Consider the following 62701-nt stretch of genomic DNA (forward strand, 5'->3'; position numbering starts at 1 on the left):
CAATTAAAGTAGTTCTTTATACCTACATAAATAGTTTGATCTGTTTTATTCAACGGTATCTATAGTGTTTACATAACTATATTTTAGAAAATTAGGCACTACTTTTGATAATGTAAATTGAACATTCGAACTTATTCCTTTACGTAAGGTCAGTTTCTATTACCTTTTATAACTTTTCATTTTATATTCTACTCACAATAAGATCAGGTATATTTAGAATGCAGGGTTGTGTTCAGTAGCAAGATTGAGTAGGATTAGCTGTTATAGATATTTTTTAAAATACAGTCACAACAAGTATAAGAGAACGTTGTTCCTTCGAATATTATATACATGCTCTGAGTATCTACACGCTTAGTTTAGGTATCTAGCAGTTAGGGATTTCGTCCGGATTGGTTAGCTATTTTTCAAATTGTTCAATTAAAGTTATATCGAAAGATATTCTTGATGTCACTTCAGTTTCCATAAAAGAGTTGAAGGTAGTAAGCACTTACAGTTGACTCCCCTGTCAAGAACAGTATGGTAAGGAACGTTTTTCACTTGCTAACTTATGGATCTCCATTACAGCTCAAGTCATCAGAATGTACAAGCACAGATAAAATAGAGAAGTTGAAACAGCAGTAACCTTATAAAAATGGAGAGAAGCAAGGATTGAATAAGATTTTACAGCATGTCTCCTCCCATTTAGATCACATTTAGTCCAAGCAACAAGCCAATAGATAGATTTGAGAACTATTAGGCTCACTGAAATTCATTGTTTTACGTATTCGATATTTCAGAGAACTGGCGTAGTTTTTTTAAAAGCCAGCTCGAGAACGTAAATTAGATAAAACTTCATTTTGTAAAGAGCAAGCAAATTGTTTATATAATAACAAAGAATATAACATCCCCTAGTTACTCAGAGCAAGGTAAAGAATACCATATTTAAAGAGCACTCATTAACAATGAAACGAAATTAAAACCAATAATTTAATCATGCAAGCGATCAGTTATTAATACATATGAAAGGTAAAGCATCATATAATTCAGGTAAAATGTTGTGTGATAAATGTACTTAGATTCTTGATCATCTCCCACTCAAAAAGACCTTTTGGTAAACAGATGTTACCACAAGCACACTAGTTCCTGATCTTTCGCAAACACCAGTTCTCAGCAGTATCACATTTGAATTACTAGTCCTTCTCATTGATAATGGTGAGTGTTATATTATCCACGCGAAGAGACAGATCATATGTATTGCCATTTCACAACACAAGTATGTAAGGTAATAAACAGCCAGTGAATTATTACTTCTCATCACAGTGCTCATGAACTTAAAGAAACAGTTAATACTTCACACTTAATCGTACTCATGGAAGATACATCAAATTAATTTTTATATTTGGCAAAAACATGTTAATAATTATAATTTTGAAATAATAATTTCTGGAATTAGAGAGTATACTCATTTTATCAACAGTAAAATAAGAAAACGTTTATTTTGCAAAAGAAAAAATATCAATATCTTATCGCTTTGTGAAATATTTAATAATTACTGGTAACCTTGTAGGTTTCTATTAAAAAGAATATTAAATAAATTCAAGTGGAACAACTTAAAACAAAACTGCTCTGTTTATAATCATGTAAATTCTTGTGTTAAAATCCGAAATCTGTTATTATTATAAATAACTATGCTCCCACAAAAATGCAACATGAATTCAGTTTCTACTTCTACTGTAAATGTAATATTAATTAAGAAGTTACTGTTTAAATTCAAACAAAACGTTCAAGCAGAAAGCTATTATAACGTGAGTAAAATACTGTATACTATAACAATTGTTATTGTAACAAATGGTTTATATAAGCAGTATTCCGACCACTATTGTTTTGTTGTGTACCGGTCGACCTGTCGAGCACTGAATTGAGCTAAGCCAGTCAGATATGGCTAACATAATGTGGTTGAAACGCCATTATTATCGAAAATTTTTAAGAAATAAGATAAAGAATTTATTGTTGAAAATAGAATACATCTAATACTAACGTCTTATGACAAGTACAATTAATTATAATTATACTTTACAGAAGACATTTACATCACGGTAACAATGACTTGGCTTTTTACTATACTTAAATTCTAAAGAACGTTCAATTTTTCTTCTCCTTCATCATAATTATGACTTTTCTTCAGTTTTAATTGTTTAGTTATATTCCTATAATCTCTCAGTATTGTTGAAATTGAGATTAAATATCTATATATCCAAAAATGTTACACAAATACACAGGCTTTCATAGGGTGTCCTAACTTTCTCACATGACTGTATATGTATATGTACATATATATATTAAGAAACGAAAAAACAAATAACGTAAATAATGTTTGAGGATTATAGAAGTTAAAAAAATAAAATAAATATTTTTAGTTCTGTTATAATTAAGTTTTATAGAATTTCGGTACTAGCAGCGGGTGAAGCATGGGTAACTCATTACGTAGCTTTTTGCTTAACGACATTTATCTACTTTTTTACAATATTAAATAATACGCAGATGATACTGTACCAATACTTATTTATTATATATACGTTACGTAAAGGCACTTTCTAGAAACAAAGTATACTATACACTTTTCTTAGTTTTGAGATCCAGAATTACGGTTGTTTGTTAGATGTCATACAAACTTACTCAAAGGTTACTATATCAAATAACAGGTTTGATCGTTATAATAAAATACGCACACAGCTGAAACTGTGAAGTTTTTTTATGCTAAAGCTCGAACCTGCGAGCTGAAGATTGAGAGTCGAGCGCTGTAACCACCGTGCCATGCCACACCTGCTAGAATTAGGACAATAAAGAATAACGCAATTTGATTGTTTCAGTTCAGTTTCACTGCGCTTTCTTAAGCGTTATATTTTAATTTTATATTTTTTATTTCTCGCAAAAACTTTGTAACTTTTCTGTTTACTACTTCACTTGCCCTCCAGTGGCTCAGCGGTATGTCTACGGACTTACAACGCTAAAAACCGGATTTCGATACCCGTGGTGGGCAGAGCACAGAGAGCCCTTTGCATAGCTTTGTGCTTAATTCAAAACAACAACTACTACTTCACTTTTATGTTAATTAATTAGTTTAGCCATTCTGTTCAATCGAATTCATTTCTATTGTGTTTCCAACAATTATGTAGGATTTACTTTTTTGTAGCAAATTACCTGATTATAAGGGTGAGTTACAGTAACCTGCAAAATGAAATTGTTAAACTTATGCAAATGAACTCGTAAATAAAATGGCAGAATAATTGAAAGAGCTTAGTGCTGAAGAACTAGTGGATTTACTGTACTTAATGGGTTACTGTTCTGAGCTGCTAATTAAGCTAAACTTTTATTTTTAATGTGAATTCATTACTAAAATAAGACCGTTTAAACTAGTTATAGTTCGTACTCGAGTAAAACTGAACCACAGCTAAACCACAGAACTTACAAATAGTAAGTTTTAACAGTTTGAGAAAAACCTCAATTCTGAATTTGCAGTAAAGTCTGTCCTCAATCTATAAACCGGAATACAATAATTTCCACTACATAATCACATCATACCTGCTAAAAGTATCAGCTTACCATATCAATCTAGTCAAAACTGACAGTCGACTTAACACTTGATACTACAAAGCATAAGAAAACCTGACTAGAAGGCAGTTTCTTAAAAAGAAGTAAATTGCTAATTCTTCAGGAGAAATTGTGATACATCGTGCCAAAAACAACATAGTTAAAAATTAATATATTTGTTTCACAGTGAATTCATAACTTATTGAGAGTAAAATGCCCCCCGCTAGTACAGCAGTATGTCTCCGGATTTACACCGCTAAAATCATGGGTTCGATTCTCCTCGGTGAGCTGAGGAAAGGTCCTCCAGGTTGGGGGTTGTGCAGTAGGCTAACAACCTACTCACTTAAAAAAACAAAACAGCTTGTTACAGAAACCGTAGTGATTGCGGCCCGATGTTCCTTAAGGAATCAAGAGACATATGATGATAATGATGAGAGTAAAATGTCACCACATAGAAAATAAATTTCCTATAGTAAGCATCTTAAACGATGTAGAACCAAAAAAATCAATATATCCTATACTATTCTTAAAAACAGAAAATATGCACAAAAAACAATTGTGTATGTGAGTGTTTCTGTGTATAATGTAAATATTTCGTCTATTTTGGTTGTAATGTTTGAAAGTTTTTTAAAGTTTTTTTTTATAAATTTAATAGTTTATAAATTGCTTGATGACGAGAAACCCACTTGAAGTAAAAATGTGAAAACTTTAATTAAAGTTTTAATATCCATACCAGTCGTCTGGTTGATAAAGTTATGTATAAAGAAAAAAATCTACCGAGTAAACCTTTGCAGTGGTTTCACACAAGTACATATACATGTATATACATATATATGTATCACCGAAGTGTCTTTTTCTAGAAGTTAGTACTACTGATTCCATTTAATGTTTAAAAATTATTAACAAGTAGAAATTCTAACCGCTTATCAATGATAGCTCACCAGCTATGAAAATTAAATTGTTTTCTTTCATTAGTTCACGCTATTAGTCGCAAATAGTGTCCTTCCTTGAAAATTAATTATAACCCTTTCGTAGCTCAAAAGGTTTTGCTAATATATGGGCTAAAATTCATACTTAAATATTATGTCATTTTAATTTGATATGTGTTAAGCCTTAAATAGTTATCAGTAGCATAAAACGTTTTAGTTGGAATAGTGTTTATAAATCACTCAAAAGCAAAAAAAAAGCAATCAATATTTTCTTGTTATTTCCACACGTTCAGAACAACAAACCGTTTACTCTTTTATAATGTGTTTATATACATCAGAAAATAAGAAAAAAATTCTCTAATTAAAGTAAAAGTTTGTTGTTGCTCTCTAAATATTTACCTCTTTATGTATTTTCCCAAGTGTCTTTATAGACCTGCTTCAAGCAAACAAACGTAGGGAATACTCATCGATATCAATAGACTTGAAAAGAGAACATCTTTTATTTCTTAACCTTTTAAACTGGTAACTAGTTACTTTAACTGTTAGATGTTCTTAACACATCTCGTAGTTTTCCAATATTCTTCTAAATATACCACATCATCTTGCTACTTATTCTGTGTAACAATTATAACTGTCATGCTTTTAAGAAGCCCGAAACAAAAAAAAATTTGATAATCTGCACCAACAAAAAAAAATACTTATGTTAATAAATCCATGAGTTTGTTTTTGTTGTTGTTTTAACTTAAAACTACATTACGAGTCCTAAGTTATATTTTAATTCCATAGTTTCGAAAATTCATCCTTCTCCGATATGCTGTGATATCACGAATATCTAGAGCAGTCATAACAATTCAAGACTTGGTCAAACTATTTTAAATTACTCAGCCAAGCCTTCAGGTATCAATATTATTTCTCGTATCTTATTTTTATTCATTTTAAACGATTTATTGCGGGAATCTTCGTTTGCTTTGGTCACTCATCATTAATTTGAAATAAGAAAAACTTAATAATTTAATGAAACTAAATAAAAAACGTTTTATCGAAATACGTTTCAGGTTTGAAATTATAAATGATAAGCCTACACAAAATCAGTTACATAGGATTCTTGATTCTTAAATGTAAATGTTGCTTCCACTATTACCTACACATGTGTGAGGTTAATGGCCCATTCATAGTTATCTTGACTGACAAACCTATATATTATAATATGGAAACACATAGGTAATTTCTGAACAGTCTCTTAGAAAGTTTTCTTACCTTTATAAGTAATGAAAAATTATGTCTTCGTTGTTGCAACACAACTATTAAAATGGTAAAACTGAAATAAAATTCCAGAAAAGATCTGTTATTAGTTACAACATCATTTGTTAAAATCGATCTCTGAAATTTCTCATTTAATTATTTTGCTATATATGCGTGTGAAGTATGCTATAATGCTTGCGCATTTTCATTCTGTTTCCGCAAAGGGAAGATTAAGCTTAATTTTGAAGAAAACACTTAAAAACTTTAAATTATTAAAGAATATTTAAGCTACCAAAACTATATACGTTTTAAATTGCATTCAATGCTTATAAACATTAATATAATTTTTGGTTCCACCCGTTGACTTGTAACGTATCAAACTCGTTTCCCTTAGCTTTTCGATGTTTTAAACAAGCAGTTTCTTGTTTAAAACTGATCATTTATCATTTGATATGAAGAAGCTTGTTTTCTCCCTTTATATTGCAACAGGTATATCATTAATGTGCGATACGACGAATCCCCATCGCACCAAACACGATCGCTCTTTCAGCCGTGGGGGCGTTGTAAAGTTACGATCAATCCCAGTATTCGTTGGTAAAATAGTAACCCAAGAGTTGTCAGTGGGTGGTGATGATTAGCTGCCTTCCATCTAGTCTTGTTGTTCAAAATTAAGGACGGCTAGCGTAGATAGCCCTCGTATAGCTTTGCACAAAATCCAAAACAAACAAACAAACGATACGAGTTGATTCACATACCACCCTTATTTACACGGACATGACAATTCTTGGGTAAAGACTATTAATTTACATATCTAATTTTGACTGAAATAGATCTGTCAATCATATCAGTACTTTTAAACTTTGGTGTTAAACGTCAAAAGCTGGTGAAGTAACTTAGCTAGTAGGCTTAATATGTGCAAAAACAACCAACACGTTAAGCTGCAAATATCTTATTTTTACATTCCTTCCCATTAATTTATTAAGGATTTTAAATAAAAAATATGTTTGTTACACCTTGAATTATAACCTACAATGAACAATGGGTTTGGGTTGTTTTGAATTTCGCGCAAAGCTACACGAGAATTATCTGTGCTAGTCGTCTCTGATTTAGCAGTGTAAGATTAGAGGGAAGGCAACTAGTCATCACCATCCAACGCCAACTCTTGGGCTATTCTTTTACCAACGAATAGTAGGATTGACCATAACATTATAACACAACCACGGCTGAAAAGGCGAGCATGTTTAGAGCGATTGGGAACAATAGGACTAAACTTGCTGTTTTGCATGATTTATTTATTAGATATTGCAACTAATGACAGTAATTCATATACAGCACTTTTAAAATATTCAGTCTTTATGTATGTTTACTTTCGGAATAACATTTTCGAATACAAATGTATATTTGTCTTATTTTATTAAGGGAATATGATACTATCTAGACAAAATAACTTACCACATAAGACTTGATCAGTAGCTAATTATTCTGAAAGGTGAAAAAGTTATTCACATTTTATACATTTGAAAAGTGCATCCATAAAGTGACTTTATTTAAAATCAATTTAACTTTATTAATAAAGATTAAAACTCGACTTTTTTGTTGAAATAAACAGAAAATTCATCATCAAAAGAAATTGTAACTTTATACTTCAAACTAAATGGATTATAATCATTAAAACATCGAAGCGATAATTAAGCAGAGTATTGTTTCTCAAGTATCATGATAGTTTCTGAATAACGATAAAATATTACGCTTGTATTTCATAAATAAATGTATTTAATACGTAAGACATCTGTCAAACTAATTCTGTTTCCAGGTTTTATTGTATTGCGTGATAAGTTGTATGATTGTTTTATCAGCTCGTTAGATATATCTTATCTCTATTTTCGTGTATTGTTCATATCCTAATATTTTAGCATTATTTCATTTTTAACATATAATATTTTTTTCTGACATGATGAGCTAATGCAAACACTTGTATAACTATTGTGCTACTGATTTGCGATTTTCTGCTTGTTTGTTGGTTTTTTGTTTTTCGAATGTATTTGAGTTCATATTCACAAGAGATATTGTAAAGAGTAGTTTTGCCTTCCATTATTTTTAATTTCTTCTTTATCTGGTGTGCATGATATCCATTGTTAAGCAGAGTGATTCTGAACTGTTTGCCCCTCATTTCTCTCAGCACCATCTGTATCACAAATATGTTATTATTATTGACTGCGTTTGAGTTGTTCTGCGAATTTTTAAATTTTATAACATCATTATTGATAATTTTCTTGTTATGTAATTATGCTCAGAAAAGAAATACAAATCAAAATTGACTACTCAGGTTTATTATAAAAATTATCAAATATGTACTCTAGTTATTAGGCTGATAACATCTGTATCAGACTTTTAACATCATAACTGAGTGTGCTATCTCACAAAGTTTATTAGGTGAATATAAATAGAATTTCATTACTATCTTGCAATATAAATTAATTCTATAAAAGTATTATTAACATAATCGATGACATCTTGAGTAACTTACGAAACCTTTTCAACATTAATGTCAGATTTTATATCATCTTGTCATATTTATTACTGATTAAATCACACCTTCATACGAGAGTAATGCTAGAGTTATAAGAAATTATTCAATAACTTCTGTATTATATTATGTTTGTAAAACAATATAAATAAAACAAAAAACGGTAATCTTATATAATATCAAGTTTTTATTTAAAATAGTATGAATTAAATTCAACTAAACACTTTCAAACGAATTAAGATTTAAGAATGAAATAATTATTAATACAATCTTCAACATTGTTATTTTGTTCATTTAAGTTATTTTTACATGTTATATTTAAGTGTGAATGTAAATACTGTGTCAAAAAGGAAATCTCTCCAGTATATACAATACACCTAATAAGAACGTATTAGGTATGAAATTTACTTACTATATATAAACAAGACAAAATACATTAAACGTACAAAAAAAAATGTGTTAAGGTTTACACAAGTTAGTTTTTCCATCACGAAACAATATAAAATGTTGTATAATAACAATAATTAGCATCTATATAAATATAACATTTTTCTCACTGTAACCAAACGAAATATTTAATATGCACACACATTCTGTAAATTTTGGACATAACATATTCATATATAAACTATTGAAACACAGAACAACAATGTCATTGTAGAGAAAATTTGAATTTCTTTATTCGCAAGAAATGCATATTATATATATATATATATATATATATACAACATCTTCCGTTATATGCTTTGTTTTATGGCTCGCAGGAAATTCGCTTTTATGTAAATTGATTAATTTATACAGATTTGGACAGTGGAATAGTTTTGAGTTAAATTTAGATAATTTTTTTATCTTCAAGTATGGTTCGCATTTTAATATTATTCCATTTCGTTATTTCATATTCTTCTCTGATATAATGGGCTGTGTTACACATAGATCGTATTATAGTCTTAAATCAAAATATTGAAAGTTTTATTTTATGACACGTAACAGTTGTCGCAGTTTTAATAAGTAAAATGTAGCGCATTAACCCACAGTATATATGTATATTTGTATATAGCAAGTCATAATCGTTAAAAGTAATTTATCTTCACGTTCACAACTACACTTAATAAAGGTATTTTTCCATATTTTAAGTTTATGAACAAACTCCAGCTTTCCAACTTGCAATTAGCAAATACCGTCCTGTTTCAGAAATAAGTATATAAGTATGCTAAATAAATACGAAATAGTTTTCAATCACAAAGTTAAAAAGTTATGAAAGATGTCCTAATCAAATGATTACCATATTTCATGTTAGATTTTGAGCTTACTCTGACTTCAAGTTCAATAACGATATCTTAGCAGAATTCAATGTATTGTATGTATCATTTTGTATGCAATGGACAACATGGTCATTTCTACAGCACATTCGCTTCCTATATGTAGGACGTAACGCATAAAGAACTTCTGATTGTTATGAAGTCTGTTTGCCATGCAAAGCATGCAAAATGTAATGGACAACATAATCATTCCTGTAGCCTGTTCATTATATATATATATATACACTCTGCAACATGAGAGGAATAATACCATGATCGCCCCCGCGTTTCTTTGTTGTACAAAACAAATTTAGTGCAATGAATGATATAATCATTGTTGAAGCTCGTACGTTCACAGTATACAACATTTAACATTAATAAATGGCACGGTATTAGCTGAAATACATATGTTATGAATTTGATGTGTCGGTTGTCTGAGTTTTGAAATTCGCTTGAAACTACTCGAAGACTATCTGGTCTAGCTGTTCCTAATTTAGAAATGATAAAAATAAAGAAGGTAGCTAGTTAACACCACTTATCTCCAACTCATAGGCTACTCTTTTGCTACTGAAATATGGATTTTACTGTAATATTATAACAACCTATGTCTGAATAGGCAAGCATGAACTCATTAACCTTAAGTTAATGTAAGATACAATGAGAAACTTGATTACTGACTTTGCTGTATATAACATATATCAAATAATACGTTCAATAATCCAAGATGTACTTTATACGCTACGTTTAAGATGTAATATATATTGTGGCCTTTGCTGAAATCCGTAAAAAAGTAGTTAAGTTGGCAGAACACGATGAATATAAATATATAAAAATATCCGGTTTTCACTTATATATCATACTTCAACTGGACTTAGAGCATATAACATTGCCAACTATGTGTATTAAATGAAGAACAGTAACATAATATGAATAACCAGTAAAGCAGTTTTCTTTAAATCCGAGACAAGTGCTCCCTTCAAGAACAAATTATTAATCAAGTTAAACTCATTAAAATTCTTGAAGTTAGATGTTTGTTTGAGAAAACAAAACGTTTCAATTTATCACTCACACAAACACTGAAATCTAACATTGAGCTTCCAATAATAAATGTTTCAGCAGGCTATTGTTGTCTCCACTTGAACTTCTTCTGCCGGTACTGGTTGAGTGTCTTTTCTTCTATTATGACTACATACTCTTGTCACAATCACGAAACAAATGAAGAATGCTGGTATCACACTTACACTAACCCCTACAGCAACATACAAAGTTGGAAACGAGTAACAATTATCATCACATCCAGATGGACAATGAATTACTCCATCACACCAAAGATCACTACTAATGCACACTTGAAGCTCAGGGCATTCATTTTGACAGTTAATATTCCTTACTAACTTTCCTGAACTAGATTTTATATAAGGCTTTAACACTTCTAGCCAACTAAAGGAAAGCTCACCTCCTATTGAAACTCCTTCAATAACCAATTGATCGGTTTGAGAATGGTTTAGTACGTCATATTCCGATTCCCAAAAAGGACTTAACACCTCAATCTTTTCTTGAAAGTGGCTTGGCTTCTCAACGCAAGTGATCTTTATTGGATTGTTATGAAATTTACTGTAAATTAAAAGCCTGTTTCCATAGCAACTTTTATCCTCTGGGCTACCCTTCGTGAAAAAATATAACAACCTGTGTAACTGTGCTACAATAACCCATCTACATCTATATGGTAGAAAATTTAGTAGAGCAGCAGAAGGAACATTTAACGATACATCTCCAGTAGGTCCATGAAGAGTTTCCTCATTGGCACAATACTCACGGGTAATGAACTCATACATGCCTGAAAAGTGAAAGTTCTTAAAGTCATCTTCAGTGGACATTCGTTCCACTATAAAGAACAGTAGTATTACATTATCTACCAATTCTAATATAAGAGTGGAAGGTATCATAGAACTGGAACCACACACACAATCTCCTGTTATATCTAGCCCTCCACTTTTCTCTGTTGTGTTAACAAATCCATACCTAGTAGGAGACCAACAGAATTGGCACGTATAACGTCTGCTTACAGAATCAAAGTGTGTAATGCATCCTTCATTTTCTCTTCCTAACGATATGTTTTGAATGGTAATTCGAACTTTTTCTTGTGGTAGTCCTTCGAAATAGAATGAACATCGCAAGTTGGAATTCCCACCTCTACCGTAAAAAAACACACTTCCCGGTGATCGCACTTTTCCACTAGCGGCTATTCTGCTGATGAAGCGTCGATCACAACGCGCTTCGTTGACAGGATAGCCGTCTTGCTCGGTATCAATAAACTCATACCTGGCAAGAAAAGTACTTGAAATGAACTTAAGTTTCGAGTGTTCATAAATGGTAAATATAACGCTCGTCTCAGAGCCAGCTGATAGATAGCTCTCTCAGGTACTCGACAAGGACGGAGAGGAACTAGATCAGGTGTATCGCGAGCATGAGTGCACGTGCGAGGATATAATTTTTCACAATAGGTGCTAATAAAACCGCCAAAACCAAATTTTTCTATCTGGTGGCTTTTATGACGATTATCAGCAAATGGGTCGTAAATCTGAAGTCTTGCCACATCACACTTTTCTTCTTTTGACCATACTTGAGAATCAGGGATAATAAAATGAAACAAAATATAGCCATATTTTTGTAGAAGATGTTCTGCCAATAAAATTAAAAATACAAGTAGTATTTGTGGAAAGAGTGTGATGAGGGTTGTATATGGAACCACTTCTTTTTCTATTACCATATAGATAGAATTCACACTTTCCCCTCTTCGCCATAAACACTGAATTTGGACGAAATCTCACCGAAGCACTAAGTTCAAGAAGGGATCTACGAAGTGGTTGGTATGGGTAACTTAGAAGCTGGACCAGAGCCGTAGGGCCACTGCTGACTATTTTTGGAACAGACCCGGTTCCACAAAATTCTATAAGCAAGGGAGCGGATGATGTTCTACCGTCATATACGCGGACAACATCACCTGAGCAGGTGGTGGTCAATTGATGGTGGATCACATTTCTCGTACTAGAAAATACACTGCCTATGTCAATTTTGAATTCATTCGGTTGAAAAATCTCAATTTGAGCAAATTCACCATAGGGAGCATAACTCTGATCTATCCAGTAGTTACATGTAATGTTTCTGAGATAAAATCCCGGAAAATTTGGTGAGCGGATTAAACACTTTCGAGAGTGACAATCATTGAAAGTTCTATCACAAGTCCTGCTTGAGGGTTTTATACTCTCAGTGAATTCTATTTCTGCATTATCATTCAGTAAGCTAAGAGACTTTTGATGAAACCGATAGGTCAGAAAAACATTGGGAATAGGAAGATAGGGAGACAGAATCTGGGGAAGAACAACTTTCAACACCAAAGTCCTAGTAGTGCTATAAAACGTAGGTCTTCGACCAGACATTTTGCCACAAAACGATCCATATCTGGATGTGTGATCGTGGCTAAACGAAAGAGATATATAAGGTAATCTTGGTTTATTTTTTTCTTGTTCAACAATGTACATGGAACAACCTTGACAAGTCCATTTATTTCTCCTATTAAACAAAAGTAAACATTAGGAAATGTGGTTGATGCTTTATTTTTAGCTCTAAGAGAATGATATATTATGCTTAGTTAGGTATCAATTAACTGTTTAATACACCATCGTTTTTATTATATAATCGTTTCTGTCCATTAAAATAAAAGGTTTGATTATTTTTCTATGAAGATCATAATGCATACCTTTGAACCTTTTAATTAAAATAACGCATAAAAGTACCTTATTAAATCCAATATTTTTTAAACAAGTTGCATAGAGAAAAAATGAGATAGATAAACTCATAAGTTTTAGTACATCATTAATAATTTGTGAGTGGCAAACTCCACAAATAACCAAAATATTACGCTGTTCTATATACGTACGTATATGTTTACCCAAAATTATGGTCTGTGATGGTTAGTGGGTTTTAAATGATATTTTTTTCTCATGCGTTTGCTTCGCAATAACTTGTGTAATAATACTTTTTATCTTTTACTCTACATAAATATTTTTCAAGAACTAGCATTATAAAGCCAAGTTTTGATATAAACCGAACAATAAAATCTCCCTTAATTCTTACCTTACAGAAGAGTTTCTGAGAATCTTATTAGTTTGTAAATGCATGCAGTTAGTTAGTCTTTTTGGCTCTGGTGAAATATATTAAAACGATTTAAAATATTTTCATTACACTAATTTATAACAATATCATAACTTCCCATTACCCTAAACTGAAATAATATCAAATATTCCCATAACCCTGAATTAAATTACTGTCAAATCATCCATTACCCTTCGCAATATATGTCTCTGTATAATAATTATAATCCTGTTATTATTTTGATTGTCATTATTATGTTGCTGCTCTCCCCAAAGTGTTTGAGTATCATATATTTCTGAGTAACACAAATTATCCATAGCATTTCAAAAAACCGAAACATATTATGCATATATTCTTACAAATATAAAGAGAAAGAAAGAGTTTTAATTCTTCGTGTGTTTTTCTTTTCTTAATATTAACGAGATTTATTTATTCTTTTCTTTCTTTATTTGGATTCATGCTAATAACGAAATCAGATTTCTTGCTGTATTAATTTGTGTATTTTCTGCATGTGAATTAAGAAATACTTTCTCAGTAGTATTTAAGAATATTTTAACACGACTTCAATAACTTCCGTACTTCTCATTGATATGTGTACAATATATTAATAATAATACTGATATGATGAGGCCCGAAATATGCGTTAATCATAGTTTAGCTTTCACTATGATAAATTTTAATAGGAAGATTAACAGGCAGTACAATACATTTAGTTAGTGTACATAATGAGATAGCAATCAAGTACCTTAACCTGGCCAATACTTTAGTGCAGCATTTAAGATAACAATGTCTAAAAAACGTTCAGACACTTGTAGCCTTATGTTTTGAGCGAGGAAACCCAGAAGGTAGGGTTTTATCAAAAATTAGAAGTTAATAAAACCATAGAGAAGAATGATGTAAAAGGTATTTACGGTTTGGGTTTGTGCAGAAAACGAATGATATGAAAAAATTATTGGACAGATTAATTCTATTCACTGTAGAGTGAAGCGGCAAGACCAGAACTTATAACACGTCATTCATCTTTGTCTTACTGACAAAACAGTTGTGTAATGACGTTAAAATTGCATTGTTTTTTTTATAATTATTATAAATGTTGCATACATTTATTTGTTTTATCTTGTTGGATATTGCACGAGCTATTTGCGTTAGCCTTCCCTAATTTTAAAGTAATAGTCTTCTAGTGAGAAGGAACCACGCCCACTGCCAACTATTAGGCCATTATTTTACCAACTAGTATTAGGACTGAACATCATATAATAATGCCACACAGTTGAAAGAGTAGTGAGAATGTTCGATGAAATAATTCGAACCTGCAACAAGCAGTTTACGCGTCGAGCACCCTAGGCCAAGCCTTAATACGTAAGAAATGTTTGTATACCAATGATATATTACTAGCATCAAGGAAGAGGCAATGTAAACGAGTAAGGACAGAGTGTAAGTAATAATTCAGAAGACAACAGACAACGAGCTGAGATTCTTCATTAAGATCGTTGACTGCTAGTTGCTCGAAATAATTGGTTTAATCATTGAAATGAAATTTATTGTTGTGGAAGTTCCAGTAGTTGCAAGTCCTAATCACACAGGATATTCGCTTACTTTCTAATATTACTAATTTTTCATGAATATTTTCCTCTGAGAATAATATTTTTTTTTAAATATATATTACTACACAAAATATATTACATTTTACAAACGTAAGTGGGCATCATGGATGATTGTTATAATATGTTTAAATTTTAATAAAACATTATCTTAATATCCACAATGCTTGTTCTTTGTTATTAAGGAACTATCATTAATGTCTACTGAAATAAGTGTATGTGACATAATATAAATAACACAGAAAACTTTCGATATGTACTTCATCTTCTTTTAGTATCCTTATTTACATGAATACATTTTGATCATTTTATCTCAAAAGCCAGTGAAATAAAAGTATCATTATACGCAGAAAATAATCACACATGTGTGTTTGATTCGTTAATGTAAAACTTTTCTCTGTAACATTATCATCTGATAATCGACAGTACTTTCTTTACTTGGTCTTGTTTTTATTTTGATAACACTTCTGTTAGCCAATGATAAATAAAGCGCCTCCCTTTTCATGTATCTAATCTCTTTCATAATGACTATTATTTCAGCTTATTTGTTAACGTGAAACTTTCAGTGCTATTTAGATCACTTCACTTGGCTGATATTTTACCACTGTTGCTTTAAACTTGTGTCATTTTTCACAGTGTTTATGTTTATTAAAGAGCTTGAGCTGTTTACCTTATTATTCATATTTTTTCTTTAATTTGACTTAGAATTAGACTTCAATGACAGACGCCATTGAAATGTTATTCCTATAACATGTCTTTCATATAAATTCTGTGTAAGCTTTAAGAGAAAGTTACAACAATCGGACATTAATCTTATCATGGAGTTTGCAAGAAACACACAAATACTGGTGGATACCTCGACTCTAAATCATCTGATAACCAAAGTATATGCTTGTGTGTGTGTGTGTGTGTGTGTATACACACTACATAATGTGTTTCCTGTGACATGGAAACAACATTATTAATTTCTTTATACAATTAGGCAACTGAGTCTTAATGTGATCTTAAGTGTCAGTTATTTTTGTTGTTCCATGTACAACATTTAAAGAACATTTGAAAGAGATGGTCTTACCTCTTTAGACCTCTTCAACAATAAATACAGCTTGGCACTGATGTCGAATGCTTATAAGCTGATGTTATAGAGTTTATTTCTAACTGAACGTACACTGTTATAGCGTCCATTTACGAATGCAGGCATCTTATTTGAGCTCGAAGCTCGAAACACGTAAATGCGATTGCAGCAAATCGTCTGAGAATAATATACTCTTCCTATATTGGTGGGGCAGGGTGTGACCTAGTCGTTAGCGTGCTAGAATTTTAAGTCAGAGTATTTATAGTGTGCGACTTATTGCTGTAAATATATATTTTACCTTAAGGGTATGTGATGTAATACATGAATGATGTTCAAATCTCACTATTCAGTCAGACAAAAGTAGTTGAAGCGTTGACAATGGGTACTTTTGACCAGCTCTGTTCTTTCAGGTATACAAGTTCAAAATTTCGAACCCTTATGTTTAGCTTTCCGTGATAATCCTGAAACAAATAAACACTTTCTGCTTACAACATTCTGAGCTTTATAGTCAGTTGGCTGATGTCCATGGGTTCGATGGCTAGCCACGAAAATGAAATATCTATATGTTTCTTAGTCATAATTTATGTGCAAGTTAAACTCTGTTTCATTTCAAAGTGTCTATAAAGAAAATATTGCGTGAGATCGTTATCTACAGCATAATATGAATAACCAACTTGCATTTTATATTTTTTATTTATTTGTTTGTTTTACGCAAAAGCAACACTATAGGCTATCCGTGTTGTGCCCGCCACGATAAGGAAACAACGTATGTGTTTTCTTATAGTAAAGCCACATCAGGCTATCTGATGAGTCCACCGAGGGGAATCGAACCCCAGTATGAAAACAACGTTTTTAGAGTTTAGGTTTCCATGCTTACTGATTAATCACTGATAGCTGCATTTCAGGTCATATGACTTATTTGCACAATAATGAAATGGAAGCGACTGATATTATTTTTATTATTTGTTTGTTTGTATTAAACACAAAGATGCACAAAGGGCTATCTGTGCTCTGCCATCCACTGGTATCGAAATTTGGTTTCTAGCGGTATGAGTCCGCAGACATACCACTGTGCCAATGGGGTTGGGGCGACACTATTTTTTATACTTATCACAAATTATGATTATCCTTCAATGGTTTAGGCAACATATTTAGTTTTGTTGGCAAGGAAACTTATATATATAGATATATAAAACACATAGCTATGTACTGTATTTCTATCTGTAATACATAATTTTCAACCACTGCGTTAAATAAAATGGTGAAAAACCTGTTATGAACTTTTCTCAAAGATTGTAGAATTATATATATTTATGCTTCAATTACAGATATATGTGTACAAATACACATTATTTTAAAATAATTTTCTGACAATAAATTTAAATAAAAGCTCTTTTCATATCTAAACAAATAAAGCTTAAAAAAGAAGAACAGAACCATTTTAATTAAACAACAGTAAAACGTTTTATCTCGTCAAGGTTTATTTATGTTTGTTTTTCTATTTTTCATGGTAGTCTCAGGATAGTGACAGTTAACACTATACTTCATGTTATTATTTTTGTAACAATGAACAGTAACGCAGTTGGATGTAAAAGCCACAGCAGTTTTGTTTAGTTTATTAACGAAAGTATTCCGTCTAAGAGGTCCAGTTATTTCATGAAGCTAAATCACACTTTGACATGAGATTATAAAACAAGCTAACGCTCATTAATGGCGATAAACACATTACTATTGTGAAGTAGAAACCAATAAATCATCTTCAGGCGTCCTCCTGTATTGAGAACAGGTACGGGGGTAAACACATTTATCTTTGACACTAATTACAACCCTGAAATAATTAACATTATATAGTGAAACAAAGTTTAACATTTATCTTATAAACAAGGTGACTCTAATGCAGAGTTTTGACATAATTATTAATCTCATATTATCACAACTGCTATAAGGTTGATTCACTAGGGTACTACAATATTCTGCTGTAGCCCATAATTAAGGAAACTTACCTCCATAAAGCAATATCCTACATCGTTTTATTCTCAACAATACATGAAATTGTGTGTGTGTGGGGGGGTGTTTTCTTATAGCAAAGCTACATCGCGCTATCTGCTCAGTCCACAGAGGAGAATTGCGCCCCTGATTTTAGCATTGTAAATCCGTAGACATATCGCTGTACTAGCGAAAGGCAATACATGAAATACATACGTTTATATGTGTATTAACGGCCATTGTACTTTAAACTATGTAGATATTAGTAATTTCTTTATTGTAATTTAAAATGATACATAATTTAAATTGAAATTTAAAGCACGGTTATAAATCGTTCTTACTTCAGCGTAAACTAAAGTTGTAAATGTTTATTATTACAATTATTTAACCTAAATAACTTGCATATTCACCGTTATAAAATAAGTATGATCAACACCTTATATTATCATAATAATAATAACAAAACAAACCATACTCTTTTTCAAGTTCTATTTAGAAAACTGTTCAAGTAAATAAAAAATAACTCAGTGTGCGATGAACACCGTTATATTATTGTGTGTGTTTGTGTTTTATTATCAAACCCACATTAGGCTATCGAGAAGAATCACACACCTCATTTTAGCGTTGTAAATCCATAGACTTAAAGCAGTATCAGTGGGGGACCCATTCTAATAGAAAAATAATAATAACAAAACAAACCATACTTTTTTCTACTGTTATTTAGAAAAATGGTTAAGTAAATAGAAAATAACTATAACTTGGTGTGTGACAAACACATTCATATTAGCAAAATAATAAAAATAACAAAACATACTATACTCTTTTTCAATCACTATTTTGAGCGGTAGTTAAATAAACAGAAAGTAAATTAATGTGTGATAGAGACCGTTATATTAGCAAAATAATAATAATAATAATAAAACAAACCATAATCCTTCTCAATTACTATTTAGAAAGCGCTTTAACAAACATAAAATAATTTAATGTGTGAAAGACAAGGTTATAGTAGCAAAATAATACTAATAATAAAACAAACCATACTCTTTCTCAATAGCTATACAGCAAGTTGATTAAGTATATAGAAAATAGCTTAGTGAGTGCCAAAGACCGTTATATTAGCAAACTAAAACTAATAACAAAACAAACCATACTTTTTTTCAAGTGTTATTTAGAAATCTGGTTAGGTAAATAGAAAATAACTTTAGTGTATGATAAAAGCTGTTGCATTTGCGAAAAATTAACAAAATAAACCAAATTTTTTTTAATCAATATGTAAAAAGCTAATTAAGTAAATAGAATGTAACTTAGAATGTGATAAATTATTTTACATTAAAAATAATATCAATAACAAAACAAATCATACTCTTTTTCAATCACTATTCAGACAGCTAATTAAGTAAATAAAATATAACTCAGTGTGTGATAAATAACATTATATTAGCAAACTAATATTAATAACTAAAGAAACTATTTAAAAAGGTAGTTAAATAAATATCAACTAATTTATTATGTGATAGACACCGTTATATTAGCAATATAATAATAATAACAAAACAAACCATAGTATTTTTAAGAACTATTTAGAAAACTGGTTAAGTGTATAGAAACTAATTTAGTGTGTGATGGACACTATTGTATTAAAAAACCAATATTGATGACAAAACAAACCATACTCTTTTTTCAATCTGTTATATTAGAAATAATAATTATAATAAAACAAAATATAATAATTTTCAAGTACTATTTAGAAAGTTGGTTAAATATATAGAAACTAATTTAGTGTATGGGAGACACTGTTATTTTAGCAATAATAATAATAACAAAACAAACCATACTCTTTTTCAATCACTATTAAGAAATCTGGATAGATAAATATAAAATACCTTAGTGCGGTAAATATCGTTATATTCGCAAAACAATAATAATAACAAAAAACTATACTCACTTTCAAGTACTATATAAAATTATGATTAAATAAATAAAAACTAATTTAGTATATGATAAACACCGTTATATTAGCAAAAAAATAAAAGTACCAAAAACAACCATAATCTTTCTCAAGTACGGTTCAGAAAGTTTGTTTGATAAAAGGAAAATACCTTACTGTGTGATGATAAATAGTGTCATATTAGCAAAGTAATAATTAAAAAACAAAACATAGACTTTTTCAAGTACTATTTAGAAAGCTGATTAAATAAATACAAACTAATTTAGTTTGTGATAGACACCGTTATTTTAGCAAAATGATAACAGTTACAAAACAAAACATACTGTTTTTCAAACACTATTTAGAAATCTAGTTAAGTAAGTAGAAAATAACTTAGTGTGCGGCAAACACTGTTATATTATCAAATAATAATAATAACTACACAAACCATAATCTTTCTCAAGAACTATATAGAATGATCGATAAATAAATATAAACTAATTTAGTATAAGATAAACAACGATATATTAGCAAAAAATAATAATAACAAACAACCATAATCTTTTTCAATCACAGTTTATAAAGCTGGTAAACTAAATAAAAAATAACTTAAAGTGTGTTAAACACTGTTATATAGTCAGAAAAATAATTATAACTAAACAAAACATAATATTTTTTCTATTACTATTTACAAAGCCGGTTAAATAAATAGAAACTTATTTAGTATGTTATAGACTCTGTTATATTAGCAAAATAGCAATAATAACAAAATAAACCATACTCTTTTTCAACCACTATTAAGAAAGCTGCTTCAGTGAGTAGAAAATAACTTAGTGTGTGATGAACACTTTTATTAGCAAAATAATAATAATAATAAAACAAAACATAATCTTTCTCAATCAATATCTAGAAAGCTGGTTAGGTAAATAGGAACTAATTTGGTGTATGATAGACACCGTTATATTAGTAAAATTATAATCATAACAAAACAAACCACAGTAGTTTTTAAGGACTATTTAGAAAGCTGGTTAAGTATATAGAAACTAATTTAGTGTGTGATAGACACTGTTGTATTAGTAAAATTATAATCATAACAAAACAAACCACAGTAGTTTTTAAGGACTATTTAGAAAGCTGGTTAAGTATATAGAAACTAATTTAGTGTGTGATAGACACTGTTGTATTAGTAAAATGATAATCATAACAAAACAAACCACAGTAGTTTTTAAGGACTATTTAGAGAGCTGGTTAAGTATATAGAAACTAATTTAGTGTGTGATAGACACTGTTGTATTAGCAAAATAATACAAAACAAGACAAAACGTAATTTTTTTCTATCACTATTCAGAAAGCTGGTTAGGTGTATAGAATTTAATTTCGTGTGTAATAGACAGTTTTATATTAGCAACATATTAATAATAAGAAACGAAACCATACTCTTTTTCAAGTACTACTTAGAAAGCTGGTTAAGTAAGTACAAATAACTTAGTGTGTGATAAACACCATTATATCCGCAAAATAATAACAGTAACAAAACAAACCATACTATTTTCAATAACTATTTAGAAAATTGGTTAAATAAATATAAACCAATTTAGTGTATTATAGACACCGTTATATTAGCAAACTAATAATAATAAGGAAACAAACCATACTATTTTTTAATCACAATTTAGAAAGCAGATCAGGTAAAGAAAAAAAAATTAGTGTGTGATAAACACTGTTATATTTCCAAAATATTAATTATAACATAACAAACCACATTTTTAATCACTATTTAGAAAGCTAATTAAGTAAATAGAACATAACTTAGAGTGTAATAGACACCGTTATATTAGCAAAATAATAATGATTACAGAAAAAATCACACTCTTTTTCAAGCACTATTTGAAAAGCTAATTAGGTAAGTAGAAAATACCTTAGTGTTTGATAAACACCGTTATATCAGCAAAATAATAATAATAACAAAACAAACCACATTCTTCTTCAATCACTATTTAGAAAGCTTGTTTAGTAAATAGAAAATAACTTAGTGTGTGACAAACACTGTTATATTAGTAAAATAAATCAATTAAAAACAAACCAAAATATTTTAAAATACTATGAATAAAGTTGGTTAAGTAAGTGGATGATAACTTAATGCGTGATAAACTCCGTTATAAACAGCGAAATAATAATAACAACAAAACAAGCAATACTCTTTTTCAATGACTATTCATAAAGCTGGTTAGGTAAGTAGAAAATAACTTAGTGTGTGATAGGTACTGTTTATATCAGAGGTAATAATTATAATAATAATAAAACAAAACATAATATTCTTCAAGTACTATTTAGGAAGCTGGTTAAATAAATGTAAACTAATTTAGTGTACGATAGACGCTGCTATATTAGAAACATAATAATAATAACAAAATATACTATACTCTTTTTGAATCACTTTTCAGATAATGTTATAATGTGACGGTCAATCCCACTATTCGTTGGTAAAAGATTAGCCCAAGAGTTGGCGATGGGTGGTGATGACTAGCTGCCTTCCCTCTAGTTGTACACTGCTAAATTAGGGACAGTTAGCACAGATAGCCCTCGAGTAGCTTTGTGCGAAATTCCAAAACAAACAAAACATAATTTCTAATTTATACATATTCAGAAACTTCCTTGTTTCTCTTGTACTAAAGCTAATGTTTTAATATTAAAACAAGCCCAATGTTTCCTAGTAATCAGCATTTCGGGTTTTGAATCAAAAGGGCTGAGTTTTGAGCTGTGATATGCGGTTAAACTACCCACGTACTTAATTTTTATGGAGTTTAAGTCATGACCCTCGATCACGCAATTTTGTAGAGAGTTGTCAGCAATTCTGAATTAGTAATTGCAATGCATAAACCTTAGAATACCTGACTTTGTCGTTTAAACCATGTATACTGCAAAATGTGTCATTTAGGATGAAAATGACAAGTATATATTATGTAATTTTATGCTAATAATTAACATATTGTAATACCTTAAATGCTAATTATTTCTAAGTGGTTATTATAAATTATCATCATTTTAGTAAATAGAAAAAGTTAGTACGAATGCTCTATAGAGTAGTGACAGTTTTTTTTAATAATATATATTTTATAACAATTTTTACCAGTTTTATCAAATAATAATTTTTAAAGCACCATTGTCTTTTCTACAATGAAACATACAATACATTTCATATTTTGTTAGTCGAATTTTGCGAAGCATTATGGAGTGCACAATACAAGTTTTGCAGTGAAAGATGTACAAGTGGTTATGCACCTTATCAGAATGTATGTTCCTAATAGAATGTTCCTTGTAATATAATAGATTTTTGTCATTAAATGATGACCAGTTTTTGTACGAATTTTTTTTGCATGAATTAAACACAAAAATAAAATAATCTCATAAAGAACAAGAATTAAAATGTAATTTTCAAGTGAAAAGTACTTCAAGCTTAATAAATTGTAGTAAGTTGATTGTGCTATAAACAACTTTAGATGAAATTAGTTTTGCCAAAAATTATTAAACATATTGCAATTACAATCTATTACAGTTTTATTTTAAAATGCAATCTCAACAAAAAGACGATATTTGAAAAATTTACATGCTCTAAAGTAATGTTTTTTTTCAAATTACCAAGCTTATAAAGTAAGTTTTTAATCTGATTTAGTTTTATTCGAAATGCTGTTAAAATAAAGGATTCGTCGTTAATTGTACAATTTAATAAAAAAATAGATTCTTTTTTGTTATTTTTTTCTCTTATTTTTAGGTCATTACGATTAAAAATGTTTCCGTTTTGTATCATTTATTTAATAAAACATCTTACTTTATGGTTAAAACTTTTTTTGCTCCTTATTAGCAAATTTATTCAAAATTACAGAAAAGTACCTATCCGATAATTAAAGAATTCAAGCAGGTGTGTGAGAATGTGTTCTTAACTCGATTGTATACATTCACTAGAGTATATTTGACAACGATTATCCTTAACAATAAGAAAAGTCTCAAATTGACTTTAAAGTTTTATTTTGGAAATATTTGAGAGGAAAAAGCACAAACACAACACAGTAAATGAATTTTAAAAGTGACATTTAGAAACTAATTGCAGGCTAGGGTTATTAATTTTACTTACTTAAAGAAGGAAAAATTAAAACTTTAACCTTTAAGAGAAACTATTTAATACTAATATTTCTCAGTATGGAATAAACAGGAATATGACCAAGGACTGGGGAAACATATGGTTTAAAGGATTTTCAAAGCCCAAAATTTACAATTTACGTCGTTAGCGTTTGTTTTTTTCCAAAGATAATATTACTGTAATTTCTATGCGCTTCATTGTTTTCTTTCTTTGTAAACAAATATTAAAAATAATTAACTTTATGCTTGCAATTATTTTAATTAAAAGCTGTTTTGTATGTTCCACCTTTTTAGTTTAAAATTGTATCAATATCTAGAAAAACATGGAAATCGTTTCATTAAGTAGCAGTTTCTTAGTTCAATTATATAGCTTATGGATTGCACAGTCATATTCACCAATAATACACTAATGTATCATTACCAAGTATTATATTTTTTTACCTTACGTGTAGTTACACGTTATATAAAAAGAAGCGCACCGAAACACATTTTATCACGGGTTTCCATTCCTAAACACTGGATTTCCTTTTGACATATATGCTATTGTTCTATTGTTTTTGCTGTTTACTTGTGGGAAAATACTTCATTTTATTTTTTCTCCTTTTTGAAATACCACATCCAACACTTATATAGAAGTATTTGAATTTCAGTTTAATGATATTTGTTTTCTTAGTGTACAAACGCTACTGTATTATTTGATTCAAGTTTATTCTGTAGGTTATGGCAGTAAAGCATGTTTCTAGAGAGAAGCCGTAGTTCAAACACTACGTTGTAATTCTAGTTTCAAAGAGTCTTAAAGATGAAATACTGTTTATTTCCTTACTTTCATGGAACTCTTCATAAAATCCCCAACTACTAGTCTTCTATAAACATGGTTGGACGATTGCAACCAACCTATATTTGTGACCAGTTTCTCTGCATTTCATATGCTAGACCCCGAACACCCGAACACGAAGTAAACGAAACTCTGTATTATCACCGGTATCCTTCAGTGGTGAACGAACTTTATATCTGATCGCACATGTAGGCCTTTAAATGCAGCCGTATCTATGGTATATATGATGTATAGTGAAGGTATTTTCCTCCACTTATTTTAAGTTACGTATCTTAAAGTTAGGTAGTTGTTCTTTTGAAATAGGAATACCTTAATAAAGAATATATTGTATATATGCAATATATCATCCCATTTATATAGAATTGAACAACCTAATATTAGTAGAATGAAACGAAAGACCACCACCTGTAAAACCACAGTAAAAAAAAGCAAACCACTGTGTGGGAAATTGAAAGGGTTTAAGTGTTGTGACAAGAGATTCACTTATCATGCAAGTTAGTCGCAAGATTTAACTAAATGATTTTTATAAAAACAAAGAGGGTTTTTCTTTCGATGACTCGTTCTAATTCAGATATTGTAATCTCAGAAATAGTTTTTTTATGAAATGACGAATTTTGGCTTAAAATCTCTTTGGATAGTTTTGGTTTTTCATTAGCTTTAGTAAAATTTGTAGTGAAATCCGGATTATCCATGTTTTGTGATTCACTGATTAATTGATCTAATTTTGACTAATAAAAAAATAACAGGAAGTATAAAGGATTAGAAATTGGGAATTTTTTTTTACAGATCTTTTGAGTGTTACCTTTAGTTACTTTCACACAAGTGCACTATATATTACAATACTTTTATTTATTGAATTGTTTCAATATTAAAATACTGAAGTGATAAGAGTTTTTTTCAACGTTTCGCTTAGTGTATGAATTTAACAACATCTGACTTAGCCTACAAAACCTAGGTCCTGACTAATTTAACAATATTAAATGTTTTTACTCAGTATGTGATACTTCCAAGTGAATGCTTAAGGTGCTCCTTTTTACAGTAAATTGTATAAAAATGAAACGCAAAGTTAATGTTCAAAAATAACAACAATTCTAATACGTTCAATATAAACTTTTAATAGCCTATTTGACTTAATAATATAATAACAATATAAGCCTATTTGACTTACCCATCAAACTGGAAAGAACCGAGCTGAAAGAAAGAAAAGAAATTTCTACAATATCTCCAAACTCTCCCCCTTCTGCTACAAATATAATTGTGCACACGTACGGAAATGATCGTTGGAAAGGTTTTGTGATTCGCATTGGAAATTTTGTACCAACATGCCCATAATATGTTCTGTTGCAGTCTAAAAATATGACAATAGAATTGTTGTTATTTTAACATAAGGCAAAGATAATATACAAATACTGTACGGAAACTATAATTAAGTGTATTAAACAAAAGCTGGGTTTAAAAATTCAGAATAAAATAGAAACAGATTGCTAGACTAATAAATGTCATACTTAATAAAGCACTTCTTTATCTAGTTATGCTGATCAAACGACGAAATGTTGAAAGGGTGAAATTAACCTTAAAGTGTGAAAACACTAAGAAATTTAAACTTAACTTTACAGCTATAATGATGTCGCAAAACATAAAATATAAAAACAGTAAATGTTATCACAATAGTTACTAAGGGGGAAAACTTGTGCTTCACATGTGAAACATTTTTTGGAAGTTGTCTTTTTTTATTTGAATGGACAAAGTTTACAAAATATAAAGTTAGACTTGTATATTCAAAATAATCAAAGCAATTAAGTGGTCTGACCATGCTATTCATGGGTGAGGCTAGGTACATAGAATTCTGAACAAATCTTGTAGCCGTGCGAGACGTCTGAATGACTGCGAGGTTAAACCTATTTCGCAAAACGTGACACCACCAAATATCTCCAGTACTCCATAAATTTACTATTTTGTGAAAATTTTATACATATTTCTGGAAGCAGCTACACCCACTTGACATGAATGTTTTTTTGTTTTTTATCTAAATCTGCTAGAAAATACTTAGCTGTTTCTGGTACATTATTGACTTGTGGTTTTCTTCAAGTCAGACCTCACGTACATGTAGAGTTATCGTTATAGCTTACCGTTTTACAAAACGAGTTATTCTAAAAGTCCTTATGAGAAAATTAATATAAAAATACATTGTTAATTTTTACATAATAATTGCTATCTTTCTTAAACAATTATATGACTTTTTATAATTATTATGTTTCGATAGAGGAGATTACTCGGTTGGAAAATTACAAATAATGATATATACTTGCCTAATTCAGAAATTTATTATTCACTGTGATCGCATTAGTTCCAGAGATAATTAAATTCAGTCTTTCAAAAGCTTTTTTTAGACTTATCAGACTATTACTTTTCTCCTTACTTAAGGAGCATTCAATTTACCTAATCATTCTCTTCTACACTTTCTCATTTTAGTTAAAAAAGAACAGCGCATTTAATCGCTAAAATATGCACATATACTGACTTGTACATCCTGTAGGCTCGTCACTTCCATCACCGCAGTCATCAGTTCCATCACAGAAACGACTAGAAGGAACACAGTTCCCGTTGTTACAGCAGTATTCTGTCACTCTGCACCCTCTGATCACTGGAATCACAACTAAACTGGAGCACATTAGGATCAACACAATTTTGAATTTGAGTGTTGTTTCGTATATGCAACTCTTCATCATGTAGTCAGGAAAGTTTGGAAGCGATGTTATGGTGTTAATATGTTTTATCATAGCGTTTGAATAGTTTCAGTTTTACCTTCCGTTGTTTCACGTGATTGTTTTGTCTATTCTAACTAAAAAATATCGTGTTGACTTTCTTAAATAGTTTTAATTTTAACTCATTCCTTTACAAAATCGGGCAATAGCGTCTCTTATTTCGATAAAATAGCTTAAAGCGCTAAGTCTGTCTTAGTAATTTAGTCGTAAAATCAACAGTAATATTAACTAGAATTTTAACACTTTGATTTTGTTTATGTTGTATACATCTATGATATGCAACGTTTTTAAATTCTACCACCTTAAGACTGCTAACGAACATACTCACACACTCCTGTTTATTATATATATATATATAGGCGTACATCTCTTTTTTTACCTCTATATAATCAATCGTTATAAGTAATTCACAGTTTTTATTATGATGTTTGTGTCGCTCGTTCACATATATTCATGATTATGTTTTGATATGTTATATTGAATGTTATGTTGTATTAAAGAAAGTTTGTCCCACTCCTCAATGCAGAATTCTTCAGGCTGTGAGATTTTTGAGGGGTTTCTTGCATGTACAGCCCGTTTCAAGTCACCCCACAGCATCTCAATGGGATTAAGATCTGGGCTTTGACTCGGCCATTCCAGAACTCTCCATTTCTTAGTTTTCAGCCAGTCCTTGGTGGATTTACTGGTATGTTTTGGGTCATTGTCGTGTTGCAGGGTGCAGTTCCGCTTGAGCTTCACTTTTCGTACACATGGTCTTACATGATCCTCAAGCACCCTCTGATACACAGTAAAATTCATGGTGGATTCTATGACTGTGAGCTGTCCAGGTCCTGCTGCAGCAAAGCAGTCCCAAACCATGACACTTCCACCTCCATGCTTCACAGTTGGTATGAGGTTCTTTTCCTAGAATGCTGTATTTGGTTTACGCCAAACATGTCCTCTTTTCTGGTGTCCAAGTAATTCAATTTTGGATTGATCTGTCCAAAGAACATTATTCCAGAAGTCCTGGTCTTTGTCTACATTCTCTCTGGCAAACTTCAGTTTGGCCTTGATGTTTCTGTTAGAGAGCAAAGGTTTCCTCCTTACATACCTCCCATGCAAGTTAAACTTGTGCAGTCTCTTTCTGATTCTAGAGGCATGCACTTTCACATCAACAGTAGTCAGAGCCTGCTGTAGGTCCCGTGATCACATTTTATGGTTTTTGGAGACCTTTTTAAATCTTTTACCAGACTCATAAGCTGCTACAATTTTCTTTCTGAAGGCTCAGACAGCCCTTTTGCTCTCATTTTGAATTAATGTACAACAAATATACAGTACAAAAGGCAAGACATGAATTATGTACAAGCGAAAAACATGAATATCTACAAGTGAAAAAAAAACCATTAAAGATATACAAACACTAATATATACAAATAAAAAACATTAAATATTTACAAATAGTGATATATACAATTGAAAAAAAACAACAAAAAACATTAAAGATATACAAAAGAGAAAAAAATAACCCGAAATATATACAAAAGAAAACAGTAAAAACGTGAAGCCAATGCACAAAGAGGCGAGAGTCCGGCCGCCAGAGATAGTAAAATATCCACGAGCCCAAACACTGATAGTCTGCCTCAAGGTGGTGTAACAGCCTATATCTGGCTCTTCCCAGCATCGAAAAGTACGACACCGACACCTGCTCGAAAACCAACCACCAATGCCAGAGCCTGCACCGAAGGTTCCTCAGAACCCTCAGGAGCTGCAGTGATAGCAGGGGAAGCTAGTGGCCCTACAGAGTCCCCATCAACCCCTGCTGACCTATCCAAACAGAGGGCAGGACCCTCTAACGGGGACCCATCCCAATACCTACAGGGGGGTCAGGACCCTCCTCAGAGGGACCCTCCCTAACACTTACAGGGGTAGCAGGATCGTGGGCACCACACAGCACCCAACCCCCACACCATTCGACAGGGAGGCCTGAGCTTCCACAAAGACAGGGGACGCCGCAGGGGCACCCAGTCAAACAAGAACCCTCAAAGGATCCCTATCCAAACCAGGGCCCAAAGGATGGTCCAAAGCCTCTTCAGAGGCCCCCACCTAAACTGCCCCCAAAGCGCCACCCACCACTCCACGGGTCGCAGTCTCCACGACCAGGGCGGGCGAAACGTGGCTTCTCTCAGGAGACTGAGACTTTCCCTCCCCTGACACGGCCACCACTGGAACAGGCACCCCTTCGGTGACCCCACCCACAGCCGCTGCAGACGACGCTGGAGAAAGAGCTGCCGCACCCGCCCGTTTCATCTTCACCCTTTTGGGCCGGGAAACCAAGGGCGGCCCAGCAGCCACCATGGCATACATCGCCACACGCCTCGGGCATTTCGAGGGCGTGTGGCCACTACTACAAATATCACAGGTCACGGTACAGGAACCGTCCACATGTCCGTATCCCAAACATATCCCACACTATGGAGTCTGGCACCTAGCCAACAGATGGTCCTCCAGGCCACATTGGCGACACAGCCGTGGCATGCCCGGGTAATTACACATTACCCAGAAACCATTGACCGACATGAAGTTCAGAACCTGTGTCTACATGTCCATACACACACGCCGGTTCCCTCTGCACACATTTGAGCGTGACTGTTGTGCCTCATGTTCAATTTTTCTCACAGTCCCATACGCCGACAACACATCCTTGAGGACGTCATTAAACATCTCAAATGGGGCCGACTGGAGAATCACCCACTTAATGTTCATCCCCGGCCAGTTCCACAGACATACTCTTATCGCCAAAGGGAAAGTCCCCATTGTCCAGCAGTCGATGGGTGTGAGCAGCCGACGCCAGAGTATAATAGCATAATATTTTATTATTATACTCCAGATGCCAGTAAGATACGTTAACTAGCCCCTTCATGGAAAAGTCCCTATATATATATATATATATACTCCTAATTTACAAGAACTGCTTTTCACGCTTGAATTACTGAAGCTAGCTAATTTGGATTGTTGCTAAGCACAAAACTGCACAGTAGGATGTCAACAGCCGATTTTTAATGTTGTAAGCCATCAGAAGTACAACTGAATCACTAAGGGATATAAAATTTAGTAGTTATTCAGTAGAGAATCCGCTACCTAATCAAAATACTAGTTACAATGAGTAGAAATAAATTTACAGTTTATATTTTGTTAGTATAGGCAGAAACATATACTACATTTGCCAAAAAAACGTGGCTCTTTTTTGTATTTTTTTGTTTCTCTTTAAATGTTTTAAATTTTAACTGTTAACTTATAGCTCAGAATACCCTAAATCGTTTTTATTTAGAAAATTGGAAGTTGTCTCGATAATATTAGCGCGATAAATAAAATCTACCCAAAGGGAATATACTTTGCAATTGTTAATATTTTAAGTCCATAAATTTTACCATTTAGTCATCCTGAACACGCTAGCAGTAGCATGATATTCTGTCTTTCTTAAATAAAAAAAACTGATAAACATTTTAAAAATCTCGACTTAAACGATTATCTTCGTTGTATTTCTTGATGTTTTGTTAATATACTGTATTTCTCATTATTATTATTAAACTCATGTTGTACATATTTCACATAACAGTCGAATAATTACGATTCAACTCCTATTAATCCTCATTCTGCTGAAAAGAGAAATACGTTAAAAAACGAAATACTGTTTGACAACCAGAACGATAAATAAATGATTTATAGTGATCACTTAACCCTTTTTAGATCATATATAAAAGGTAATTTAAATTTAAATAAAACATTTAAAAAACATAAAATTATGGGAAAAATAAAAGGGCGTAATAGTGAAGCACCGTTTCTAATGCACCGTTTCAAAATGAATTGGCTAATTTTCGAAAACTAACACACGGTCGGTCAAACATATTTATCCTAATACAAGAAACATAACCATTTTCAATACTTATAAGTACTTGTAACCATAGTTCGAACGACTTGATATAAAACATACACTTTTTCACATTCTTCATGGGTTGTTTTTTTCAGCAGATCTATGTGTTATCTTAGTAGCTGTAACACTCGATGATTCGCAAGCTCAACATCTTTGTTACCATCATCATAACTGTTACTTCTGAGGTCTATTAGTTATGGTAAGAATTTCCCACTCTCTAGTATTTTAAGTCCAAGTTTTTCTTAAATTGATATCATTGTTTTTAAATAATAGCGCTGAATTTGGAGAAGGAACTAGTTTTCACTGGTCTTGGAATATCTACCTAGTAGAAAAATACAACACTGGCAAAGCGGAAAAAACTAAAACATATTCGTAACTTTTTGTTTTGTAAGGTTATGTAGTAGACGCATGTGTCAATTGGTAATATTCTAAAGAATTAAATACGTAATTAGAATGAATCATAATTGACATGAAGTTTGTATTATGAATACTAGTGTAACAGGAGAATATATATTTAAATCGTTATTCTTTGAATAACTAATAATAGATGTGTAGAAATTAATGCATCATGTTGATATCAGTATACTCTGAAAACATGAAATTATTTGAAGCTTACGTCGCTAAAGGTATCATAAACAATTTTCTACCTTGACTTGAAAGTACCGGCAACAGATAATAAAAATGGGGATAAAGTTACATCTTAACGTAATATTTGAATTTCACTAAAAACTAATACAGATAAGTCATAACAAAATTCAGTATCCTTCAGTAAATATCTTAATGATGTTTAGTGCTTAAAATATTAATTGCGTGAATTAACGGTCAGCCGTATTTGCCTAATTGCGAATAAATAAATATTTGATACAACATAAACGCGTACAAGGAAACAACTCAATAATAAAATTTCCATAGAACTATTTCAGAAGGTTGTTGGAGAAAAATTAACGCTATATTTGTTAATTGGTCTAATGAATATTCCTAAAATTTTACATATGTATTAACCACATAAAACAAGATACAGTTGAAAGTGAAACTGCTTAATGTGTTATGAAATTGCGACAGCAAGATTAATCGTATAATTAAATATATAGAGCATTGTGTCCGACTGTTTCATTAAAGTACTCAAACATTATCATATAAATGTATAAGATTAGTGTTTATCATCAACAAAGGCTAAATGTAGTGGCAATATTTATTTATGTGCCTTAGCTTTCTGAACATTTACATAAGTAGAAAACACATAAATACTAGACAGAAGTTTCTGTAAGTTCTCATAGCCTCCTATCATCAGACTTGAGTAACAAAGTTTTAAATTATGATAATCAAGAAGTTATTCTGCTAAAATCTTGATTGCAAGAAAAACATTCTCATTGTCGCCTTTTACAATTCTGCTGAACTAATTAACAGAATAGCACATAGATATTGTCTTCATAGATAACTTGGTTTTATAAAAGTTTGTGTTCCTGAGCATGAAATAAAAACTAGGAAATATTGCACATAAACAGTACCTTAAGGAAAGTTTCTATTACTTGGGCAAACTATCAAAAATTGTTTTTAAAAATAATTTAAATTATATGAATTGAATAAGGTAGGAGTAAAAATAACGACAATGCCGATATAAGATAATAATTCCTGTTAGAAATAAGATTTTTTACATCCTGTTCTATTTCACTTGAGTTCTTATTCACACAGTTTTAAAGTGAACGAAATCTAGTTACTGAGTGTGTTTTGTTAAGTCGTTCTGCCTTTCCTATTGTAGCTGATAGGCGTGGTTCATACAACGATTTCTGGACCATATGTGGCCTAATGGCTATCGTTGTGTTACCGATAAAATATGCTCCTCACACTGGTGTCGTAGGAACGCAAGTAATAAATGTAGTCAAATCCCACCATTCAGTCAAACAAGAGTAACCCAAAGTACCAAATCATGTCATACAAAATTTCTTCCATTACTTATTCTGTAGTATATCGCAAATCAGTAATAATAAATCAAAAATAATAAATGAATAACTTACTGTTTATCCACATATATTATATTAAGAGTTCACAAAACATGGAAACTTTTTTCACTCATACACTTATGCTATGAACGAAGAAATTAAAGTATGGTACAGACATCTAGAATTCATTATTACACATATTGTGTTTAGATCAATAAAGATTATAATTTTGGTACAATTAAATGCATTTAGCGATGTTTAAAATATGCGTTTAAAATAGCGATGAATATTAATCTTTTGTAGAGTTTACTATTAATTTGTACATTGATTATAATAACTGATGATCTTTTATTTATATAATAATATGTGACAACACTTATTTATATAATTCATGTTACCAAAAACTTTAATAAACTGGCTTTATTTCAAGTCCTCAGACTAGCTAGTCCATTGTTGTGAAGTAGACTTGGTCATTCTATACCTATTGTTTTTCTAAATGTGTATATTTTCTTAACCAAGATAGTCAGTGATCTTTAATATCAACACTCTAGCCTGTGACTGTTCACTCTTCTTAGGTTGTTTGAAGTGTATATCATAATTACTTCAGTATTTCGGTAGTGGGTTTATGTACTTTATGTGTGTGTGACCACTTGGCGACCTTTGTAATTTTTAAAAGTCTTTATCCAGATTATATACATGTGAATTGAAGTTAAACAGCATCAAGTTTGACAATTCTAATCTGATGCTTTTTCTAAACTTCTCAATTTCTTAACTAAGATGGTCGGGGTCCTTTAATGACTTGGTAAACTGTATATTGATGACGTCAACATATCCAAAGTGCTGTAGAAGAAACCTTTATATTTAATCACGCGCTGTTGCAATCCCTTCTGTTTACAATAACTGTTTATATGCGCGTTCTGGTTTCACATCAGATAGGGGTTCAATAGTTTTATAAACTTATAACAGAAAATAAAGAACCACATGTACAATCTACCAAATATAAGCCACAATTTCTTGATAATCTCTTATACAGTCTGAAAGTACTAGTATTGTAAATAATAATAATCAGGATGTTGTGCATTTATTATATTTAACTATAGGGCAATCGTTCATCTAAATATGTATGATTTGTGCAAGTTAAACAGTAAATGTCCTATAGAAAATTGAAAGAAGTTATGCATTCCACACTTTCACAATATTTGTGTGGATTTGGAGGTGATAATGGCTACAGAGTAAATGGACAGATAAAGAGTAAGTCATCCATTTATAATATTTCTTTGATGCAAATTGTATTAGTACAGATGTTATAATATGTAAAATAATAGTTTTAGCACAATTATATCTAGACATTGATTATATGTGAAAGTATTGTCACAGTATGTTTGTTAAAATTCTATGAAAATTGTTACAATAATAGTAATTAAGTATGTGAAAGTCTACTTCTATAAAATAAAAAGAGAAAAATGGCATGCGTGAATTATTTTGTTGTATAAACACAAATTAATAAACGTGTTATTGCAAAGTAAACGTTTTATTAAAGATGTAAATTGTTGTATAAAATCACATTAATAAAAGCGTAAGTTTAATTAACACATTATAATGCTTTCTTGTGGTGATATAAATCTATGTTATGTATTGTATGCATCTGATTGAGTAATATATAGTCCTTTCAGAACAGGAAATGTAATAATTTAATACTGAATATCTTTAACCAATAGATTTTAATTATTGTATTAACCTTTTATGTTCAATTAATTATAAATGCGTTATTCTTAAATGTATTTTTGTTACGATTAAATTATAAATGATTTAATTAATTAATTATAGACATGAATATACATGTATTCTCTACTTTGTGGTACTATTATGTAATCATAAATTATGACGGTCTAGCAACACCTTTGATGACATCACTCTTCTTTCCACCCTCTCCTAAGGCACCCAATTAGATCGTGTGTCCTGAATGGGAATCTAACTACTGATGTAGGAAAAAGCTGGTAAATAAAGTTTTCATTAGCATATGTGACAGAAACATATGAATATGGTAAGTTTGTGGACTATGTTAGCTAGTCTCAAACCATTATGACATAACAACTACATTTTAACCGTAACAAATGAACCCATAAACTGCTACGTATTGGGATGGGCAGGTTGTATTATAGTCACTAATAAGCTTATTGTTAAATTATCATTACTTATGATGATTGTGAAGTAATTTACTAATTGACTTTAAACTGGATATTTATAGAATCGTCTACAAAAACATGAATTTATTTTAACAACTATTTGTGAATATTTTATATTCAGCATTATCTCCATTCTTAATCCTTTGCATTTGTTTGCACGTACCACATAAGCTTGACTTTATTCAAGACCTTAGGCACTCAGTTGCAAGCAATCAAGGCTGATATTTTTATAGAGCTTACCTTGTGTGACAGCAGTAGTAATCCAATAAATAATTCACTTTTATTGCTGTAATGTATATTTGAAAAAATATAAAAGAAGAACAAACACATACTTATTACCATTTAAAACAACAAATCAATGTGAAAATTATAATCTGAAACTGCACATATACTAAAATTAGTGCTCACTTTTGCAGTTTGTAACACCCTCGAGAATGTTAATTGGAAACAATAGGGTGTTTGCTTCTTTGAAAAAAAAAAACTTGATATGAGTGTGTATATTAATATCTTCTCATTTCTTCCTTCTCCAAACGAATAGATACGTTTACTTTACATATAATAAATTTGATGAAAATATTTACCTTCTTCATTGCAATACTTATTATTGGTCCCATCGTCAAAATTCATACAAAAATGCACATTCGTAAGTTACATGTTCTTGCATATATATATTTAAACTTACACGCTAAATCATGCTTCGTCACATTAATATCACAACTGAGCTCACAAAATTCCTTAAAATCGTTAAATTTGTAGACACTATTTACTATTTCTATGACATGTGGTTAAATATTATCGTACAACCCCTTTAAAATAAAGTTAAACACTGCTTTGTTATTGACAAAAAACAATATCTAAAAGAAATATTCAGTAAAAAGAAAGAAAAACCTCGTACTTTTAAAACAATTTTATGTAATAACTAACTTCTGACACAAAATAATCTTATGTAATACGAGAATAGCGTAGCCGACTACAAAAAATTACAATACCTCAAAGAACTTCGCTTGATAATCATATTATACACTGCTCAGTTTTTGCTATCTCTTAATTATGGCCAACATGGCCAGATGATTAAGGCACATGACTCGTAATCTAAGAGTCGCGGGTTCGATTTTGTGTCTCACCAAACATGCTCGCCCTTCAGCCGTAGGGGCGTTATAATGCGACGGTCACTCCCACTACTATTTGTTAAAAGAGTAGCCCAAGAGTAGGCGATGGATGGTGATGACTAGCTGCCTTCCCTCCAGTCTTACACTGCTAAATTAAGGACGGCTAGCACAGATAGCCCTCGTGTAGCTTTAAACGAAATTCGAACCAATCATTCATTTATTAAAGTCATGCTTCTATGCAATAAAGATTGGCTATGCTTTTTCTGGTAAGAATAAAGCTATTTTATAAGTAAGATGGGTAGTGTAAACTAACGATTTATATTTTTTATATTTACCTGTCATATAATGACTATACATTTAATCTAATTTGTTGAACAGTTCAGATGATCTTTTCTTTGCCTATAGAGCTTTAAAACTTTGATTTTTTTTTCTCTATGCTGAAGCATTTGTTTTCATTTTATATGGTATGAAGTATATTGTATTTTAAGATTAAAATGTAACTCAAACGAAGAATATTTTATTTATAACAAAGCTATACCACTGTTGTAAAATTATATCTTCTTCCCTTTAATTTTATTTACATTCAACATTTGATGATGAAATGAATTGGAATTCAGCCTACTTTAATAAGAAAACACTTGATAGGTGTGATCTGACTTTTTATTTCTCTTACAGTTCACGACATTTTACCTCAATAACAAGTATGGTAACCAGAAATAACAAGAGCAACATGGCACCAATGTTTTCTATAATTCACGGGTACTCTTGGCAACTTCTCTAATAAAACTCTTTCCAGGGCATCCTTAGAGTTATTTCACTATACTTGATGCGTGTTCTGAACAAATCTTACGTATCCTCAATGGGATTGAAGTTTAATAAGAATTCTTGTTACTTCAATTGGTCAAAAACCTCTTTATCAAAGAATGCATGAACCAATTTAACACATTTTGGGTTGCATTGGCATCCATTTGGGTGATGTCAAGACCAATTACACCATCATATTGCAACACAAAGAAGCGTGAGATGTAACGTCTATAACGTTGATAACATTTTACAGAATATAGGTAAGTAGATCTACCAATGCTAAATTATACCATAACATACTTCAATCACCAAACTTTGCTCCACTTTCTCACAGGAAAATGGAACTTAATGTTGGGGTGTATAGAATTAACGTGGTTACTAATTTTGAACACAAAGACTAGAAGAAAGGCAACTAGCTAACACCATCCACATCAACTCTTGAGCTACTCTTTACTAATATAATAATGTTAGTTGACTGTCACTTCTATTATGTACCCATAGATAAAAAATGCGGAGAACGTTTATACGGCAGTATAAATGACAAATAGACTTAGAAGTATTATACTTTTTAATTTTAATGATTAAAGGATCGTGAACTGATATTACACTTTTTTTTTTTTAAATTATTCTACACTGTTGGTTTAGCTTATACACTTATGACTATTCTACATCTTCTAGGCGAGTTGAACCTCATAGGATGTCAATAGAATCTCTGGTAGAAACCGCGTTACCTTAATACAAATTATAGATTTCTAATGTGTAACATATCAGTAGTATTTCTAATCAGTTTGTTATCTAGAATGGTATTCAGCAATTTATAATTTAGTTCTGATATATACTTATTTTACTCTTGATGAATAATTTTTATTAATACAACTTAATTATGGAAATAAAATCTTATTTTTAATTTAAAAACTGAGAATGTTGGTGTTTTAAATTAAGCTATGGGCTATCTGTGCTCTCCCCACCACGGGTATCGAAACTCAGTTTTAGCGTTGTAAGTCCGCAGACATGTCGCTAAGCCACTGGGGACAAAAAATGGAAATAATAAATAAAATAAAACAAGATATGTACGGAAATCACAGAAATTGCATTGTATTCAGCCACATTTGTCAGTAAAAGTAAATTAACTTTAAGACATATCAAAAGAAAATTAAAACATGAACTGAACGGTAATGATACACTAAGAATGTTTTTATCTATACTTCTGAAGAAGAGCTGTTTTAAATCTGAAGCATTAGGCTTAATAACATTTTTATTCATTTATCGTAAATCAAGACTCGCGATATCTGACATTTCCAATGATGAGAGAAGTTTCTGAAGAACTGTTATGATGTTCCAGAACGGAAAACACTTCCATAAACTATTTAAGCTTTTAATATTTCTAAAGAAACATAATGTCTGTTCTATATACCAAAATTGTATTTGGGAGAATATCTCTGTGCCAGATTAATTTCTTATTTTCTCATCTACACTGCTACAAGTGACAGATATATTTCCATGCACCAGTTAAACGTACAGATGTTTCCTGCTTCATCATCCACATAAGGTATGAGGCGTTCTTTGCTCCACAAACAGAAGCTACTTGTAGCTCATATGCACTAGCTACAGCTTCTGACATTCCTGTTTTATACCAATTGAAGCTGACAATATGCAACAGCAAATTAAGTAAGAATGCAAATACGTCTGCTGTAAGAATTTAAAGCTACATATATTTCTTCCTATACTGGAAGAAACTGGTAACGTTCTCATTTTAGTTGCTAACTTCTAACTCGACCCACGAGTGTAGTTTTTGTAAATTTGTTTGTTTTAAATTTCGCACATAGCTACACGAGGTCTATCTGCGCTAGCCTTCCCTAATTTAGCAGTATAAGACTAGAGGAAAGTTAGTTGTCATCACCACACACCGTCAACTCTTGGGCTACTCTTTTACCAACAAATAGTAGGCTTGACCCTCACTTTCTAACGCCCTAAAAGGGTGAGCATGTTTTATGTGATGCGGATTCGAACTCGCGACCCTGAATTTATGAGTCGAGTGCCCTAACCACCCGGCCATGGTGGGGCCTCTCTGTAAGTAGCGATAAGGAATGATAAAAAATTATTTCCGTAAATTTACACACATTTAAGACGAATTAACTCCGAAACTAATTAGACTTGTTATTAATTTGACAAGAGTCCATGTTACAAAGATGCGTGTATGGTTAAAAAAATTAAAACACCACACTTCAAAGATTATTGTGTTGTTTACAGTTAACTCTTCTATTTTAAGACAGCTTTCGTTAATTTACAGGTTCTATATATTTTTTACTACTTCGTTTTTTTCTTTTCTTTTCCACAAATGTCGGTCGAAAATGTTTGGAAAGATACTCTTTACTCCAGACTCTCATAATTTTCTACTACACAGTAACTGTTATGGCATATTGTGCTAAACACACAGTTTCGAAACCCGTGGGCACAGCAGAGATAGCCCATTGTGTAGTTTTGTGTTTAACAATAATTTAACTGTAAACAGATCCGCTATCAAATATTATAGATTAAAGCTGATAATAGTTTTTACTAATATTGAAATACCTTTAAAGTAACTTAAAAAAACGTGAAGTTTACCTGTTTCTTGATAAAAACCATTTAGAATCGAAATCTCATTAATTCGATCGAGCGTGGTCTGTTGGTTAACGTATAGGACTATAAATATACACATATATATATATATATCAATCTGCTCGTCAGTCTTTTACGCTTTGTTATCGAAATAAAAATTTTGCTCCACGCTTTAGATAGCCATAAGTGCGTTAAATTGGTTACAGTCAAACCCTACTGTTCAATCAGATAAAAATAACTCACGAGTTGAGGTTTGCTGTTACCTTCCTTTCTTTGTGAACCTGACAATGACCGAAGAAGGTTGAAATGTTGTTCCCTCATCTACGTAAAATATTTTCTCAACCCAAACGAGCCGTTTTTACATATATTTTTCTCTACAAGTGGGTTTTCTCGACATCACTGAATACTATTTTAGATTTATTATTAACTTTTCATATAGAAATGGTTCAGAGGGTGAAAATTGGGGAACACATAGTTACAAGTTATAATTGCTGTATTAGGTTCAGCATTTTACTGAATATGAAAATAAGAAATAATAGTATTTAAGTTAAAATTTCAAAACACATTTTGAAGGGATACAACAAGAATTATCTATTCTGAATTGAGCAGCTGAGCAAATAGGGGAAAAAAAATTTATAAACTTTTTTCTGTACTCAAATATATAATTCTTAAAGAAAGAAAAAGAGTAACCACAGGTTGCCTTAGAAAGGTTTATTTGTTTTGGAATTTCGCACAAAGCTACTCGAGGGCTATCTGTGCTAGCCGTCCCTAATTTAGCAGTGTAAGACTAGAGGGAAGGCAGCTAGTCATCACCACCCACCGCCAACTCTTGGGCTACTCTTTTACCAACGAATAGTGGGATTGACCGTCACATTATACACCCCCATGGATGGGAGGGCGAGCATGTTTAGCGCGACGCGGCGCGAACCCTCATGGGCAAGATAATATTTCCCTCAGGATTTTGAAGAATTGGATGTCTGAGCCATTTGCTACTATTTTTTTTGTAAGTTCTTGACTAGTCAACAAGGATTAATGAATTCCGAATTACCTAATATCATTCATATCTTCAAGGGAAGTGATAGCAGTTATACCAGTAGTTATAGACCTATTAATCTCACTTAAATTGTGGAAAAAGTTTGAAAGTCTGAAAGAAGATGCTTTGTGAAGTAATTTAACAAAGTTTAAAATTTTATTAAAAAGTCAACACTAGGGGGGAAATATTGCCCTAGGAATCTTTTAACATTCTTTGGAAAGGTCATTGCTTATGTAGATGAGGGTAAAAGTACAGATTTGTTATATCTGGATTCTTGGAAATCATTTGACAAGGTGACACATAAAATGCTGGAAAAAATTCTTTGACTGTGAATAATAAGTTAATTGAGAAGAAGAGAGGTTAGATATTAGAAGTGGAGTATCTCAGGGCTCAGTCTTGGGATCTTTGCTTTTTTTTTATTTACAACAAGATACAAATGAAGGAACACAATAAATTACTTTTAATATTATAGATATACTAAAATGTATTGCTAACTGTGAAGAGAATGCTACTGCTTTACAAATGGATTTATCATGTAGAGAGTTCTGGAAATAAATGGCAAATTGGCTTAAATTATAACAAATGTAAGATGATGCATATGGTTTACCATAATTTAATCTATATGTACAAGTTGGATGATAATCACTTTAACAGTGTCATAAAAGAAGTGTTCTTAGTGAAATAGTTGATTGGTCCCTAAAACCAAAGCAGTGTGCTGTTGCTAGTGGAATAGAGGAAAAAGATTTTCAGGTTATTCCTTCAGAAATATTGAACACAAGTCTAAAGAAGTTACAATTTCTTTGTATAGGTTATTGTTAGGATGCATTTGGAATATTTTGTTCAGTCTTGGCCTCATTACTTCAAGAAAGACCTTGAATTGTTGGAAGGGGTTCAGAAGAGTGTTATAAGTATGGTATCTGGGATGGTTGAGTTGTCTTATAAGAAGGGATAAAAACTATCCTATTGTTTTCACTTGAAAAAAAGAGAAAAATTTGGATTAAATCTGATGGCAGTGTTTAAGATTGTAATAGGAATTAATAGTTTTGATGCATTTTTTTTTCATATTTAACAGTTAAAGTACAAGAACTAGGGAACAAAATTATAAATTTTGGCAGGGCAGGAGTCATCTTCACTTAAGTCCAATTTTATTTTTCATAGAGGATGGTTGGTCTTGGCAATGGGTTACTTTCTGGTGTTTTGGATACAGTAAATATAAGCCAGTTTAAAAAAAAAAAAAAAGCTTTAAGTGTTGTTTTATGAATTTGTTTATTGATAAATAGTTTTAGTTTATTTTAGACGACAGAAGAGCTGAGATGTTTTTGTTGTTTTTTAATTTCAAGCAAAGCTACACAACTGTGCTAGTTGTTTATAATTTAACAGTAAAGACTAGATAAAAGGCAGCTAGTTATCACCACACACCACCAACTCTTGGGCTACTCTTTTATTGATAAATAGTGAGATTTACTGTCACATTATAATGCTCACAGATAAAATTGTGCACATATTTCATGTAATGGGGATTTGAACCCTCATCCATTAGATTATAAGTTGAGTGTCCAAACCACATGGCCATGTTGGCCCCAAGTGAAGATAAACCAATAGGTTTCATACTGTCTCAAAACATGTTTATTTCTGAGAGTAACAATACAAACTGAAAAATAATATGCCTCTCGATAGATCGGTTTAATATTCTGCAGTATAATGTTTGGATGGTTTACAGTTTATTTCTGAGAAAATGATTGAGAAACAATTACAGTTGTGTTAAAAAATATAAGGAGATTAATGATAATATATTATGCAATTATAATGACTTTTCAGTATATTTTGCTGTACTTCCACTGTGCTGTCTTCCTTTTATTAGTGCTTATGAAGTTCTGAAAACAAGTTGAGTTTGTCCTTTAGGTCTAAAACTAGAAACCAACTAGCTACCAATCTTCCAAACAAATGAACAACATTAGTTGACAGTTTGAATAGCCAACTGCCACTTTACTATTCACATCCAGAATAACCAATGGAGAGACAACAGTTTGACATTCACAAAGTTAATGGTCATTCCTCAATTGCCATCTATCTCTGCATATCCCACATTAGTCGTTTGGTTTAGTTACCTCTTTGAAGTTGTATTTTTTAGTAGATAAACATTCAGTAAGGCCACTTTATATTGTTTTGGAGGTAAAACTTGTACTTGCATCTAGATCATTGAAATAACCACATCCTGAGTTACTTATGTTTAATTAGTTGTTTTACATAATCAACACTATTACTTTTTCACATACCTCAGTTTTCATACAATTTCTAGTGAAATATAAAATTATTCTTCAGCATGTCTAATTGAGAAGTGTTCAGTAGACAATACTGCTATTTTTTTTTACTTGTATGAAATGTATAGTTTATGTCGTGGAAGCCGAAAGTGCACTTGCTACTTCGTATAGTACATTTGCTGATACTTCTGTGATTTTGTATAGTGACAGATTATAACAGTGGAAACTTTCAGTTCAGGACTATACATTGGGTCATTTAATTTTTACTATAATGGTCTGGGAACAAGCCAGTCATACTTTTCTTTTTATACCAATTATTTCTATAGTTATTTTGAATATATTATCTTTTGATATAACATAACCCACACCATTATAATATGAAAGCATTATAAAATTCAAATTTGAATATGATCTATTCATCTAGGACATTGAAAATAAGTTAAGAATAACACAACACAACACTTACTTTATTAAAAAATGTTAAATAGTGATGAATAATTATTGTAATACAAAACTAGCTTCTACACTAACAATTTGACCATTGTATTCGTAGAATAAACACACAGTGTTTGTTCCACGGTAGTCATAAGTTACTTCTACCTGTTTAAAACTTCAGTTAAAATGTATACCAACAACTTATGTTTGAGGAGGCTAATAATATAGTGTGTAATATGCCATTCCTGTCTATCAATAGAGTTATGTCAACATTATTTTAGAAAGCAATAAATACTTCTTTATTTATCATTATTAAGTACTAATGAGCACTCATTCAGATATTTAAATAAGTTTTTGTGTATTGAGAGTTAAGCATATAGCTACACAATGGGCTATCTGCACTGTACTTGCCACAAACACTGAAATAAGGTTTTAAAATAATGTAATGTGTTTCAGTGCAACAAGGGATGTGTTGGTCCATTTCAGCTTTCTCATTATCTAAGCCAAACTAAAACTATTAAATATGTAAATTAACAAATTTAAAACTAGCACTTTTCATTCACATATCTATCAAGCTTTAGTTTAAAAAATCAATCAAATATACTTCCTCTGCAACATCTGATGGCAACCCATTCAATAAGCCAACGATCCTATTTGAAATATAAATTATCTTCATTGAAACACTGCTTCTATCTTCCCTAAATCTATACTTGTCCCCCCCCAAGTTCTGTAATTCTTTTGTTAAGTGTGAAAAATGTTGATGCATGAACATTATCAATTCTTTTTAAAATCTGAAACACTTCAATCAGATCCCCTTTAACTTTTTCTAAGACAAAATAATTTTAAGGAAGTAAATCTCCCCTTGTGTGACAGCCCTCCATTACAGGAATCATTCTTTGAACCCATCAGAACAATTTTAGTGTATTTCCAGAAGTACACAAAACTCCAAATGTGGTATAATTGGTGACCTATACAATGAAGTTATAAATTTCAGATCAGTATTCAACATTTTTTTAGATACAACCTAAAGTTCTGTTTGCCCTATCACTAGCAATAGCACAGTGCTTGAATGGTTTTAGAGATTGATCAGCTAGTTACACCAAGATCCTTATCTTTCATGACACTATTAAGGTTATTCCTATCCATATTATACTTAATTGGAATTATGATAACACAAAAAATTGCATTTATCATACTTAAAACCCTACTGCCCTCTATCTACTATTTCAGATGTGAAATACTGCTTAATTATTCCTTAGTGAAAATAAACTATGCAAAATTTAGTAATGCAGTCAGCAGATCCTAAGTTTCCTTTATCATCCCACTAGGGTCTGACCAACATTTTAACCTTTTCTTTACCCTTATTGTAACTAGATCCTTAGCATTAATATTTAATTTTCACCTAAACTTTTTCCAAACATTCATTTTGATGCCCTAAGTTTCCTCTTTTTTTTTTTAATACCATAACAATTTAAATATCTTAAATTTATGATGCTTTTCTTTAATTTTCTCTTGCTCTTTATGACTCAACCTGGTTTTTATTTGCAGCTACCCTTTTCTTTAAGGAATATTTTTACCTTGAATATTTAAAGAAGAATCTCATCTAATCAGTATCTGCAAATAACCCAGATGGATTCAATCTCCTTGCTATTATTTTTGATATCATCAATTTCAAAAGGATGCAAATTAAATTTCACGTATAAAACCACTCCTCCTTTTGTTCTTTATCAACAACCTATAAACATGCATTTCAGAGGAATTTCTGTCATCAACATTATCTATGTGCAAGTTATTCTAGTTACATCAAAATTGTCCATTCCTTTTTGTGCTGTCATCATTTATTTTATACTTCTAGCACCACAGTAGTAACAATTAAACCTACCCTTATAACCACTTGTATCAATTCATGCATTAACTATAAAGATGTTGATAAAATAACCAAATTTTATTTTTATTTTCTTATCTATCTTACTTTATTTGTGCTGTTGATTTTATTTTCTAGCATAACAAACCACAATTATAATATTGCTTGCCATGTTTCTTGACCTAGAAACATTATTTTAACGTATTAGACAAGTTTTTTTTTTTTTGTTGCAATGCATCTTGTGATTTGAATTGTTACCTTATATCCTGTTGTTTATCAAATGTCTTGCACTTATAGAAGGTTTAAGTGATTTAGCTAAAAAAATGTAGAGACAGTCCAAATACATTTAATACAAAGGCAGAGATGCCAACTATTTCAAATGACTGAGCGATTGTAGACAGAGCCCTTTCACAGTTTTAGTGCTTAGAAAACGAGAAATACCCATCTATGCGAGCACTGATGGCGTAACTATTGATTCACCCACGTACCAAATATGGAGAAGCACCGCGCTCAAACTATTGGTAGACGTCGGAGATACAAATATTTTTTATTATTTCAAGCACAAACATGATTATTGCAAGTAGCCATTTGGACTGTCTTTTATTTATTATCAAAATTTATTTGTATCTAACTAGTAATTTTCTTTTCACCCCTTTCAAGCCCTGGGGAAATAATTTATCACTTTATTGTATAGGCCTATATTATATATAATAATTTGGGAGTTGCAACAAGTCATAATATTTGTCTGTATGAGCGTATAGTCATAATGTATACACCAAAATCGTAATGGTTGGCATCTCTGCAAAGGGAGCTTAGTTTTGAAACAAAATACTTGTTGCTTTTAGATTGACATTAAACCCATTAACGTTAGTTCAATGAAAAAATGTGATGCCATTTACTTCAAAACTTTTGTTACATTGTCAATGAGCAAGGACGAATTGTTTATTTTTCTCACTGCTGAAAGTAAAGGTTGGCACTGATTTAGTAATAACCTGGGCTCCAGAGGAATTCATGTTACTGTTTTGTTTTTAAACTTAGGCCTTGTAGATATTTTAATGTGATTTAGATTGCATTATGCTCTCACTCATGTCATGAAATAGCACTGTTAATGAACAAAACCAGTTTTGTGTTGTTAAGAAGGTACTTGCATGTTGAATTTACATTATTCTAACGTATATTGTTATTAATTTATTTCAACTTGACAAACATGTTAAAACACAGTTTACAGTTCTCTAATTTAAAATTTAATAGTTAGTTCTTTTAAATAGATAAATACATAACACCAATACACATATTCAGTAAAACACACTTAACTCACTCATCTTGTTGTTTGTCAATCAATAAGAACAAAGCTACACAAAGGGATATCTTTGATCAGCCCACCCAACAAAGCTTGAAGAACCCAGATAGAAAAACTGTCAACAAATTTCACAGATTCCTTTCCTCTTCATCCACACTATGGTTGCAGGACAAATGTTTTTGCTGAAAACTTTCAGATTCCAAAGCTGAAGAGCCATTCTAGGAAGACCGTTTCCAGCATTACCATTGACTTCCCACCATCTAAGACAACTTTAAGATGAACAACTATGCCTAATGTATGATAACAGAAAGCAATATTGGAGCATCTTCTTTTAAGCCCTCAGGATTTTCTTTGGGTACTGCTGTTTAGTCTACAACAATTTTTTTCTTGTAGAATCTCAAGGTACCATTGCATACAGACAGAACTTTCCATTTTTCATTGGCATGATTGAAAATTCTTAAACTATTGTAAAGAATTTCGTGATTTTAAGACATGTAACAAATCCTTGAATTTATCCTGATTTTGTTGCATTCACTTATGTCTTCGTTCTTAAGCATTTCTTGCCTTCAACAGGAATATTAATGTCAGCTTTGCAGGATATCATTTCCATAAAAAAAGTCTTATTATTGATAAATTTAAAAAAATCAAACCACATGTAATAAAATTTGTACACCATTCACTTTTCATTATATTCCTTATTTAGTTATGAGAATAGTGATGAAATTAATATTGTTGTTATTTAACCTATCCATTTAGTTTGGACTTTTTCTTAAAACATAATATGGTATTTCCATTTTACATCTTAATCCTCATATAGAGACAATCACAGGTTGAACTACACATTTGTTGTGATAATTATTAATCATCAAAATTTGTAAAAATGCACTCCTTGTACCTTACAAATCTTTGTTTGATCCTTGTTTGGGTAATGTTTATTTTTGGTGTTCTAACTGAATGGGTTTACTAACCACAACTTGAAATGCAAAATATAGTAAAGTTAGGAAGAAAATCTTAATTAAAAAGACAGTAAAAAGTTCCTTCAGCCAGTGTGATCTTACTCAAGTAATAATGTTAAAATAAAGATATCAGATTTAAAATACTATTTGACATAATTATGGTTCAGGAATTTATCATAAGAATTAATATAAAATTAAGATGTGCTAGTAATTTTCTTAGTTTATTAATTATTTTATTTCCTTTAACATTATTTACAATGTGTATGATTTTAAAATTTTCTATGTGATATTGTTAGTGGTGGGTGATAATGATGTTGCCTTCCCTCTGGGCTTTTAGCACTAAATTGGGGACAGCTAGTGCAGATAGTACTCTTTTTTTTTTTTATAAAAATCATGTCAATTACTTGAAATAAAAAGAAATTGCTTCTTTTTTAAGATAAGCAGGAACTTACACTATTTGTGTACTCACCACAGATATTGAAGTCTGGTTTTGTCCTTTGGCTTATCGCTGTGCCACTAGATCTGAAAATATTATCAAATATTGTTTAACATGTAAAATAGAAAACGTTTGAGCTTTGAATTTTTTATTGCTTTTATACACAATAGTGTGATCTTGGCAATTTCTGAGCAGTGGTAATACATAAACTCCACTGTTTATTTGAAAAAGAAACTTAGTTTTGCTACGATACTAAAGTTCTTATTACAGCTGAGAAACATCTAACCTTAAATTGCATTGGATGTTGAATCTGCTACATTCCCCAATCATAACAGTGAATTCAAAATAACAAAAATCTTCTCTCATGTTCTGCTGATATAATTTCCTAAAATTATATTTACTGACAATGTATGAGTGGTTTTCATCATTTGTTTGTACGTTTCATAAGGCAAGTGTTGTTATTGCCTCAGTTCTACATGTGGAAGTAGTTTTAATTGGTAAAAGATGTCTTGGCCTTACTTCCTGTGTGTTGTAAAACAAATGTTACTGTTGCAAATATACAAATAGCTGACCTCTGATTTTGCATCTGTCATAACTCTCACTAAGTCTGTGATAAACTGGTTCTTCTCCCATTCTTGGAAGGGTATTTTATTAATTGTTTCCAGAACAAACTGTGCTGTCATCCTCCATATGGTGCTGTTGCAGTGCCTATAAACAGGGACCAACTATTTATTTAATATACCTTTCATGAACATGATACTCAACTAGTCTTATACAAGGTAACTCTTTATGGCTGAAGTTTCTTTCCAAACAAATATATCCTGAGATATCTTTGTGTACATAAGTGACAGAGGAATTTTTAGGCCTCATTCAACTTGAATGCAAATGTACCAAAGGAAATTAATAGAAAAAAGAACAACAAAAATGGATATTTTCCCATATTTAATAAAAAAAAAAAATGAAATTATATTAATAACTGATATAAGTTTTAGCCTTGTGCTTTATCTTTAATTTTATCTCTAACATTACATTTTTGTGATAAGGAAGGAATAATATTTACCGTAAGTTGAATACTATTGTTATCATCCTGTGTTTTGTTTTCATATCCATTATATTAAACAGATAAGCTTGTTCTTACTTTAACAATTTAAAATATTACTGAAAAGTAAACTGATGTGTATCTTCAGGCTTGGCAAGTTACCCTATTCCAACTTTTCAGGGAAAATATTGGCCACCGTATTGTTCAAGGCTTCTTCAATCCAACATATTTTCAGTTCACAAAAAGTTATCAAGTCATGAGTAGTGACATTGATAAAAAACCATCACAGTTTGACCAATGTAGAACTACAACTATCTCTTTCCAAACCTGTGCAGACAAGTTAATTTGCTGTAGTGTACTACTTTTAGCAATAATGGAAAGTAAAAAGTCTTGGAATACCATTAATGAAATTAATTTTGTATCAATAATGCTGACAGATATCAACAAAGCTGTTTCAGTCAATCATAGTTAACTGTTACCAGTATCATGAACAATATGAGACAACAGTGTTTCACAGATTCTTTTCATGAACCAACTGGATCAAACTCGGGCACTTCTAATTCCATTCCAAACATAATTTCTGAGCTAAGTACCTTAGAATTCAATGAGTGGTTAGCAGAGATAAATCCAGGCTTTGAAGAAAAGGAAATAGAACCCCTTGGAAAGTGTTTCAGATTGTCATTTACGAAATTAATCGCTGCATATAGACTTTCTAGACAACTTTGAGCACCATATTACATCAGATCTGAACCCTTTAATCTGGTGTTCAAAAACCATCACATGGAGTTCTTCCGAATGTGAAAGGCTTGAGCATCATGAACCTCATAATAATGGAAACAAATTCTAAGCTGTTAATCAACCATGTGATAAATCTCAATTTCATTAAACTTCAGTTTCTGATTGAAAACTAGAAACCAAACGACTGTGATGTCTTTACAATTTTCAGCTAATATTCCTGAAATGTATTTTATTGTATTGACAATATGATAAATACAAACAATACCAACACTTCTAAAACATGTTCCCCCACTTCTATACTGAACACTACACCAAGGGTAAGTGATATGTTTACTGACTTGTAATGACAAAATCTGGGGTTTCATTTCTTGCAGTAGACAGAGTACATTAAAACCATTGTATATCTCTACCCTAAAACTAATAAACACTGAAAAATATCGTTCATGAACTCTAATTACATGAATAATGTCATTTCACTGTTATATCCTCACAATTATTTGCAATTCTTTAACAACATATAATTAAAGTTACAACATAAAGTAGTAATATAATGCTTCGCATACAACTTGTTATGCAAATGAATTATAAAATAATTAGATACAAACCAGTTGTGTTCTACCAAGTAAACCAAAATATCTTTTCCAGATTCCTTTACAAATTCATAGAGCTTCTTTATGGTTAAAAAAGGCTTAATCTCAACAGAAGGAAGTTTCATCTTCTTCTGTGTAATCTGATTATGTTTTAGATAACATTTCTTAGATAGTTTGACAGAAAAGTTTCGTGTATAATTTCAAGGAATGTTAGACATGATTTGTTAGTATGTTAGAACCTTGTCAATGTTAATGAACTGCAATTTGGATCAAGATAATCATTAATTATAATGTATTCTATTATAAATGAATATTTTAGCTGTAATAGCACTTTAATATGAATGATAAAAAATGCCTAACAACACACTATTCAGTTGTTAAGATAATTCACTTAAATTTGTTCTTTGAAATCACGATAAAGTAGAGCATGTTGCTAAGTGTTTCACATATATTTCTATAACCCAAATATATATATAAGCCAATAACCTACAACAATATTGTACATTCAAATTACATTTATTACTTTAGAGAAAGAACTTCAGAGATTTTAAAATATAGTAACTTACAATTTTACCAAGTTTTCCATCTTTCTATTTTCCTGAAAAGGATGTAACCAATGAAAGGAGGTGAAAAGCAGGATTATTTTCTGTAACAAAAATTGATTGTTGTTTTAAGGTTAAAAGCACAATAAATATTAAAACAATATTGACTTCATTTATATGCAAAAACGGCTCGTTTGGGTTGAGAAAATATTTTACATAGAAGAGCGAACAACATTTCGACCTTCTTCGGTCATCATCAGGTTCTATGTAAAACATTTTCTCAACCCAAACGAGCCGTTTTTGCATATAAATTTCTCAACAAGTGGGTTTCTCGACATCACTGAATATTGACTTCATTCTTTTATTTGTAAAGGCTATACTTCCAATATATAAAATTTATATTTAAATATGAAAAATAAAGTTGTACCATATGTTATTGTCTGTCATTCAATGTTAATTTCTATAAAATCTACAATAGCCAACAGATAAATAGCAATTACTCAAGTAAATATCACTAAAGCACTGTCTTGACACCCTCTGACAACTGAGCAGCAAGCATAAGATTTTGATATCCATAGTTGGTTGAGCACGTATAGCTCATTCTGTAGCTTTGCTTTTAACAGAAAAAAAAAAAACAAACAGTAAATCAATTTTGTTTAATAATGTGTAAAAAAAATTATAAAATCGTATTTTTATTTATCCAAAAGTATACAGCAAGTAGACCCAAAGTGCAAAAATATTATAGGTTCATGATATTAAATTATCAGAAAGTTTTCATTTCCACATTTTCATTATATGAGATTAGAAGTGCCTGAGTTCAGATTACCAACAAAAGTGCTGACCCTCAAACATGGAGCAAACTAGCAGTTACTCATTTTAACACATATGTAAATTAAGCCAAAATATATTGCCATCATATGCATTACAGCCAATATAAATTCAAATAAAAAATAAATTATTTCTCTATTAGTTTACTAGCATTAGATACTTTTCACCTAAATATTTATCTTACATATTTAAATATTTTGGATATTTATGTTAAAAAAGAGCCATTCAGTAAAATAACATGTTTAAATGTGGTCATTATTGTAATGTAAATCATAAACTGACCAATGAAATTAAATTTATATTTCAATATGCCCCATCATTGTCTAGTGTATAAAGCATTTGCTTCAAATACTGTGACTTTTATATCTTTTTAATACAAGGTTAAAGGTAGATACTATACAAATGTAAACATATAGTAGCTTACAGGTTTGTAGCTTTGTTTTGTGTACTGACAAATTGTATCAGTGAATGCAGGAAATATAGTTAAACATTACAAATTTGATGGAGGAAGCCAAAACAAACCTTAAAGTTAGTAATTTGGAATTTTATGAGTTATTCTATCCAGACAAATAAACTTGAAACCATATTATGACATTTATAACTTTATTTTGTATGCAATTTTGGATTAATTATCACAAAAATTTTCAAAACATAAGATATTCAGGGATGGACAGGATTAATACTGAAAATTCAGGAAATATTAGTAAAAAAAGGAGAGAGATCTGCAGGAAAACTAACTGTAATGAAACTACCCAGTTACTTCAATATATATACAATCAAAGAATAATTTCTAAAGCATATCTCATGAGTGCTTTCCAATTAAACAACCTACCTAAAGCCAGAATACTTTGACTATCATGAGACAGAACTGTCACATTCAGGTTTGTAATATCTCCAACATCAGTTTCCATACATTCCTGGTCTTTACTACTCAGTGTTTCCATGACAAAAACATGAGGGAATTCTTCTCTACAAAATATCTATATCATCGTCATCTCAAATCTCTTCCCTAATCGCTTTATAACCTAGAAACATCGAATTATATATAAGTTCTGTAATAAAAAGTTATAAATTACCCATTGTAGAATGTCTGCAAAATTTATTAGCTTCAAGTGGATTCCTCAGAAATATAAATGCATAAAAGACATTATTACAATTGTGTTAAAAGTACTTACAGGGAATTATTACTTTAGAGATAACATGATATCAGTTTCTCTTAATATTCATGGGAGGAAGTGTCGATGCTGAAGTATGGTATGAGCAGAAATAAGTATTGGTAAACATATCGACATATAATTACTATAAATGTTATCATCAATGCTATACATTCTAAAGACAACCCCTATTATCCTTCGTTCGTCCATATACTGGTCTAACTAATCAGGACTCCAGTAATGGGTGATATTGCCCAACTCCAAGGTGCTAAGTGGGTCGACATATTATTTGAAGATGTTGATATTGACAGCTGTAATATACTCTTGGAAGATGCATCACATTCCATCAGTTGATGCTAAAGATGCCCTGATAAAAGCTATTTCAGGGCAGCGATGAAGACGCCTCGTAATCTTATCGGTACTCGTATAATAATCATACAGTATTAGTGAGAGACTGCCACTGATGTTCATAGCAATAATACTTTATAGTTTATAGGGATTAGTAAACCATACCAAAACAGTTTTGAATAAGCAACCTGGCAAATAATGTGACTCAATCTCATATAAACAGAATTTATCAGAACTACTTCATGACATAGCTTAACATTTGTAAATGGTGTGATGTAACCGAAAATTGGTTGCTTTTGGAAAAGGTATGTAACAGACCTTTCCAATGTAAATCTTTATATGCTCAAATCATTGAAATATATTCAAATGAGAATTTAAATTTTTCGAAGCGAAAATATTTATTGTACTTGAAAGCATCGAAAAAATAGTTTTGGTTTGTCAGAACAATTCGAAAATAGACCTGCAGCAAGTCATACGACACTAATGTCAAGGTTAAAAACCGCCAAAGTGCCCCAGGCGACAGTACGTAAAAAAAAAAAAAAAATCTCAGTCTAGGAACGAGATCAACCACTGAATAATTAAATAGATATGCATGTTATTGTACACACAGACATACCAGTCACGTGACAGGTGTAGTAACTATGCGATCAGAGACTAGATGGATTATGGAAAACGTGTAGAGAGAAGTGGTGAGTCTCCAAAGTTATTTTGATATAATGAACTCAACTTCTGTATACTGAAGAAAAATCTTATGAACTGTTGAGATACAAATTATATCTACGAAGTGTTTTAAGAACGTATTCGAAATAAACAATACTTTAAATTTACAGCGAATGGTAGATTCCAATATTATTTATCTTGATAAACCCACAAAGAAATTAATTATTTGCTTTTATATTAACTTAAAATGGAAAATTTATTCGGAAGGTATTTCATGCAACTTCTGCATTATAAGGATATTATTTGATATTTTGTAGTTTGCAAGACACCTCAAAATTATATATTGATACATTTTACTAACGTATTATTCCCAAAAGAACCTGTATTTTCATAACTGATATTAACATAAACAGTAACAACAGTTTTACTACGTTTATCTGTGACAAATAAGAATTTTGCAAGGGAAACACAAACGGAAATCAAATGTACCTATAGATATAACATAATATAAAAAAAAAGATCGTGTGTAATTTCATAAATTTCCAAGTTTGTGTGATTAATTTCATCAGTTAACTCAGAAACTAATAAAGAAACAAAAGTCTACTGTTAAGAAACTGTTTTGACACGTTTTATATTTCTCACGAAAAGTAACATTTATGTTGTTATTTTACAGAGTGAGTCATAATTAATATTATAACTAGTGCGTCGTGCTCATTGTGAAAATCTTAAAATTCCAACGGTCACACAAAACGTGCTAAAAATATTAACGCTCTGTTGTTTTCAATAGTGCATGTTCCAGCCGAGAACCTCAACTGTACTCGATGATACCAAAGAGATGCTGACAGGTGCTATAAGTATATATGACACTCAATTACTTTAAACTGTTCACATTGAACACAAATAAATGAAAGACTTTTATAAATATGGAATTTTAGTTCAACAAATACGTTTTTTGATACTAAAGACATTGTTAGAACAATAAAAAAGTAACACTGTGTAAATAAATGCTTAGCCATGTACTTTTAATGCTTTTAGATCCATGTCCTCCTGGTCACTATGACAATGGATTTCAAACTCACTGCCTGCCGTGACTAGGAGGGACTTACATGACATCTTTTGCTGCTGACACCTGTGTAGCTTGTCCTGAAGACGAAATTACTGATGAAGAAGGAGCTGATAATAAAGATCTTTGTAAAAGTAATGGAACAAAAGGGTTTTAAAGTTTCCTTTTATTATTTCCTTAACATTTTAAAAATGTTTATTTTTGTTCAAACAGATTGTTATAATAAGACACTTCTTCGTAACTTTCATGGTTCTTTAGGCCCGGCAGGGCCAAGCGTGTTAAGGTGTGCGACTCGTCATCTGAGGGTCGCGGGTTCGCATCCCCGTCGCGCCAAACATGCTGGCCCTTTCACCCGTTGGGGCGTTACGATTTGATAGTAAAAAAAAATTATGTACCATAATAAGTGAAGAAGCTAATTATGAAACTTAATGCAGTAAGTGAATAGCGATTAAACACGCTGGCTTTATTAAGTAGTCAATGGAAAGACGGTTTGTTTCATTTGTGTTATATATTTTTACAATTTAAGTGAATCGAAGTTAATTTAACTGTATCATATTGAGTTGTATAATATGTCAATTATCGTAAAGAAAATGTCGAGATTTTTCTTATATAGTGTGATCACGTGTTTTTGGAATGGAAAGCCAGTCGGTTTCTTGATATATTGTCTATTAATTTAAATATGTTGGAAAACTTAACTGATTTCCCGGTATATAACTATATAGTTGTTGTTATTACATAACTGTACTACTTGTCTACTAGTAAGGAGCTCAAATAATATAATAGGTGTCATTTTTCTTTGCTAATTATCTATTAAAAGTGTAAAGAAAAAAACGTATATATACAGTTGTCAAATTGTAAAGGTTGTTATTAATATTTAATATGAAAATATAAATGTAAGAAATATCATATTTATTTAATTAAATGTTTAATATGTTAAATCAAGTTTATTTTTAGTTTAAAGAATTATACACTTTCTTATTATTATTAAGTTACATTTGAAGTTTTCTTTCTGTTTTATGTAATCGATACAATGTGTAAAACGGTTTTAAAATCAACTCTCTCTCTTAAGATCCCCTTGGCTTTTAAACCTACAGTTGTAAGATGTCCTTGGTGGATGGAAGAGCTAACACTAATTTCGATTTTTCTTATTACTTTGTGGTAAGTTACATGTTATCTTCCAGTTCTTGATAATTAAAGTATGTGGAACAGAGGTGAAAGAGCATCTGACCTCAAAACCCAATTATCTTTAAAGTGAACAGTAAGGTTGGATATTTGAGAATGTCAAGTGTTTTCAGTGCCCCTTTGGTAGTTAATTTGTGAAAGCACTAATATGAATCTGGTAGAGCTGAATATGTTTAATTAACCCTACAAATGAGGTCAAAATAACTTTTCTGTCATAGTTAACACTTCTCACCAAACTTCTATATGGGGATTTATCAAGTGTTTTTGTAGATCTGTTTGCTTACGAAAAAATCAACAAAAAAAACAACTATTTAGAGTTAATTTTTATTAGTTGTTTATATAGAAAAGTGGAAGAAAAAATCGCGTTTTTATTCCTCGTTTATTTTTTATTTATTATTATTATTATTTTATTATTGTTTAGCATTCTTTGTTGCTTCTGCAACGTGAATGAAAAAGCCCGGGGCGAATGGAAAGCCCTGAAAAACTGCGTCCTCGGGTCTTGTGGTGTTTTTGCCTATACAAAGCTAGAAGACCAGGAGCTTGTAACTGAAAAGATCACTCCTAGTGAATTAGATATTTTAGAAGCTGTTTCAATGATCCCTGAATGTGAGAAGGCCCCGACAAATAAGTTAAAAAAAGAGAAAATAATATGGTGTTAAAGAAAAATCAAACAGAACCAACCATCTTGCAGACAATAAATGAAAAGTACCCGATAGAAAGGAAAACAGAAAGAGCGGAAAACGTGAACAAGCCTGCTTCAGGTTCTGACAAAACTAAATTAAAGAAACGCGTTAGGACAATCGTGAATGATGACAAACCTAAAGAGACATTAAAATCTGATTCACTGACAACGGTTTGTATACGTTTAAAGTTCTTTTTCTTTATAGTACTCAGTATTATACAGCATAAGTATAATAACAAGGATGTGCTCTTTATATTAAACTTTCACTCAGTACAAGTTTATTTCTACCTACATATAAATATATATTGCATGGAGCAACTGAAGTATAATGGAATTAATAGTACATTATTAATGTTAAATTACTGTTATAAAATAATTACAACTATTCTCATATTTAATTTCTGTGAATATCTGACATCTTATTATCTGTATCTGGTTCAAAATTCAATTGATTTCTCATTCATCTAACGTTTATGATTAATATTTAGTAGAAGTGAATCCAAATTTTTAGAGTAAAAAATATTTCACTTTAATGTAATGTAAACCATGTCAAACTGTATAACCAATATCATATCGATGTTGCATGCTTAAAATAAGTGTTGTTAAGAGCCTGGGGCATCTACAACAACTGAAAAGATGCGTTCAGAGAATCCTTAATGTTCAGAGTCATTTGAATACATGTAATTCTTCCATAAGAGACCTGTACATGTTCGATACTATTGAAGTCTGATAAGTCTGTACCCTAGTTAAACTGATCAATCACCTCTTCTTCAATATTATTACATGTGGGAAGACAATTATCATCCATTCAGCTGAAGCCAGAACCAAACGTAAACATATATGGTTGTGTTGAAGGTACTTTAATTGCTATTATGTATAGCCTTAATGACATTTGAAAACATAATGGTCTGAGTGTCCATTCATGATTTTTCATTACCACACATACTTCCACTACTGATATTAAAGTGAGTTATTTTGTGTCTTACTATAACTATAATATACCTTTTGTTGTTAATATTGTCAAGCTTCTTGTGTTTTTTAACCGTACATACACTGAAATGACGATCTGTTGTAACTACGAACATCTAATTCTGTCTTTAACAGATATCACATAATTGCGACGAATCGTTAGATAACGGTAACTTACTTAAAATGTTGATTTTATTATTCTTAGTCCAGTACCAGTGTATTTGTACTATTTTATTACAAGTGATTCCACCATATCTTGTTAATAACACTTCGAGACATTTTGCATCAATGTTTGTTTTTATAGTCAGCCAACTTTCATTGGTCTGATATACATTTAGTGAAATATCCAGTTGTCTTCTTTGGACTTCACTAAGATTATTGAATGTTTTAAAGTACTATAAACTCCGTGATTTACTTCAGTGTTACAATTATGATAAGACAGTTTGAAAATTCTTTCTCTTTATAGTCATTTGTAGTTCAGATTACATAACTTTTCAAGCTTAATTTATATAGGAATGAAATTAGAAGAATAACTGACATTTATTTATAACAGTAGTTTTATCTTGTTTTAGCAAGTTAGTATTTGTAAACGTACAAAATATAAATGTAAAACATTATTTAAAGCTATTGTCTGCTGTATATTACCTTCCTCACTATTTGAGACAATGCTTGAGATATATTTTGTAGTTTCGAGAAAACGTTTATCAGATATCTGAAACCAATTTCATAATTTACAATAAACATTTATTTAATTTTACTCATATTGTACGAAAATGTTTGCTACATAAAGAATAAATTATATATTTTTTAAATGTTTATTGAACGATTATTGTTATTAAAACTTTTTTTTTTTCGATTGATGAGCGTCGCCTCACTAATTATGATTAAATCTTCAGGCAGAAACACCAGCTTTAAAAGTAAAAGACGATGAATGTATTTAGAGGGAGGTGTCAAGCAACATCAGGCCTCCCTCTAATGGACTACAATGCTGATAAAATTGTCACTGTAAGACTTGGCAGTAAATCAGAACATTACCAGAGACAAGTTTTTATTGCTATTGAAAATGCTGAAAACCGAAACATATTTATTATTGGTAGGGCTCCGAAACCAACACCATTGTGTCAATTAAAACGTAGACAAAGCAAACATGATCTTATTGGACATGAAACTAAAAATAATAATCAAATTAAACACGTTGACATACCTCACAAGATTGTTTTTACAAGAACTCCGAAACTGGAACCAAAACCCAAAAATTAAATAATCCATGATCTGCATACAAGCATACCATATTAACAAGAATTACTTTACCTTATCTCATAAGTTACTATTTTTTTACATTTTACTCAGTGTTATAAATAATAAATAAAACATACTTACGAAAAACAAATGATATATTTGCCTGGGTCTTCTTTTTTTTTGCTGTCAACTATCATGAAACTTAAGCTGACTTTTTGATGTACTAAAGGTATTGATACAATCAATAATGTTTTTATGTAATTAAATAATACAACTGAGAACAGGGAATAATAATACACAGAAAACACTGTCCTATAAATGTGATAATATTCTTCAAGAAATTAAGCTGAGCTCTCCTGTGTAATTACTAATTTCCACAGAAGAAATTTGAAACCAAATGATAAAATAGACAAAGCTGCGTGAAGAAAACAACAAACCAGATCGCTTGATAGGTTGAAACTTTAGTTTTCTATTGGGTATAAATAATATAGTGTAAAACACGAAAGATAACTATGAGCATTTGTGAAAGATATAACTGCAAGAGGTGGGTCTGGTTATCTAGTAAATGGTTTGTTGACGAATAACAAATAGAGCTATATCACTGTGTTAAGTTTGGTGTTAATTGAGCAAGAAACGTAGAGACGTATAAGAAACAGACACATACTGACGTTTATTTATATAGATTAAATGATAGTGAAAATTTTAAAAATTCAACTAAAGCCCGGTAAAGTATGGCTGAAAACTTCATTGTCGAAAACAATAGGTCGTAATGAAACTTCTTTACAAATATAAGGTGAATCATAGAAAATTATGGCTGATACCTAATGGCATAATATTCAAGTTTTGTAATTAAAACTGTCATCTTTATTAATTTCAGTGAATATCTTGGCAGTTTTGTCATCACTTTTATTAATAGGGTTACTATACAGTTCCTCTGCCGTTACTTTTAACGAAAGTTAAATGTTTATAGGAATTAGATAGCTCACACATCTGTCTTGTTTGATATATTAGAATAAATACTGTATTTCTTTTTATGATAAAAACTGCTGAATTTATCACGACTCACAACTCATGTTCGTACACTAATTTAACTTGAAAACTAAGTCGATCACAGATATAAAACATTAAATGTGTAATCGTAACTTTAATTCAGGAAATAACTCCCCTAACACTTCCTCTTTAACTATCACTCCTTAAACAGACTCAGTGCTAAATGTATCATTTGGTATCACTACTCTCTGGCTTCAAATGTGGCTATTGGACTAGTTTTACACGTAGTTCCATCCTTTTTATTTCCCTATATCCTTCTTCCTTTTTAAATTTTAATACATAACTTAGTGAATTGGATGTTTGTTCGAGATAAATTATATTATATAACAATGATAAACGGAGGGTTCGTGTCAGAAAACTGAATCGAAGACAAGATTCGACCTAAATTACAATTAAAATCATAATTCAATTTATATTTATCAATGTCAACAAAATTTGAATACGTCTAATTATTAAGGATATCTTGAATCGTTCTCCTTTGAGCAACGAGAAAGTTATAACAAAAGTGAATTGCTGGAAGCTGCCAAAGCTTTAGAACTAGAATTAGTTCTAGTTATAGTTTAATGTAAATTTAAGTCATAATAAATAATTTTGCATTTCAGTTTAGCACTTTTTAGTCTTTTTTTCCAACTGGGATGAGTAAACTGTTGTGAATAAACTATAAGGGTGCATGATTAACTAAGTCTGTAAGGTTTATCAATTCTGACAGAGGCTTGGGTTGACTGATGTTAAAATTGGAGTTCAGAGCTTCCGAACCGTACTCGAATCCGTAGGATTCCACAAAATATTCCTCGTACTTAAAACTGTAGGTACGTTATAAGAATGACAGTCAGTCCCTCAGCGTGGATAATGAATAGTAACGTGCTGTTAACTGACTGGATTTCCTCTGGCCACTACTTCAAAATTATAGATGGCAACAAATAGCCATAGATTTGCCATAAATACGATTTTGTTGTAAAGGATAAAAAAATTCTTTCTTTCTTAATTCTAGGCTTGAAAAATCACTTCTCATATCCTTCATATGTGTAATATTCTCTTCAATTACGAACTTATAATCTTGAGTACAACATACAAGTTTGTTACAGTCATGAACCTTAATACGGATAAACTTTTGCATTAAAATATTATTTACAAAAAAAGCTGGCATTCGAGTTTTCCTAGGTGAAATATCATTCATTAAAACTAGCGAAAAGCCACTCGACTGGATAGCTGCACTAGCTGCCCTAAATTTTGAAGCAACAGGCTAGAGAAAAAGTAGCTAATAGAACAGCGGAATTTGGAGATCAATCTTGTAATGCATAGAATTTAGCCGTAAAGTGCAAAGCATGTTATAAAACAAAAAACAACAGGAAGCATAACCCATACAACCGAACCTCGCATCTACGTTGCAGCACATGAAACAATGGGCCACCTTAATTTAAGTATAACTGTATATTGATAGTTAAGCATGAAACTACACACTGCACTATCTATGTTCTGCCTAACACGGGTATCGAAATCCTGTTTTCAGCATCGTAAGTCCGCAATCATACCGCTATGCCACTGGGGTCGACTAAAATGTAAATAATTTTAAAGAGAAGTAAAACTTAAACGTATAGCTTGTGTTCAGTGCATTTAAAAAAAAATGTAAGTCATCAAACCAAACCTAAATTTATATTTAATTAAGTACGTGTAAATATTGGGAAAAATATATATTTGTTGTGTTGGACACAACAAAACCTAGTTTTTCTATCATCTGAAT

General features: G+C 31.0%; 2 long non-coding RNA genes and 1 pseudogene across 9 annotated transcripts; 1 reads left to right on the plus strand and 2 right to left on the minus strand.

The window, feature by feature from the left end:
- Window positions 1-8925: 8925 nt before the first annotated feature.
- Window positions 8926-28059, minus strand: LOC143231398 (uncharacterized; annotated as a pseudogene). The gene is made up of 4 exons (XR_013016896.1): window positions 27801-28059; window positions 26448-26627; window positions 13704-13770; window positions 8926-13139 (listed from the first exon to the last, which is right to left on the minus strand). The product of XR_013016896.1 is annotated as an uncharacterized LOC143231398 (transcript).
- Window positions 28060-43234: 15175 nt separating this feature from the next.
- On the minus strand, window positions 43235-54807 carry LOC143232859 (uncharacterized). 7 transcript variants are annotated; one of them, XR_013017831.1, is made up of 6 exons: window positions 54732-54807; window positions 53446-53638; window positions 51810-51889; window positions 49449-49584; window positions 48910-48962; window positions 43235-43815 (listed from the first exon to the last, which is right to left on the minus strand). It is a non-coding gene; the product is annotated as an uncharacterized LOC143232859 (long non-coding RNA). The 7 variants fall into 7 exon arrangements; XR_013017828.1 differs by lacking the exon at window positions 54732-54807 and adding an exon at window positions 53789-54398; XR_013017830.1 differs by lacking the exons at window positions 43235-43815; window positions 54732-54807 and adding exons at window positions 45699-48048; window positions 53789-54398.
- A 2071-nt stretch (window positions 54808-56878) lies between these two features.
- LOC143231554 (uncharacterized) lies at window positions 56879-59383 on the plus strand. The gene is made up of 2 exons (XR_013016978.1): window positions 56879-56996; window positions 57442-59383. It is a non-coding gene; the product is annotated as an uncharacterized LOC143231554 (long non-coding RNA).
- The last annotated feature ends 3318 nt before the right edge of the window (window positions 59384-62701 follow it).

The sequence above is a fragment of the Tachypleus tridentatus genome, chromosome 11 (assembly GCF_004210375.1).
Source record: "Tachypleus tridentatus isolate NWPU-2018 chromosome 11, ASM421037v1, whole genome shotgun sequence".
Lineage (NCBI taxonomy): Eukaryota > Metazoa > Arthropoda > Merostomata > Xiphosura > Limulidae > Tachypleus > Tachypleus tridentatus.